The sequence below is a fragment of the Manis javanica genome, chromosome 4 (genome assembly GCF_040802235.1).
Source record: "Manis javanica isolate MJ-LG chromosome 4, MJ_LKY, whole genome shotgun sequence".
Taxonomy (NCBI): domain Eukaryota; kingdom Metazoa; phylum Chordata; class Mammalia; order Pholidota; family Manidae; genus Manis; species Manis javanica.
The window spans coordinates 123854852-123915799 of record NC_133159.1 but is presented as its reverse complement, the minus strand read 5'-3'; the positions used below and the strand labels follow the sequence as shown (position 1 = coordinate 123915799).

At 45.3% G+C, this 60948-nt stretch overlaps 1 pseudogene; it reads right to left on the bottom strand.

The window, feature by feature from the left end:
• Positions 1 to 2541: 2541 nt before the first annotated feature.
• On the bottom strand, positions 2542 to 48693 carry LOC108408766 (myosin-13-like; annotated as a pseudogene).
• Positions 48694 to 60948: the final 12255 nt, after the last annotated feature.

The following is a 60948-nucleotide window of genomic DNA, read 5'->3' as shown; positions in this document are numbered from 1 at the left end:
ATTTTTTAAAATCATCCATATTTCATTCTCATCAGGGTGTACTTAGTATCCAGGTATGAAATATTCTCATTCATTCCTTTATTCATTAATCAGAATGCCACATAAGACACTGTTACACACTGTGAGGGATGTAGAAATGCTCTATCTCTTCTAAACTCAGAGATCTGGAGTCCAGGGTGGGGATGTCGGGGCCAGGTAAGTGCAGAAGTATCTGGGGGTGGCTTCTTTCTAGGGAGCTCCAGGTGCACCAGGGAGTGTTAGAGCAGATGGAATTCAGTCTGCTTTTGTTAGGGTGTCAGAGAGGAGTGATTCCATATGAACTTTTTTTTTATGACACCCTAATGCATGATGTATTAACTCCTCTAACCAGAGGGAGCTCCTCAGTGACACAGTCAAAGCCCCAGATGGCTGTTCATCTGGACCCTCGTCTTACACTCCACCTATGTCCTGACACCATGTCTCACCCCTCCTCATCAAGATGACAGGTGACCAGGGTGCTAACTAAATTCTAGAGCAAGGGCACTTACACATTCTCAATTACTTCACAAGGCAACCCTACAAAGTACATGGTTACATCCCATTTTACACATGAGGAACCTGAGGCTTAAAGTCACGAAGTCATGGACTTGCCCTAAATCACAAAGCTAGTGAGTAGGGGGGCAGTACTGGCACCCAGGGCCCTTACTGTCACAGCACACACCACTCAGCTGGAAAACCCACCACTGGGAGATGCTGTGCTCTACGGTGAGTCTGAAGAGTGGTACTTTCATTCCCTTCTCAAGCTTGGGCAAGACACTGCCTGTCTGCACACCTTCAGAAAATGAGGGCACTAATACCTGCCTGATTTCCTGATGGGCCTGTTGTGTAGCCCAAATGGAAAAGAGAAAAACAGGCATGTGAAATCTCAGCATGATTCAAAATTGCTCTATGTGTTTGAAATGCTATTATCCTTCTTATTGAGTGGGCAATGTGAGGTGGCAGGAGGGCTGGCTGGACTAGCTGTTGGCATCTAGGCACTATGAGAATGACTTTAGTTTCATTGTCTGCAAAATTGGGTAGATGGAAGAGATCATTCTTAATAGGTTCTTTCAGTCCTAAAGTTGAGCAATGATGATGTTGTTGGTAGTGGTGACCATGGTGAAGATGGTGATGATGGTTGTGAGAATGGTTGTGATGGTGAGGATGGTGATGGTGGTGATGATGGTGTTGGTGGTAAGAATGGTTGTGATGGTGATGATGGTGAAGATGGGGGTGATAGTAATGTCAGACATCTGAGGTCACCTGAACTCAGAATCATTTCCTGCCACCGTCACTGCTTCAAGCCCTGCTGAGTCAAAGGCACATGGGGTGGGCTGTTGATGAGATGGAAAGCAGGCTATAGAAGGTCAGGGAGAAGGGATGACCCAAGATGTTAGAGGATAGTATATTTATATCAGTGCCTGGTACATAGAAAGCCAGTACTACTACCAGTTAGTGGTTTTATTGAAATACAATTCACATACCATACAATTCAATGGCTTTAGTATATTCACAGAGTTATACACCTATCACCACGATTTTAGAATATTTTCATTTTCCTGAAAAAGAACCCTACACCACTTATTAACACCCCAACCCCTCCATCCATCCCAGCTAAGCTAGAATTTTAGTATATCTCTGCCTTACAGAATAAGGAAAAAGAGGCTCAGAGGGGAGACGAATTTACCCAAGGCCACACAGTTGATGTGTGACAGGGTTGGGATTCCACCCAAATTTCCCAAGAACCCGAAGCCCAGGCATGGATGAGTTCAAGTCCACCTTCTGCCGTCTCAGATGTTATGGGAAGCAGTGTGCACATGGTGGGGGGGCATCTGAGAGGCATGTATACAGCCCCTTAGAGGGACAGGATGGAAAAGCAGAGTTTTTTAGTGGCAAGAACACTGTCTGGGAGCCTAGGATCTTGGGGGTCTAGTCTCCACCCTGTCCTGGGCAATTATAGTCAGAGAGCTTAATCTATCTGGGCCCAGTTTCCCTATCTGTAAATTTAGGTAGAAAATGGAGAACTGAACTTTAAACATTTACGAGTTCCTAGGGAGAAAATGTGCTATCATTATCTGGAAGGGTCTTTATTTCTAAACGCTAAGGTAGCCAGTGAGTTACCAGGCTTGGGATGGGTATACACTTTTGCTACTTGGGGCAAGAAGAGTCCACTTGCACACTCCATACTTTCTGTATATGTACAACAGGTCAGGCAAGACTATAAACACCACCCCATGGAAGAGGACTCAACCACGCTAATAGACGCAACAGACCCAGTGTGGAGTTAGAGGAATTATTTCTCACATTTTCCCTCCCCTCTCCCAAGGGGTCCCATGGCAACAGGCATCAGGAAAGCCTCATTCTTCCATCTTCTGTGGGAGAAAAAAATTGTACACAGGAAATAAGTCAAACTGAAGGCGAGGCTGAGCATCGCCTTTAAGTGGAGCAGCTGGAAAGGGGGAACTTCAGAAAAACATTAAGAAATGGCATAGTTTCCCTTTGTGCATTGTAAAAACAAAGTAGTCAAGCCCCTGGAGATGGGATGAGTCCCCCAAAAAGCAGGGGCTTCTTGGGCAGTGCCCCTTGGAACAGGGAAGGGTGGGGATGACAAGGTGACTGGCCCCTTGGGGTACTCTGCATACAGTAAAAGAGTTCCAAGGTCCATCAAAGGTGGGAAAGACTGCATTCTAGAATGTCCTTCACTGCTGGAGCCTGGGCCATGGGGTCCCAGGTGGGGTGGTGGCCTCCTTGAGTGCCCACCCGGCAGCAGGGAAGAGAAGCCAGCAAGCAGGCTCCAGGCTCCCCCGGTGCCACTTAGTCCCCATCTCATCTGGGCTCCTGCATCTCGGCTCTTGGCCCTCAGCATGTGGACCTGGGACTCAGCAACATCTGCCCTCTCCTCAGCCTTCTCAGCCCGTGCTGGAGCCTGCGGCACTTGGACAGTTGCGCGTTGGCCTGCTCCTCCTGAACAGAACGGGGGTGCTGAGCAAGCTCTGGCTCTGGCTCCGAGGCTCCCAGTCCCTGAAGGCCTCTGGGAACTGCGCAGCCTGGGCAGCTTGGGAGCAGAGGAGGAAGTGCTGAGCTCGCGGGCGTGAGGACAGTGCTCCTGGCCTCTGGCCATGTGTCCTGTCCCATCACCTCACGGGAGCTGCTGACACTCCTGGCGCCCTCTCGCCTCCCCTGCCCCCCTGCTCTGTGCCATCTCTCCCATGGAACTCTTTGGAGGAAAACCAAGTCCAGGGTCCTCCCAAAGCACCTGGGAGTGTCAGAGACCAAGGTCCTGTGCCCCCTCCCAGCACCATGCACCTGCGGCCAGGCCACTCTGTAGGTCTATTTGAGGGCGATCCAGGAGTTCCGGACAAAGGTGGCTTCCTAGGCACCCTCCAGCCTGGCCGTCCTGCTGAACTACTAATCTGCTGGGCCTGAATCCCTCCCCCACTTAACCTTCTGCTTCCCTGAGGTCAGGGCGGAGCCACCAGCCTCTCTGGCAGGGAGGAAAAAGGACCAGGAGATAAGTGATGTGCTCATTTATCTAGTGCAGGGCCCCCCATTTTGTTCCTCAGAACGCTGGTCCTGTGGGATACTCTGCATACAATAAAAGGGTCCCAAGGCCCACCAAAGGTGGGAAAGGCTGCGTTCTAGAATGACTCTCCACTTTGAAGAGTACATATTACCTACAAATCAGAGAAATCCTTGAAGTAAAGCAACCAATTCAGCACTGTTTAACCTGGAGTTTCCCAAACGATTTCTTTTCTATGGAAGTCAAAGCCCCCACCCACAACACCCTGCTGTACCTGCCCCCAGCCCCAGCTTCCAGTTATTAGCATCCCTCAGACCTGGTGTCTCCTGAAAATACTTTGGGAAACACTGGTGTCAGCCCCTCCCATCGTTGGTTTCACCGATTTGATCAAAGGCCGCTCAAAAAGGACAGATTAGAGTGGTGGGAGTTGGGGTGGGGAGCAAGCGGGACCATGTGGACCAGGTCACAGGGGTGGGGAGGGCTGGGAATAGGCTGAGGGGGCTAGGGCGTGGCGGGGCGGGGAGGTCGTTCAACACAGACCAGGGGAGGGAGGAAGGCAAGCGGCCCTGGGTTTCTAGCCTGCAAATGAAAACTCAGGCTTTCGCCTCCATGGACGCTAGGTAACAGGAGCATGCTGCTGCTTGGGGGTTGGGGGGCACCCAGGCCATTGCTGGCTCCCGGGACCCCCATACTCACGGCCTCCTCAGCCTGCCTCCTGTAAGCCTTCACTTTGTCCTGCAGGTCTTCCCCCAGGTCCTGGAGCTGGAGGATATTCTTGCGATCCTCGTCAGCCTGCAAAAACAGCAGCCGTGCCAGGGCCCCACACCCACGGCTGCTTCTGATGGGGTCTCATCAATGAAGCCTTCGCTGAGGTTCCTGAGGCCACTACCTGTTAAGTCATTCATTTCCTTGATTTTTCGCTCTTATTTGTGGGCCCCCTCCAGAGCCTCGGCTCCTCTCTTCTGCTCAGCATCTAGCTCATTTTCCAGCTCCCGCACCTGGGCATGGTGGAAACACAGAATTCAAGTCAGATCTCCCAGGCTTCTCTCAAGGACGCATGTGTCAGTCCTCTTAGGGTGAACTTAACGTCTTTTAACTATTATTTTGCAAAAGCGTCTCCTCTCAAGGCTCAGAAACCACACTTTATTTCCAAGGCCACCACTAGTCCACGCAGTGGCTTTGTGCAAATGAGAACAAGACTCTGTCTCCAGGCAGAAGCAGCCCTAGGTGCACACAGCTTGGCTACTGCGTTGGGCTTTGCAAAGGATGCTGCTCCCTCTGAGGCCACAGTTTTGTGAGGACTGTGCTTCAGCCCAGGCTTGCCTCTGCAGGCAAAGCCTGTGTGACCATTTGTGATGGCCCTGGTGTCTGACCAAGGAAGGCAGCAGAGGTCATGGACAAAACCTGGGCTAGGAAGAGTCAGAGCTGTGTTCAAGCCCCAGGTCCAGCTGACTGATCCAGAGCAAGCCAGCTGCCATCACTGAGAATGAGTTTTTGTATATTTAAGATGCAGATGATCATTCCTGCCCCAACCTACCTCAAGTGTGGGGATCAACTTAGACACACATGTGCAAGTATATTGTTAAACGATAAAGTGCTACGCAGGTATTGTTAATTTCATAATTGCGCCTGCCTTTTCTGAAGCCTTGAGAGGACAGGACCACCGAGAACGCAGGTCACCAACTGCAGCCCTGAGTTCACGGTCCAGAGAGAGCCAAGAAGTGGGGGTGGTGACCAGCCATTGGGAATCTCAGTGGCCACAGACAGGGGGCAGCTCTGGGCTTGCAGACCTACTAGATTAACCCTGCAATCTACCAGGGAATCAGGTTAGCTCAGCCATGTTCCAAAACAGATCTCAGTTCCCAGCCCTCACCCTATGGGTCCTGGGAAGCTGTCTCCCCTCAGGTTCTACAAAATATCTGTGTTCCTGGGAATGCCCTCTAAGTCTCTGTGAGGGTTATGGAGTTAAGGTCACCGGGCAGCTGGGAGTTGGAGGACAACACGCCTCCCCGTGTGAGGGGGAGGCAGGCTGAGGGCTCCCTGCCAGGCCTGCATCACACACTCATGGGGCGGCGCATGGGATTGAATCCCTCCGTGATGGAGGGATCCATGGGGATGACTGGCCTAAGCTTGTTCTAATGGAATAGGGCTGGGAATAATTAAAAAGAAACATTCAGAACATTTTTGTGGAGGCTTTAACTTCCCTGTGCTTACTTTTGTTACTCACATGTCTATAGTCTTATAGTTTTTAGCCAAAAAATCCTTCAATATTTAATGTGTACAATTACTGGTGACCACATGCCGGGGAGGCTGGCCTAAGGGAGGACTGTCCTGGGGGTTTGTCCAGTGGGGAAGGGGCTTCCTTCTCTTTGCCTGCCCCTCATCCTCTGCCTCCCACTCTTTTTTTTCTTTTTAAACGACTGTAAGGTTTGTTCATTCCATTTTTTTATTATTGATATACACTTTTATGAAGGTTTCTCATGAAAGACAATGTGATTACTCCATTCACCCACATTATGGGTTCTCCCCATACCCCACTGCAGTCGCTGTCCATCAGCATAGTAAGATGCCACAGAGTCACTACTTGCCTTCTCTGTGCTGCACTGTCTTCCCCGTGAACCCCCCGACACCATGTGTGCTAATCACAGTACCCCTCAACCCCCTTCTCCCTCCCTCCCCACCCACCCTCCCCACCCCTACCCTTTGGTAACCGCGAGTTCCTTCTTGGAGTCTGTGAGTCTGTTGCTGTTTTGTTCCTTCAGTTTTTTCTTCTTTCTTATACTCCACAGATGAGTGAAATCATTTGATACTTATCTTTCTCTGCCTGGCTTATTTTACTGAGCATAATAGCCTCTAGCTCCATCCATGTTGTTGCAAACGGTAGGATTTGTTTTCTTCTTATGGCTGAATAATATTCCATTGTGTATATGTACCACCTCTTCTTTATCCATTCATCTACTGATGGACACTTAGGTTGTTTCCATATCTGGGCTATTATAAACAGTGCTGCAATAAACATAGGGGTGCATCTGTCTCTCTGAATATGAGAACTTGTATTCTTTGGGTAAATTCCTAGGGTGTGCCTCTCACTCTTTCATTTAGTCTCTCCAGGGTGCAAGGGGACATTCTAGCAGCTCCTTCGAGTAGCCCTTCTCCAAAACATCAACTGGTAGTGGAGCCCATTTTAAAAACAAGTGAAATAAACCATCACAGGTCTGAAGGGGAAAGTAAGAGGTACAGGAAATAAGGGGATAATCAGAAAGAAACTAAGCAAGCACAAAATATGCTCCCAGATAAAAGAGCAGGACTACCCTACATGGGCACTGAGCTTTCCTGGTGCATTCGCTAGAGGAAGGGCCAATCACCCTCCATTTAGGATGGAGTGGACTGTATACCAGAATTGCAAATTGCACTTAGAGTTTAGGAAATTTGAGAAGGGAATGAGAACAGGGGATGTGAGGGAGACAACAGATTTTACTTAGGATGGGCCATTGTTTATCAAAGTGGAAGTTGGCACAAAATATAAATTATGCCCACATATATAATTTTATGAATGTCAAGCACACCCGCCCCACCACCATTATGTAGATATGAATGCATATAAAAACAGAATGTGAACATTTCAACATGTCATCACACTATAGTTACTGAGGCATAACGTTATAAAGTGCATTTGTGTGCCGGGGTGGAGGGGCCAGCAAAAGAAAAATAGGGAGAAATTGGGCTCACAGAGCGATCTGCAAGCAGTCCTCAGCAGTCTACTCCATCCACGGCCACTTTCCCACAACGCAGTTTCCAGAGAGTGGTTCTGAACCACTTTGAGACCCTCTCAAGCCACTCTACCCTGGCCTCCAGTTTCTGGATCTGCTTCTTCCCGCCCTTCAGGGCCAGCTGCTCAGCCTCGTACAGGCGGTGCTGCAGGTCCTTCACCGTCTGCTCCAGGTTCTTCTTTATCCCCTCCAGGTGGGCGCTGGTGTCCTGCTCCTTCTTCAGTTCCTCGGCCATTAGGGCTGCCTGGTTAAGTTCACAGCAAATATCAGTGGGCCAACCTCCCATCCCTGCTGGGAGCGATGCTGTGAAGGTGGGTATGGTGTGTGGATGCCTGGTTCCCTCCCCCATTCATTGCTGATCATGCCTCCCCACTCTGTCTCCGCTGAGCTCATTCCATCTGCCCCGGAAGCCACCACAGACTGCCTGCAGAAGATGCAATCTGCTTGTCATGTCCTGGCCCTAGAAACCCCTTTCTCATCTCCAAACACCATCTCTGAAAAGAAAGAGCAGAGCTCATGTCCATGATGGCCTTCTTGGCCTTCTCCTCTGCATTTCTGGACTCCTGGATAGAGCTCTCCACCTTTGCCTGCCACTGGGCTATGTCAGCTTCCAGTTTTTTCTTGGCACTTAGCAGGCCTGTGTTCTGTAAGCAAAATTAGATACCAGAGGTGTAGGTTATATTTGGAGACTGAAACAGTTGGGAAGGAGAGATTTTGGTGGGGAAGGAAATAAATCATAGTCATACTCTTATTTTTCACATGGGGATTTGCTAGATACTGTTTCATTCTTGACCCAACAGAAAGTCCTGTAATAGATCCATGAAGTGTACATAAAATAACTGAGTAAACAATTCAGGTAGACTTTCAAGAATTTGAGGAAGGATAGATTATGCAGTGAAAGGTGTTGGAACAAGGAAATGAGTGATAGACATAACTGTATAAAATGAAAAAGAATTCTAGTGGTCAAAAAATACCATAAATGGAATTGTAAGGCTGGTTACAAACTAGAACACATTTGCAGTGTATATGGTCAAAAAACATTCCCTTCCTTAACATATAAAAAAAGATGAATCATGCAAATAAGAAGAAAGGGCAAAAAACACAAACAGGTAAAACACACCAGAAGAAATACAAATGACAAATAAAATGAAAAATTTCACCAGATTAGTAATAAACAAAAGAATAATTTTTAAAAATGAGGTATTTTTCAACATTAAAATTGGTGAAGATTAAGAAAGTATGAGCTAGATCTTTAAACATGTATAGGAAAGAGCTCACACATATTTTCCCAATGGAAATAAAAGTTGGGACAACTTTGTTGAACATCAATTTACAGTGTATTATAAATGTCTATTATTTTGACCATAAGGTGTTGCTTCTAGGAATTTATTTTTTAGGAATATTAAGGAAATAGTAATAATGGATATATGTGAAAATTTAGTTACAAAGAAGTTCATCACTGCAATCTTTCTAATAGCAAAAGTTTTTATTGGGAACAATTTAAAACATCCAATCATAGTGGACTGATTAAATAAAAGTGCCAAGACACCCAAACATAATGGATTAGTTTCCACTATGAAAAATAGTTATAGAAGACTAAAGATGCAGAAATACATTCATGACAGGTTGTTAACATGGAAGTAATAAACTGTAATAAGATCACATTAAAAAAAATTAACATCATATATGTAGACAAGGCTTAGGATCAAAGATCCCAAAATGTTAACAATATGGTTAGTACTTTTCTTCTGTTTGTTTTCTTGTATTTTCCATTTTTTATACACAGGAATTTAAACAAACTTTTATAAAAATAATTATTTTTTAAAAATCCTAATTTTCTAAGATCACAGCTTAGATGTTGCTTCCACTGTGAAGTCTTCTCCAGCCCCTTTATGCAATAAGTCACCCCTCCTTGCTCTGATTTCCCCACCATATGCATGACCTTTTATCTTCAGAGCAAAGAAAGCTCAGAAATCTGCCCATCTGAAATCAGTTATTCCAAGAAGTACACTTAATGCACTGTGGTCTTGGCTGCTAGCCTGGGAGCCACGGTGGGCGCTCCTTCCACCGCTTCGGGTCCTGCCTGCCCAAGCAGTGGGAGGATGGACGCACCTGGGTGTGCAGCCGCTGCCCGCGGTCGCTGGCCTCCAGCAGCTCCTGCCCCAACAGCCTGCATGTCCGCTCTGTCTGCTCCAGGGCCCCCTTCATCTCCTCCAGATCCTCCAGCAAGAGGCCGTTCCTGTGCTCCATGATGGCCAGCAGCTCCTTGAGGTCCTCACTGCTCCGCAGGGCGTCGTCAAGGTGAAGCTGCGAGTCCTGCAGGGGAAACCTGGAGTGAGTGCCCTGCCAGAGCAGAGGACAGGCTGAGCGCTTGCACGGCTGCTGGAGGCTGCATGCTCACCTTGAGCTGGCCCTGGACTGTGCGCAGTTGTTTCTGGGTCTCTGCTACCTGGCGGTTGGAGTGGCCCAGCTGAATCTCCATCTCACTGAGGTCTCCCTCCATCTTCTTCTTCAGCCTGAGAGCATCATTCCGGCTCTGGATTTCAGCATCCAGCATGCTCTGCATGGCCTTGGCTGCCCGCTGGCTGTTCCTTTTTAGCTGTTCAGTTTCTTTATCCTTCTCAGTGACTTTGCAGTCAAGCTTGGATTTTACTTGGCTCAACTCCAGTTGGACACGTAAAATCTTGCTCTCTTCATGTTCCAAGCAACCCTGATAAAACCAAGGGGTGATTGGGAGTGCCATGGGTAGCCATCTTCTTGAATGGGTATATTCTTCCCCATGATGATAAAATGGGTATTATTATACCCGTTAAGAAATATGGTAACACTTATTCCAGATATACCAGTAATACTTAAACCAGAGAAGTAGAACAATACTCAACGAGGCCAAATAATTTGCTCCCAAATGTCCCTTCTAGTAATGAAACTGGAGCTAAAATTTTGTGTCTGTTATTAGCAATTTTATGTCTTGAGGGGGACACAACATCTTTTTAAATTAGTAAAAATTTTATTGAGTGTGTCTATTTCAATAGTGACCATAAGTCAGGAGCCAAGTTACCGTCTAAAATGACAGGGCAATTTGCTCCCCTGTTATCGTGCATTATGCAAATTTCCCTAGAAACATCTCAACCATCTGCCCTGTACTGGCCACAGCTGAGTACAACATCAGGACACCAGACCTATTTTTGTGATACAGAAGTCCTAATAGTTAGAGGTGATCATGCATGATGATATCTCAAAACCAAAGGATTCTCAGGATGTTTGATGATTAACTTCTTGCTTCCAGAGAAAGACACTGAGGACATAATGAACAAATTTATTTATTTTCAAAAGGGAGAATATGATAGACTAGAGGGCACCTGGATGATTAGCAGCAAAGCCAAGCTGTTTATTCCAAGAATGGCTGGATGTTCTTCCCAGTGAAGCCTTAGCACCTCGTGGCAGGAAGGTGCCCTAAGTACATGGTCTGGTCCCCACTCCTTCAGTGTCCTGCCCTCCTGACCTTCCAGGGGTCACGTCCAGACACTTGCCTCCAATTCTTCTAAGGCCGCCTGGAGGTCTGACTTTTCTTGCTCCATCTGCTTCTTGGTCTTTTCCAATTCCTGAAGATTCTTGCCGGTTTCTGCAATCTGCTCAGTTAAGTCTGAAATCTCTTCTGCAAAGGATAAGCTCACTTTAGGCTGTTTCATCAGGCTCCAGTTGATGGCAGAGACATTTACCCAGCAATTTGGGGTCAATGATTCATTCACAACATTTACATAGGAGAGAATACAGTGGAGCCCTTGAGGTGAGGCGTTGGCAAGATGCAGGTGTGTTGCCTCACCTGAGCTATGCAGAGAGGGGCAACAAGAACACTGCATAGCCCTGAAACCTCACAAAGTATACACAGTGGTGTCAGAGAGGACCAGAGAAGGCCATTGTGGAGAGAGTGCACAGAATCCCAGTCTTCTGGAAATAGAAAAGGTTTAGGGGGCACCAGATCTGGGATGTTTTTGTAGGTCAAGAGTCTGAAGTCCTAAGTGATTCATGATGTGCTCCAGGACACCAATCCCAGTCAAGACAGAATCTGTGGAGCATCTTGTTCTCTAACAGAGAGGTGAACTTAGCAAACACCATGCCCTCCATTCCGGAGAAGTGGGACTCTGTGCTACCATGCCCGATATTAGGAAGCTCTGGGCTTTGAGGTAAGCTGAGCAGATGTGAGGGTTTTGTAGTGGGAAGGAGGAAGCGTCTGGAGGTGGCTGTGGACAAATAGGGGAGAGAGGCGGAAGAAGAGGGGCATAGTTGCACCCCCAAGGTGGGGAGGATGCTCACCTCGTAGGTTTTTATTTTCCCTTCTCAGCATCTCTAACTGATCCACCACCTCCTTATAGGCATTCTGCATCTTGAAGATTCCAGTACTGAGTGACCTGGACCCTTTCTGAGCAGCTTCCAACTCAGCGTGACCCTTGTCCAGCTTTTACTTCCACTCTGCAAGGACCTAGGAGGTAACAAAGGACATGTGAGAAGCAGGAAGGGCCAGAGAGTCCCTGCAAACAAGGGCCATCAGCAATGCCAAGGTCTTACCCTTCCATCCTTAGGGATCAAACCAAGAGGGTGTCTAGCCCCCCATCCTAGATCCGGGGCTCTGAACGCTGATATCCTTACAGGTGATCTGCTGTATTCTTTTTGTTTTTGGTATAATTAATCTACAATTACATGAGGAACATTATGTTTACTAGACCTCCCCCATCACCAAGTCCCCCCCACAAACCCCGTTACAGTCACTATCCATTAGCGTAATAAGATGCTGTAAAATCACTACTTGTCTTTGTGTTGCACAGCCCTCCCCATGCTCCCCACCCCACATTATACATGCTAATCATAAGGCCCCCTTTCTTCCCCCCACCCCTTGTCCCTCCCTTCCCACCCATCCTCCCCAGTCCCTTTCCCTTTGGTGACTGTTAGTCCATTCTTGGGTTCTATGTTTCTGCTGTTGTTTTGTTCCTTCAGTTTTCCTTTGTTCTTATACTCCACATATAAGTGAAATCATTTGGTACTTGTCTTTCTTTGCCTGGCTTATTTCACTAAGCATAATACCCTCTAGTTCCATCCATGTTGTTGCAAATGGTAAGATTTGTTTTCTTCTTATGGCTGAATAATATTCCATTGTGTATATGTACCACATCTTTTTTATCCATTCATCTACTGATGGACACTTAGGTTGCTTCCATTTCTTGGCTATTGTAAATAATGCAGCGATAAACATAGGGGTGCATCTGTCTTTTTCAAACTGGAGTGCTGCATTCTTAGGGTAAATTCCTAGAAGTGGAATTCCTGGGTCAAATGGTATTTCTATTTTGAGCTTTTTGAGGAACCTCCATACTGCTTTCCACAGTGGTTGAACTAGTTTACATTCCCACCAACAGTGTAGCAGGGTTCCCGTTTCTCCGCAACCTTGTCAACATTTGTTGTTGTTTGTCTTTTGGATGGTGTGATCTGCTGTATTCTTAAGGGTATTTTGATCTCAAAGTAATTTAAATTAGCTTGAGCCAAAAATAAAATTCCCTTTGGAAGTTACAACTGTAAATTCCCTTTACAGTTACAAAAGTAAAAGGGATGTTGCAAATCCAAAACCCTACACTGTGACTTGATGCTTGGGAGGGACTTCCAGAAAGTGCATGCATCTCACACATCAAAGTGTGCAAGGCTGTGGCTCTCATCCCCACTACCAAGTGTAAGACCTTATTGTAGCCCCTCTTCTTCTTGTCCAGGATGGCACAGGCTGTGCTGGTTCGCTGCAAACCTGGCATCAGGTCATCCACCTCCCCCTGAAGCCTCTGCTTGGTTTTCTCCAAGGAAGTGCACTGGGAGCTCATTGCCTCTGTGCTCTCCTCTGCTTCCTGGAGCCTCTGGGCCAGTTTTTTCCTAAGAGAAACAGATCTTCTTTTTCTTGGCAAAGGTGGACTATTTGAGAAGTAACTGTCAGATCAGAAGACAAATAAACAGTCCCTAAGGGATCAGAAATTGATAGGACCAAGACTGAGAGTTTGATGAATGGACCAGTTCTGAGTCACCCGAAGAATGTCAAAGCAGGTCACCAAGGAGCCACCAAGGAAACCAGGTGGACTGTCCCAGGGGAATTGCAAGGAGACTATCCGAATGCTTAAGAAAACTCAAAGGCCTGGGGAGGAGGAAAGAGTTTCTCAAGGTGGGAGGAATTCTCTGTTCCTTTGCTTGTGTCTTAGGGTCACCTCTCCCACCATAACCTGCAAGCCCGTACTTGGCCTCCTCCAGCTCCTCTCTGCACTGGGTGGCATCCGTCTCGTACTTGGTCCTCCACTGGGCCACCTCGCTGTTGGCCTTGGACAGCGCCCTCTGCAGCTCAGCTTTGCCTTCCTGCTCCTCCTCGTACTGTTCCCGCAGCAGGTCACAGTTATGGCAGGCTGACTGCAGGGCGTGTGCCAGGGCTTTCTTGACCTGTGGAGGTACAGTGGTGACAGATTGCAAAACCATCTGGCCATTTCCCAAGGTAAGGTATTTTCACTTAAACCAGCCTTTCCCAAGGTGAAATGCTCCCACGCTGCCTTCATGAACTTTGCTGTATCAGTGTGTCATCTGTTTCATTTACTTCAGTTGACTCCTTTATTATATTTACAAATGCTTATTTAAAAAGTAAACTATTAATGCTACAGTATGGGAAAACTACTAACATTTGCCACAAACAGAGGGTAAACATAAGAATAAATGCAACAGAAATAAAGCAGTGCTATCACCTGCTAGCTAGGTACTTTTCTACCGTGGCTCTGTACCTGAGACCCACATTCTATGATTTAATAAGGGAAATAAACATGTGCTAGAGAGATGGTACCCAAATTGAGACCTTTTCCTTACATAATCAGAAGAATCAAGGCAAAATTAGAAAGGGTATAATTTTCACACCACTTGATGCAATGTTACAGAATGCTATCACTGTGAAAAACCCAAAAGCATGTTTCGGTGTCACCAGGGGTTGTCCCCACACCAGGGAACCAATGCGATCTGCACTGTGTCTCCGGCTCCAGCACGTCTTCCTGAGTGGGGTATGGCATGCCCAGAGGCCCCCACCACTCACTCCCACCTGGTCAGGAGGGTGATTTGACTCTTGTCACGAGGTGCCACCATCAGAGAAAGAGTTTGGTCAACCCAGTGTGGTCATTTGCACATTTTCATCCTTTTAAGAACACAAAGAGACAACAAAACTTTGCCCAGGAGGGAAAGCTTAGCTCCTACTGTACTCTGGCCAGAGGACGGCCTTGCTCACACAGTGTCTTTCGCTACTTTAGATTCTGGTTCTCGCAATCCCCAGCCCACCAAAGACCCTTACCATATAATAGAAAAATGGGAAGCAAGTATAGGGCTCATTCTTTTTTAGAAGTAAATGCAGCTTGGGGAAACCTAAAGATTGCCTTGTATGTCTTAGCCAGCACATGGCAACCTCAGAATTACATTGATGGAGTTTTGTGGACTCCTGGATTCCTCTTCAAATGTTTGAACGCACATTGACAGCATTTACTAGGCCCCTACTGTGTGCACTGTTCAGCAGCACACTGAACCTATGCTACTACAGTGGGGATAAATTATTCTTGCCCTCCACAAGTTTACAGATCAGTGAAGATAGGCATTATAAACATAAATATCTAGATATTGAAGTCAAGAACAAGATGATAATGTTCATGTTTATGCACATGTTCCAAGGGTGCCCCTAAAATCAGGCAGTCTCTTTGGAGGAGGACTTGAAGAGACGGTCAAGCTGGTGCAGCAATGGGGAGGGGATGCCCTGGCTGGAGAGGGATGTTTATCAGGCCACTAGGGGACAGAGGAGCCCAGAAGATGGAGCTCTGAGGAAGGACCAGTGCCAAGGTCCTCAAACTTCAAATAACAGGCTCCTACTGTACTACATGGCAGAGGGGAGGAGCATCAGACTTCTGACATAGCACTGCCTCCAACCAGCTGCACAGCTTCTCAGGTTCCGTCTGACTCCGCCATTCACAAAGGGGGCATCCTGACCTTGGTTTCTCCTTCCAGTTGCCTCTTAAGCTCCTCCAGCTGCTGGGTGAGGGCCTGCTTGCCTTTGGTTAGCTGTGAAATCAGAGACGCCTTCTCTTCCACTTGGTGACTCAGCTCCCCTACCGAACAGATGCGGCCCCACGTCAGTGTTGCTGACCGCCCTCTCCCACGGCCCTGCTGGGCCACGGTGCCCTGCCCATCCTTACCATTTTGGGTCTGCAGTTTCACCTTCTGCATGTTCAGATCATAGATTAACTGTGTCTGTTGCTCATCTTTGGCTTTGATTTCATTAAATTGATCTTCCACAGTCTGGCACATTCTTTCTATGTTACTCTTAAGAAAAAAAAAGATATCACATGACTGGAAAAAATGGGTTCCTGGTGTCCAGTATTGAACTGGACAGTTTGATAGCTTCTTGCCAGTAAAATAAAAATAAAAGTACAGAACACATAAAGGTAAGTTAAAAAAAATCATGATCACTTCAAATTTGCTTTATTTTTGTTTGTGATTGCTACTTAGTCACCAACAACTTAGAATATCACCTTTTAGTCGGTAAGTATTTACTGGTTTGTAAACAAACTTTTGAGAAGATGCCATCCAAAGGAACTGTGGGACTTTCTCATAATATAAGTAATTCTATTGCAATGTGAATAATATTACCTCCTGATTTGTCTGTTTGCAAGTAGTACATTAAGGTAGCAGTGTTGAGCATTTCATTTAATTATAAAAAAGATTCTCTATGGTGTAGGTGGCATGGAGTTCACTCTCTCAGCCTCTAGTTTGCCTGCAATTTTGTGAAGATTGTTTAAAAATCATGCATATGTTGTAGACCTCTTTCCTCTTCCTCCCACCTCATATAACACAAAATAAACATATTGAGCATATGTCCTCCCTTAGACTGTGAAGTATAAGATGGCAGCAAAAGAGGCAGGAATGTTAGATTCAAAAGATGTTCTCAAGGGGCTTAAGATTACCTTTGAGAAGATTACATATGAACAGAAATGAATCTAATCTGGGGTAGTTGAAAAAGGGTTGGTGACTCCCAAGGAGAAAAATCAAAGGATACAACAACTTAAAAAACATAAAGGAATAAAAAGTCTTTCTTCCACCAAATTTTAAGATTGAGAACAGACAGCATGAAGCAATGGTGGAGAGAAAGAGGTTGTCAGGAGGGACTACATTTGGGTGATGTTGTAGTTTCTTCTAACTCAGCCAGACTTGCAACCTGGCCTGACTTGCTACAAGGGGAGGCGGAGGAGAGAATATACATTGAGACCTAACTTCTTAGAGGGAGGGAAAAACCAAGAATGGCAGAAAAATGGGAAAGCAGGAATGAGAGAGAAAGTAGTTGCAGTCAGGTAGTGAGGAAGAAATCAAGAGAAAGCACAGGCTGTATGATTCCAGATGCTACAAGGACAGTAAGAGGCAAATGCACCTAGGAGCACACAGCCACTCTCGGAGGAAGCCTTGGCTTTGAATTCATACGCAGGTGGGTTTACCACAAAACGGATAAAGTTTAAGCTTCAGGTCCCTCATGTGCACAGGCCCTAGATCATGCAGGTTTCTGTAGAAGGTCCCAGGTGGGAAGGAAACATTGTTGCAAGTAGAATATATTTCCAGGTAGGCATTTCTGAGGAGGCCTTAGAAGACAGGGGTCTAAGTCTCCAGAGTGCAAGTAATTTGTCACTTATTTTTTCTCATTCAAAATATTTATTTACTTTTGTGCATAACTTTGCATTCATATTTAATGTACATTTTGCTTCAAGTGCCCCGAAACCTGGATCCACCCCTGCTCTCATGCATAATTTCACATTGGCTATTTCACAATTGGGTATAAATATTGTGGACTAAGAAGGTGGTATGTAGAAAACCATACCCAGTAGGGCATTTGGTGCAATCCATCCAGAGGTTTATTTCTAGAAACCCCCAGATGGATTGGAAGACACCGAACGCTTTCTGGAAGACTCTGGAAGGACGATGAGACAAAGAGTCATAGCAGGTCATTGTGTCAAGCTTGAATGCCTTGACTGGATTTGGGGAATTGGCAGCAGGCCGAATCTGGGTAGAGGCTTTCAGTTTAGAACATGCAGTGGGTTTGGAGGCATGGAATTATATCTGTCTGCTGGGCAGGTGGATGCAGCTACCTCAGATTTGCCAAGAGCAGGGGCCAGGTACCTTTGACTTGGAGACAGTCTCCATGTTGCTGGCCAGGTCGTCGATCTCCATCTTCATCTCACTCTTCTCCTTCTCCAGCTTCTGCTTGATCCTCTGCAGGTTGTCAATCTGCAACCCCCGCTCGGCCACGCTGTCCACGTGCTTCTTCCTCAGCGTGGCTGCCGTGGCTTCATGCTGCAGGGTGGCCTCCTCCAGGTCCCTGCGCAGTTTCAGGAACTCAGCCTCCTGCTTCTTGTTCATCTCAATCTGGGCCGTGGTCGCCCCACCGGCTTCTTCCAGCCGCTCGCTGATCTCCTCCAGTTCCGGGGCCAGGTCCCCACGCTGCTTCTCAGTCTTGGCCCTGAGTGTGTGCTCTGCTTCAATCTCTTCCTCCAGCTCTTCTGTGTGGGCCTGAAGGAGTCAGAGTATCAGGAAGGTTGTGGAGGGCAGCAGCCCACTTTGGGAGGGGCAGGGTGGTGAGGGACTGGGGGTAAGCTCCATGAAGAGTACATTGCAACATTAAGTTAGTGAAAAAGACTTGGGAACAATTTGCCTGTCCATCAATAGGGGAATGGTCAAACCAACTGTGATGGAGCCATGCTCCCGAGGTCCATGGAGTGGTTAGACACTGGCCCGTGTCTACCGTGAACAGCTCTGCAAATTGTATCCCTACATTAGAGGAGCAAGTTGCAGAATGATAGTCTCAGTATTATTATATTTAGGCTAAAAAATATAAAATACATAAAAAATAAAAATATAAATACATATATTATATGTACTGTTGACCCTTCAACAACATGGGTTTGAACTGCACATGTGCACTTATACATGGATTTTTTTCCAAAATATTTTGGAAAAATTTTTGGGTATTTACAACTATTTGAAAAACATTTTCTTTTCTCTAGCTTACTTTACTTTAAGAATACAGTATAGGATATAGACAACATATAAAATGTGTGTTAGTTGACCATTTATGTTTTTGGTAAGGTTTCTAGTCAATAATAGGCTATTAGTAGTTAAGTTTTTGGGGAGTCAAAAGTTATATGAGGATTTTTGACTGTGTGTGTGTGTGTGGGGGGTTTGTTTCCCTTAACCCCCATTCAAGGGTCAGTTGTATATTTATATTTATATACATATATAAATGTAAGATATATATTATGTGTATTTATACATATTTTATGTCTTTATTAATATATATATGAAATGTTTTTTCTTTGGATGTTAAATGTGTACATAAATCCATAGCAGAAGATACAGGAGATGCACATCCTGCTGAAAGTGGTGTTGGTGACTTCCTAGAACATGACAAAGGTGCAGGCTTGGCGGTGGAGGTCAGAGCACCCTTATCAGTAATATTTAGCTTTACTGGTAATATTTTAATTATTCTTGAGGAAAACTATTTATGTGCTACTTAGAAAATTAGAGTATATAGGCCCCAAACAGCCAAAGCAATCCTGAGAAGGAAGAACAAAGCTGGCAGGTTTACCCTCCCTAACTTCAAGCTCTCCCACAAAGCCACAGTAACCAAAACAAATTTGGTACTGGCACAAGAACAGACCCATAGATCAAACAGAATAGAGAGCCCAGATATAAACCTACACATATATGGCCAATTAATATATGACAAAGGATTCATGGATATACAATGGGGAAATGACAGCTTCTTCCACAACTGGTGTCGGCAAAATTGGACAGCTACATGTAAGAGAATGAAACTGGATTATTCTCAAACTCCATACACAAGAGTAAACTCAAAATGGATCAAACACCCAAATGTAAGTCATGAAACCATAAAACTCATAGGAGAAAACGTAGCAAAAATCTCTTGAATATAAACATGAGCAACTCCTCCCTGAACACATCTCCTTAGGCAAGAGAAACAAAAGCAAAAATGAACGAATGGGACTACATCAAACTGAAAAGCTTCTGTACAGCAAATGATACCATTAGCAGAACAAAAAGGCATCCTACAGTATAGGAGAATATATTTGTGAATGACATATCCAATAAGGGGTTAACATCCAAAATACATAAAGAGCTCACACACCTCAACACCCAAAAAAACACATGACCCAATTAAAAAATGGGCAGAGGATCTGAACAGACACTTCTCCAAAGAAGAAATTCAACTGGCCAATAGGCACATGAAAAGATGCTCCACATCACTAATTATCAGGGAAATGCAAATTAAAACCACAATGAGATATCACCTCACACCAGTTAGGATGGCCAACATCCAAAAGACAAGAAACAACAAATGCTGGTGAGGACGTGGAGAAAGGGGAACCCTCCTACACTGTTGGTGGGAACGTAAATTAGTTCAACCACTGTGGAAAGCAATATGGAGGTTCCTCACAAAACTAAAAATAGAAATACCATTGGACCCAGTAATTCCACTCCTAAAAATCTACCCTAAGAAAACAAGATCACAGATTCAAAAAGACATGTGCACCCCTATGTTTATCACAGCACTATTTACAGTAGCCAAGATATGGAAGCAACCTAAGTGTCCATCAGTAGATGAATAGATAAAGAAGATGTGGTACATATACACAATGGAGTATTATTTAGCCATAAGAAGAAAACAAATCCTACCATTTGCAGCACGTATGGATGGAGCCAGAGGGTATTATGCTCAGTGAAAAAAGCCAGGCAGAGAAAGACAAGTACCAAATGATTTCACTCATCTGTGGAGTATAACAAGAAAGCAAAACTGAAGGAACAAAACAGCAGCAGACTCACAGACTCCTAGCAGTTACTAAACGGAAGGGGTTGGAGGCGATGGTGGGTGGGGAGGGAGGGAGAAGGGGATTAAGCAGTATCATGATTAGCACACATAATGTAGAGGGGGCACGGGGAAGGCAGCACAGGAGGGAGAAGACAAGTAGGGACTCTACAGCATCTCATTGCTCTGATGGACAGTGACTGCAATGGGGTGGGGGTGGAGACTTGATAATATGGGTGAATGTTGAAACCTTCATAAGATCGTATATCAATGATACCTTAATTAAAATATATATATATATTTCCTAAAAAAAAAGAAAATTAGAGTATTAATTTCAAAAAATAAGGAGAAAGATAGGGCATTCTCTCCAGCTGCAAGGAGAGGAAGAAGCAGCTAAGGAAACATGGGAAGAGCAGGGAGGGGCACCTGCCCAGGGATTTTTGGGAGTGGGAAGGTTTCGACCCTTTTACCTGCAGTTCTTTTATCTTCTTTTGCAACTGCAAACTGTGAACTTGTTCTTCGTCAATTTTGGTTTGTAATGGACTGATTTCAAACCCCTTCCTGCCAATAGGTATATTTTTTTAAGTAACATGAAATACAAGCCTTTTAAAGGGGTATTTGGGTTCTGGGCTCAAACACCAAAGCTGAGAATGAAGTACCTGCTCCTTCAGTTTCTCCTCCACTTGCTGCTTGTCATTTTTCAATCCATAACAGATTCCTGGGACATTTTCAGGTCTCCTTCCAGCTTCCTCTTCATTCTTTTGAGGTCAGCCCCCAGTTTCTTCTCCTGCTGCAAGCAGCCCTCAAGCTGGGAAGACACAGGTGGAAAGGTTGAGACCCCGGTGGGAAGGTGAGCTTGGCTTCTGCACCGGTGCAGCCACACATGCCTGTGGCTTCCTCAGGTGCCCATGGTGTGCCCTCACGTCTTTGGCCCCAGGAGGGAGCAAGGTGTAGTTCCCCCTGCACCCAGCTCTTCTCTCCTCCAGCAAGGCTGCCCCAAGGGGCTGGAGCCCTCGGAGGTCCTCCGGTGCCTCTTTCAGCTGATCCCCACTTGGTCTGTCCCAGGCCGTGTTCCTGCAGGTGCACATGCTCTTGCCCAGACAGGAACAAATGGGGCGTCCGTGAAGGTCTGGATTACACCCCATCACTCCTCCCTCACTTACACCATGCAACCGTGGGGAGGTTTAGGAAAGACTTTGGATGTGTGCATGTGCGTGTGCATGCACATGCAGGTGTGGAGAAAAAGAGAGGTGGGGGCGGAGCACATCTGCTCTGGCCTCAGGAAGATTAAAGCCATCTGGGAAAGGTCTAGCCACAATTGTGAGCAAAACCTGAAAACGTCAAACTTGGCTCTCACACCAAGAGCAAAAAGTGTAACACGCTGGAGGAAACAGTGATAATTTTCACGGCCACAAAGGGAACTCATTTGTAACAACGTTAGAACAGGACTGGAGATTTTGGGACCCCAAAGACCTCCCTGTGGATGCTAATAATGATAAGGGTGATGGTATTAGCAGCTCACTGCTCATTTCTAGGGAAACCCTCTGACATGGAACTAGTTGTATCCCAGTGTCACAAGTGGGAAACTGAGGCTTCGCGGGTCTAAGAGGCTTACTCAGTGTTCCAGATTCATTTGGAGTAAGATTAGAGCTGAGATCTGAACTCATGGATTCTGATTCCAGAGTCTGAACCTTCAACCCCTGCTTCCTACTTAGACCCTCTCTTGCCTGTGCTTCCACAAGGCATAGACGTCAGGGCATAGTAGTAAAACAGCCTCACGTCATCCAGTTGCTGCTCCAGCTTGACATTGAATTTGATTAGATTGTTGACTTTATCTTCTTCAGCCTGAAGATCGTCCAGTGTTTGCTGACAGGCTTCCTGCAGAGATTTCTTCTCTTTGGTCAATTTGGAAATGTTTCCTTCAAGTGCTGTCATTTCTTCATAGAGATTCTTTACCTGGGAGAACATCAGCACCAATGGAATGCTTAATCAATCAAATCAGAAGCTTCCAGCAAAAGTTATCAGTTCTTTCTTTCTTTTATAGTTTTTGGCTACTGCCTGCCCAGCAGGTGCTTACGGTGATGGCTGCTCTTCCTGAAACTGGAAGCCTCTCAGGTCTTTATCTTCCTCACTGGCCTATCACAGGGCCTCAAATCCTGCCATTATGGTTATTCCCTTAAAGAGGGCTTTATATTTCACAAGGAAGGACACCAACAAACGTGAATACATGTCTGAAGAGTAACACGCCAATGTGTTTATCATAACACAGCCATAGGAACTTGTTTATTAGGTTGGCTGATTGGCTTTAGAAGGAGGCAGGAAGCTGAAGGACATGAGGTGCTGTGCACCAAGATTCAGAGTGGGAGTCCTGTCTTGTCAGAAGCAGGATGAGGCACCAAACATGGGGAGCTTCAAGGCATTCAGTTCAACTTTGTTCCACATACAACATTTCTCCAGATCAGTTAGTTAACTCCTGATGCATGAATCTGGTCACAGACATGTTTTCTTTACAACTTTTGAATAAGTTATCAACATTCAGAAAAATGAAATTTCACATAAAATCTAGAAACTGGGTTCCCATGGAAAATCAGGAGCTCTGGCAGGGCTGGATTCACATTCCCACCAGGCCACCATTGGCTGGAGCTGAGTCATGGTTGCCACCTGTGGACAGGGCAAGTGCTCCCCAGTCTGCCATAGTCTCCACCCACCCCTGCTACCTCTTCCACGACCCTCAGTTGTCTAGCCAGCTCTGACTCTGAGTCATCTCATACCAGGCCGACCTCATCCTTTGCCCTACCTCATTGGCAATGTTATGTGGATCACGTATTGTGTTACTTGTTTATGTTATGAGAGGCAGGAGGGGGGTTGAGCAGGGCCTCTGGGGTAGAGAACAAGGCAGAGGACACAACTTGTGCACTGACCACCTGGGTATTCATGCCTGCCTCTCATTTCCAGACAATGTGGAGTTGATGGGGGTCCTGCCCTCACCTGCTTCCTCCTCATAGAGAGGGAGTAAGGATCATTCCAGAGACTGTGGGGATCCCTTGGGTTTGCCCACCTTGTTCTCTGTGACATGCTTCTCTTTTTCTACTTTCGTTAGGGTCAGTTCCAGGTCGTCAATGTCTCTTCTGAGAGAAAAGCATTTATCTTCCAGATTCCTCTTCCTGGCAACCAGTTCAGAGTTTATTTCCTCCTCCTCTTCCAGTCTCTCATTCAGCTGCTTGACTTTGGCCTCCAGTTGAATCTTGCTTTTGATGAGCCCCTCACATCGCGCCTCTGCAGCCATCAGGTTTTCTGTTTCCTGGAAGAACCAGATCATGACGTTCTGTTGAGCACCTTGACAAACCCCAGAAGGAGGGCTTTGCTCTCCAGATGTCCATTATCTGGACCCAAGTCAAAGGATGGGTCACACACTGCACACACATGTGCACACACACACACACACACATCTCACCCATATGCTTTTATTTAACTACTGAGGACATCATCCACTTAATAGAAATTCACCTAAAATAATTCTAAACAAAGGAGTTCATGAAGTTCTTGAAGCCTCTGCAAATCTGCCAAATTTGGATGCCTGATCACCACATCTTCCTTCTACCACCGGTTGTTCCCTGTGTCTATGTTATCCCCAGCTAACTGATATTTTCAAAATGTTTCTACCTTTTAACTTTCAACAGAAAAGTGCTGCCTATGTCTTCTTAGTCCTGGCTTCTTGAGCCACAGAATAAAAAATTCAAAATACACAAGAATAAGCTATTGACTAAATACACATCCCTGAAGACTCTGTAATGAGTCTCTCGGGCAGGCCAAGATTAGCGAATTACGTTCTTAAACTGAATCAGGCTGTATCTTCTCATACAAGAGTGTGGTAAGCCTCAGATGCACATTTCAAGGCTATGGATGAAAAGGGCCCGGCAAGAATAATAAAGGGTCTGCCTGTGTTTACTGAACATGCACTATGTCCAGACATTCCACATGCATGCATGGATTCATCAAATCCCCCTGACAGCACTCCTGTGTGTGCTGTTGCTATGACCATTTCACAGATGAGAAAACTGACGCCCAAAGAGGATAAGTAACTTGCCTGAGGTCGCATGGCTACCAAATGGGGGGACTGGGATGTAAACTCAGCCAAAACATGTCCTCTTTCCTACTGTGCCTGGGGAAGTGCCTTTAATATCCACACTATGCTAACTGGGAGGTGAAAAGGGGAGAAGAAGCTCTGTTTGTAGGCAAAAGGTAAGGTTGGGAGTTTACTAAAAAGGGCAAACATTGAATGTCTTAACTCTGTGAAATGATACAGTCACACCACCAGAGTGTTATGCACTGTACATATGGTTTCATTTCCCTGTTTCCTTGATTGAAAAAATGTGTATCCTTGGTGAGCATTTAGTAATGTATAAATCACTGTGTTGTGTACCTGATACTAATACATTATGTGTCAACTATACTTCAATTTAAAATAAAAAATGCATATCTTTAAATAATTTTTTGAGTGTAGTCATATTATTGAAAATCATGTGCAGAAAATTACTTTTTCTACTTTGAATTAATTTTAGTGATTTACTTTTTATTTACATGATTTAAAAAATAACTGGTGGCTTCTTGACAGTTTTAATTATGATGACAGGTATATACCCCTCATGCCCACAGAAAAATATGCCTAACTGTGCTAGAGAAGACAGAGAGAAATCAGGGTGAGCAGAAATTCATTTTGCAGACACCTCCCAGCGCGCTAAGCCAGGGCCAGGCTCTCCTTCATTGGCGGGGTGGCACTGCAATACTCCATAGGCCCACTAGGTGGCACCACTGTCCCTTGAATAGACCCACTTAATGGGGTTTCAGTGCAGCTTCTCTTTGGCTGCCAAGAAGGTACTTACAGACTGGACCTGCAACTGGAGGTCATTCTTTTCCTGCAACAGGAACACCATTTTCTCCTCCAACTCCTTCTGGCGAGCCTCAGATCTAGCCAGTTCCTCCTTGACCCTCTCGAAGTCCTCCTTCACGGTGGCCATCTCCCTCTCAGCCTCTGCACTCTTCAGCAGGGGCTTGATTTTGAAGAACAGGTTCATCCAGGGCCAATGCTTGACGTTCATGAACGAGTGGATGTTGTACTGAATGCAGAAGATGGAGTTCCTGTACATCCATTAGGACTGGGATTAATGAACCATGGCAAAGTCTTGTCCCCACCCCCACTCGTGCCCCTGGCCCAGGCCCTTCAGCCTTCCTGGCTAGGTGGGAAGGAGGTACCGCCAAGCCATGGAGATCCTATAGACTCCAGAGTATGTCCTGTACATGGAGGGCAGAGGAAACAGCACATGCAAAGGTTGAGAGTGAAAGGGCAGGGGGCCATTTGTGGATCTTCCCCTCACCTGGCTCCCCCTTCACCATCCTGTTGAAAACGCTGTGCCTAAGGTTGTCAGTGGCTTCCTAATTGCTAATGTGGTGAGCATCTTTCATTCCTATTTTTTTAGTCTTTATCCTACACTGAATTGTTACCTCTCACCTTTTTGAAACTCCTTTCTACCTTTGATTCCATCATAAAACAATTTTCCTGTTTCATGGCGTTTTGCCACATGGGTTCCCTCCTCCTGCTGAAGGGTTGGTGTACACCCAGGACCCACTGGTTGTCCCCTGGACTTTGCGCTTGTAGAATTGATCTGTTTTCCTAATTTTCACTTTGCCTACATCCCAGTGACACACACAACCTCCCACTATCACCCTCTATTCGCTTCCTGTCCCATGGCTCATGTGCGCCTGAGAACTTGCTTCTTCTCCTTCAGCTGGCCCTTCCTAGGGCTTTTTTCCTTTCTGAGCTAGCTTCCCTTCCCTTTAACGAGCAGATACTTGGGAGATGTTCTTGGCTGATACACAGTGGGGGTCCACTGTGGCAATGAGAATGGTAGAGCTACATGGGGCACCAGGGAATCGGGGAGAACAGACTCCCACCTAAATGCCCCTCTCCCTGAAGTTCCCACGCATGACCAGCCATCCGTGCTGCTATTCCTTCTGCTGAATTATTGGAGGAAGAAGACTCGGATGTGTTCTTTCAGTCCATCCCCTCCTCTCTCACTCGTGGACTGTTTCCTAATTCAGGTCCTGTCGTATTTCATTTGGACTTCTGCCACAGTCCACTATGGCCCTTCTGTCCCCCTCAGGCTTGCTCTCCTCGCAGCTGCCGGAGTAGCCTCTCTGAGCTGCAAACCCGATCTGCCCACTTGTCTTGTCACACCTTTCCTTGGCGCCCCACTGACCAGACGAGCCAATCTGGGCTTGTTAACCTGGCACCTGGGAACCTCTATTCCTGCCTCTCCCTCCTTGCTCCAGTCATGGGGACCTCCCAGGCCATCCTTTCTCAGGCCATGCAAAGCTTCCTCTAGGAAGTTCTCTCCTCTTGCCACCACCTTTAAACCAACCCCAACCCCAGCTTATTCTGGCCAGTCCCCCATTGCCCTGCATATAAGTGACATTGCACTTGGCACAGGCATTCACATCAGCCATGCTCATGTCTGCGTCCCACTCATGTGTGAGCTCCTGGAGGGCGGGGCTCATTTCTGCACACCCCATGCCAGAGACCGAATGAGTACATTAATACTCTAAGACCACAGGCAGGAGGCAGTGATCAGCTGTTGGGAAGGGAGGGGAGGGGAAGGTAGGGGAGGGGTAGGGAGGGCAGGGGGGTCTGCATCACCTCCTCTCTATCATCTTCTTGAACTCCACGTGCATCAGGTACCCTTGGCCCACGGCCTGCATGTGTGTCATCAGGGTCACCAGCTTCTCGTCTCTCATCTCCTCCAAAAGTCCCAGGAGCCCAGCTTTGAAAAACACCTGTGCTCGAGGAGAGTGGAGCCCTGCTCTGTTCTCCGCAGGGGTTGAGCCTGGGGCCCTCGTGGGAACCTGTTTCTGCCCAGTCTCAGCAGCCCTCCACCTTCAGAGCCCTGGTGGGACCAGCAGACACCTGGCTCACAGGTCTCGCTTCTTGGTGTCTCTGGTCCCGCACTGAGCCCTCCTTTGTCATGTTCCAAATGACATTTCCAGACCCCAGAAACTCCATGGACTGGTTCAGAGAGCTCACAGATAGGAAGCAAAGATGAGGCCAGAAAGTACCCTTGGAGCTCAATTGTGCCCAGATTAGGAGAGACTCGCAGCCACTTCTGTCCCCCCATCCTCCTGGCTCTCTGCCCATCTGAGAAGGCTCGTCCCCTCTGAGGCCCAGCCACCCACTGTCCACACTGGTGGAGATCCCTTGGCTCCATGACTTCCAAGGAAAGAGGGCACCACTGGCAGGGGGCAGGCAGCAGGCTCTTCCTCGGTGGGGATGGGTGGTCCCCAGTCCTACCTGGCCCTTCTGGGAGGTAAAGCTTGGAGTCTGGCCAGGATTTGAAGCCAGCATTTACCACCCACTATCTGTGTGGACTTGAGCAAGTTTCTTCTCTGGGAGCCTCCATCCCTCCTGCCCTCCCAGTAACCCATGAAGTCAGGACCACCATTATCACCATCAGGCTAGTGGGAGGAGTCAGTGATGCAGGTATAGAGGGCATGCCACACGACACGCTGTGTGCACACATGCTCCACGGTCCACTTTTCTCAGTTCCAGTCATTTTCCCAAGTCCTCATCATCCCCGGAGTTCTGTCTGTGCCCTCCTCTGTCTTTGGCTCCTTCCTCCCATTTGAGGATGCCTTTTCTCTGCTCCCTCCAGGATGCTAGAGCTCCCATTGCTTTTTCCTGTTGCTGGTGAGGCTTGAGCTTCCAATTAAGCCTCTAGACTCTAAAACCAATGGGGAGACAGAGCCTTCAATACCTAGACCCCGGGCTCCCTCTACCTGGAATCCTGGGCTAGGGGTAGTCAGAGTGACCGGAGAGGGAGAGAGACAGCCTTCCCTCCAGTCAGCAAAAGCCGCCCTGGGCTGTGGGCTGCACGGGGCGGGGCTGTCCCAGCCCACCGATCTCACCTTGGTGTGGCCAAACCTGTGCTGCTCCCGGTCCACATCGAAGGAGTTCAGAAGCTTCTCAGCAGCATTTTTGCTGTCGATAAACTGCCCTTCCGGGATGGCCGTGGCACTGAGGATCCAGTACCTGAGGAGACAGCGCCGTTGGTCAGTTCCGGTGCCTGCTTGTCCCCGGGTGTGAGTGGGTCTCAGGGCGGAAGGGCCTCGGCTGTGCAGCCCTGTGCAGAGCCAGGAGGGGGCTCCCCCAGCTGTCTCCTGAGGGCCACACCCTGCTTCTCTCTGCTCAGGCCCAACCCAGCCGTTCTGGCCACCCAGGGCTGGAGGCCATGCCCTCCCCTTGCCCATGGGTAAGGCTCAGACGGCTGGAGGTGGTGTTGACTGTACCCGGGATGGGAGTCGGGAGGTTGAGGTAAGACAGACTCCTGGGAGCCAGTGGGGCTCAGGTGACAAGAGTCTGCCAGCAGCTGCTGAGCACCCAGGAAGCCAGAGAGACACCTGATCCTCACTCACGTCCCGCTCTAGGGGGCTGGTCGGGCCTGTCATCTGCTTAGATGCTTCTCCCTCGGCGTGGCAGTGGGGGTGATGGTTTCAGTTGAGGGACAAAATCACCTGAATGGATTCAAAGCCCATATCTGAGAGCAGACCTTCTAGAACCTTCCCCTGCTCTAGCCTTAGGAGGAAATGGAATATTGTACAGCCAGTTAGTTGGGCAGAGGGAGAATTTGGAGTTGATTCTAGAGAAGCAGGCAGTGGCAAGAGGGAGAGAAACATTATAGAAAGAAGCCGAGCTGAGTGCCCGGCTGGGTGTTTGCTGTCAGAGGATACAGCTGTTATCTGACTTAACAGAGCATTGAAATCAGCATGACCTGCAGACATCTGCAGAAGCATCCTCTCCCTTCCTCCACTCTGGACAAAGCCTGGGCTTGTGGGCCCAGATGACAGCTGGAGGAGAGCATTGGTCTGGAGAGGTGGGTCTCAACTGAGGCAGTTCGTCCCCCCAAGGGGGTATGTGGCGATGTGGAGACATGTTTTGATTGTCACAGCTTCTGGGTGTGTGTGTGTGTGGAATGCCACTGGCATCTAATGGGTAGAGGCCAGGGGTGCTGCTGAAATCCTACAGGGGATGGCCCCACAGTAAGGGATCATCTAGCTCCAAATGCCCATAGCGCACAGGCTGAGTGCACAGCACCCTGGTCTGGAGTGACAGGAGGGAGGGAGGGTCTAAACTCTCACCCTGGAACCTCTTTGGGGTGACCTGGTGCTCACTTTGGCAATAGGATCACACCCTACCCCCCAGCCCCCCAGCAAAAGACAAAGCCCATGGAAATACCCTGGGAGGCTTGTGAGCTCACCAAACTCCCAGAGCAAGGAGTGGCTTTGGGGAGTGCAGAAGGTGCCCTCAAAGGGAGAGAGATGCAGATGTGGGGCAGCTGACCGCTGTTGAAGTCAGCATAGAGGATCTGGCTGGGGAAGCCGTTCCTGCAGATCCAGATGCCCTCCAGGACCCCGTTACAGCGCGGCTGGTGCAGGACCAAGGGTTGGTCCATCACGCCTGGGGAGACAGTGCCCAGGGCGCTTTATCATTGTGTGTCTTTGATGGTCTGGACACCGTGAGACATGCTGACACCCCCATACTTGGGTGGAAAGAGTTGGTGGAGGAGCTTGGGAGTGGCTGCAGCCTGCCCACAGACTCATGTAGAAATAATCCCCACCTTCTGGGGAGACTCTAGCACCCTGTAACTGTGGGAATAAAAACCAACATATTTGTCCGTGGCTCTTGACTCTGTCACTAGGCTCCAAGGGAGGGCAGACTGAGTGTAGAGCCCAAAAAGTGGGCTTCCCATTAGAATAGTTGAGATGGCCTTCTGTGTCTGTTGAAGGATGGGGTGTAAAATCCACAGGCTGTGCCTTTAGTGGGAGGAGAAGAACAGAAAGACAGCTGTGGTGGGGCGGGGGTGCCTGAACGCAGGACGGTCCCCTGCTGACTGTTGAGCACCAGCTCTGGGAAGGAAAGGGGGGCACCAGACCTGGGCTGGAAGAAGAGCAGCCATAGGGACATGCCCCAGGGGGACAGCGACATGGTGCTCTTGTTAACCTACCTGGATCAGGCACAAATCAAAAGGGGCTGGAGAAAATTCTGTATTGGGGCACTGTTAGGGGTTAGGAGAGGTATGTAACATCTTCTCATTCTGGGACCCCAGCTGCTGGGCAGGGATGGGGCTGAAGCTGGCTTTGACTTAAACTTATGGAAACTTCTAGAAGCCTTCAAGTTTCCCTGGTGGCTGTGAGGAGAGATGGCTACAAGGTAGATGCGAGGTAGAGAGGAAGGGACAGAGATTTTTACCAAAATTAACCTCCTGAAAGAAGCAGTGAGCCAGAAATTTCCCAAAGCCCTGGGGGCTTATATTTAGTCTTGATATTATTGCTTATTTGGGTTATGCAAAAAGTTACAAAGATACCCTAATTAAATTTAGAGAAGATGCTATTCATCATTTAAGTTTAAACTTGTGCCCATTTTTTTATATCCCACTGCCAAAGTACACAAGGATAGTAATTTTTAAAGATTATCTAATTATAGGATAAATGATTATATAGCATATATTTTCAAACTTAAAACATTAATTTGTTAAATTTATGCATTTATGATAGCCCATTATTTTAAAACCCAATTTTGACTATTACTTAAACTATGTATATGAGTAATCTCAATGAGTGATACTGGCTTGTGTAGCTGTGAATAACATGAGAGTTCCTGTGGCCAGGATTCTCACCTGGCCCTGGCTGACTAGCTCACTGCACACCTGTGGGCAATACATGGCTATTGACTCTATATAAAGAGCTCCACCCAGTGCTCTGGGTGCAACAAGGCTGCAGGAGAGCAGAGGCTGGAGTGGTGGCAGTGCCAAGGACAGAGGTCCAAAGGACGGCTGTGTGAGACGGCTGTGCAGAGAGGCCCAGAGGATGGCTGTGTGGGATGGCTGCCGGGGCAGAGGGGCCCGGAGGCAGAGACCGGTTTGCTGCATGCACACTCCCTCTAAATGAATGGGATTTTAGTGACTGACCTGCCATCGTGGAAATAAAGTTGGGTATAACCCTTTCACTCCAAGAACATTTTGCTGTCAATTTCTTTGGTGACATTGAATCCATAGCAAACTTGCCTGGGGCTGAAACCCATTGGCAAGACGGTACCATTTTGGAAAACAGTCCATAAATTCCTCAGGAAATTAAACTAGAGTTACCAGATGACTCAGCAATTCCACTCCTCAGTCTATACCCAACAGAACTGACAACATATGTCCACATAGAAGTTTGAACACAAATGTTCATAGCAGCATTACTCACAATGACCAAAACGTGGAGACAACCCAAGCATTCACCAGCTGAGAGTGGGTAGACAAAATGTGTGATATCCATACAAGAGAATTTCATTCATAAAAAGAAGCAATGTACTGATATGTGCAAAACACAGAAAAACCTTGGAAACATGAGACTATGTGAAAGAAGCCAAACACAAGACCATGTGGTATGATTTCATTGATATGAAATGTCCAGAAAGGGCAAATCCACAGAGAGAGAATGTAGATCAGTTGCTAGGGGCTGGGGAGTGAGGGGTGGGGGGTTGGGAGCAGAAGTGACTGCTGATGAGTGACAGGGATGATGAAGATGGCCTCAAATTAGCAGCGATGCTTGCACAACCGTGTAAATACACTAAGAAACATTGCATTTTTTTAAAGCGTGAATTTTATGGTACATGAATTACATCTCAATTTGAAAATGCTATTTAAAAGTGTGGTTGTCTCATCCACCGAGAAGCCCCGTTTAGCTCCATAGAGCTCAATCTCTTAAGGAAGAGGAAGAACAGGAGCAAGAAAAACTGTGATCAGAAACAGATAGATAAATCAGGCGTGCGACTGCGGGTTCGTCATGAGCAGCCTTGGGTCACGAGTAACCATACAGAGCTTTCCACAGGGGAAAACACAGAAAGAATTTCACCTGCTTCTGCACCAGTGTAGTTGGAAAAAAGGAAGGACAACAGCTTCAGCCAAGACTTCTGGTACAGCCCGGCCACAGTCTCGTTCAGAGGGTCCTTGTTCTTGTCCAGCCAGCCCGTGATGTTGTAGTTCACGGTGCCCATGTAGTGTATCAGGGAGAAGTGGGCCTCGGCGCTGCCCTTGACCACCTTGGACTTCTGGAAGTTGGCAGACTTGCCCAGGTGCTGGTCATACAGCTTGTTCTTGAAGGAGGTGTCCGTGGCCTTGGGGAACATGCACTCCTCTTCCAGGATGGAGAAGATGCCCATCGGCTGAAAGGATAACAGACTATGCCTCAGCATTTAGTTGTACATCCCAGTGACGCCATTGTCTGTAGGGGCCAAAAACTTTGTTGTACCACTCTTATCACCAGGAATGCTGTGCCTAAGTGCTGTGAGAGCAAGGCTCTTGGTTTCTTTGGTGCGATGACAGAACAGTGCAAGACATGCAGCACGTGCTTAATTAATATTTGTTGAATAAAAGAACATGGAATGAAGTTATGTGCACATAAATGTAGCTCACTTCTGGCCATAGGTTTATAAAAAAATAGTTTTTACCAAAAAAAGTTATTGACATAGATATAAAGTAATGTTATATTTTAAACAGTAATGTCTGGATTTCTCAGGAGCCACCTTGAGAAGATAAACTCTTTCCAACAGGACGAGTGCTCAAAACATTATGGGAATTTCTTTTTTAAACATTAAAATTCCCTGCTGTTTTCATAATAACAGTCCTCCAATAATCTCACAGCCTGGGGTTCTCCTCCTTGGACTTTGGACATAGGAGAAAGGTACGAAATGCCACTGTCCACATTGGGCTCCCATTCACGTTCTTAGGGATAACTGAGACTGTGGATCTTAACCACCCATGCACTTCTTTAGGTGTTTGAACATATTTTGGGTGCTTTCCAAACACCCTTTCTGCACAACAGGTTCAGCTCTCTGAAGGCCCACTACCTGGGAGAGTAGGGTTAGGAGCTCCAACCTATTAGCAGAGAAGAATTATGGCTAAGGGACGATGGTCCCAACCAAGGAGGAGCTGTCCCTGGGGAGCAGCATTCATTTCTCTACCTTCTCGATGAGCTCGATGCAGGCAGCCAGGTCCATCCCGAAGTCGATGAACTCCCACTCGATGCCCTCCTTCTTGTACTCCTCCTGCTACAGCACGAACATGTGGTGGTTGAAAAACTGTTGCAGTTTCTCATTGGTGAGGTTGATGCACAGCTGCTCCAGGCTGTTGAACTGGGTTTTTCAAATATTGAAGAGTTTGAGTGAGTTTGGAAAATCCAGTGGGGATTCAGCAAAGCAAACATCATGTCAAAGGGCCTTTTTAGGCCAGTCATTTATTCAAACAACTCACATCGAAGATCTCAAAGCCAGCGATGTCCAGGACCCCGATGAAGTACTGCCTGGGCTGCTTAGTGTCCAGCTGCTGGTTGATGCGGGTTACCATCCACAGGAACATCTTCTCGTAGATGGCTTTGGCCAGAGCGCCCACCGTGTTGGTCACCTTGAGGAAGGATTCACCCACTCAACCCTCAGCTTAGTGTTTTTATGGTTGAAACATACAAAGTTGGCATCTTGAAGGTCAAAAGCAGTTGGAGATTGGCAATTTCACATAGTCCAACCTAATATTAAATATGTCTTGAGGTGTTTACCCGGCTCATGACATCTCCCTTTCTCTGAGAGCTAGCCCATTTGCAAAGATAGTTTTCTACAAACCATGGTTATAACACACTCCTCTAACCACTAGATGCACTTAATTGATTCGAATTTGGTTAAACAGGGTATCTTTCCTGAGAGTTGGAAACTGGGATCAAAAGACACTGGTCCCAGTCTAGGGTGAGGGTGGGACAATGGAGATCTAGACTTGGGAGCTGTGGGGTGGCCATGGGCCGGAGAGTGGGGAAAGCTTGTATCTGCTTGGTGGGGACACACAGGGGAGAGTGGTGCCAGTCCCCGGAGGCCCAGAGAAGGAGCTGGGGAGAGGCTGCCTGCCTCCAGGGGGCTCTTCAGTTCCTAGCTCCAGGTCTTCAAGGTACTCAGTGGGTATGTACTCCTGGATTTGCATTCCTTGAGTTACCCCTGAGGCCTAAGAATGAATCCCACCTGAGATTGGAAGTCAGTTTCATATGTATTTTGGACACCTGCAACTCTAAAATGATGGTGAAAATAACTAAATACTTGAGTCAGCTGAAATCAGAACATTCTTACCTGTTGGACATTTTGTCCTTTAGTGACATATTCATTCCCCACCTTTACCCTTGGACAGCACAGGCCTTTCAGCATTTCTGCAGAGTTCAGACCCATTAGGTATCCAGCTTTGTCAGCCACTGAAGGAAGAGGAGAAATGGTGTGACACAAAACAGCAGATGCTAAAGGGTCCAATCAGGTCCACCCAGAAATGTTTTCTGTAATCCTTTTTGATGTTTTGATGTTCTCCTATGTACACCAGGCCTGGACTTGCCAATGATGCTTCAATCCCACAGTCCAAGATCCCAGATTTTCAAGAACTTTCAATTTGCCTCCTAGATACAACCCTTAATTATAGGTTAATCTTGGTCTACTGATATTTGAATTTCATTTTTAAAAAAAGATATAGTTACACAGTAATATTGGAGTCTCATAGCAACAAAATGGCATATAAATAAAGGAGGCACCATTTGAACAATTAACAATATATGTCAAGCACCTTCCTAATTTATGCAAGTGCTAATAGCTGAGAGAGAAATACAAAACCTTAACCCAGCCTTCAAGTGTTTGGAGATATTCAAAAGCAGTTGGATTTTGGCAATTTCATATAGTTCATTGGGAGTTCAGTTGACTTTGGGATGGTCCTGGCTCTTGAGCTCATTGGGAAGGTAGAGAAATGCTCTGCTTCCCAGGGACAATCCTCACTGGTTGGGACCATCACCTTATTGCTGGCTGGGGATGTGAGTTAATAAAAATCCAGGGCAGTATTTATTGAGTACTTAATAAGAGGCCAAATATGTGCTTTATTCTTTTTCTTGCTTTGCCATTTAGATGGATGCACCATTATTCTTTGAATCACTTAAACTTGAAAACTTGGGGTGACTGCATCCTTCTTTCTTACCCCTGACATACCTGTGTTCAGACAGGCACCACATTCTGCTCACTTTACCTTCAAAATAGCTGGCATCTTCCTTGTTTCCAGGTGTTGTGGAATAGTATAGTGGCAGAGGGCCTGGGCTCCAGGGTCAGACTGTCAGGGCTCCAGTCTTGGTTTTGTTTCTTTATGCCTCAGTTTTGGCATTTGTAAGCCGAGGGCTAGTGGCCGACCTGTGCTGGCTGGGTTGTTGAGCAGCGGGTCTGGTGCATAGAGAGCGCTCAGCAGACCTTAGCTTGGGTTGGTAGCATCGTCAGAGGAGCTCAGGCCTCAACTATAACCCTCTTCTTACCCCTTTTCTAGGTTCCTTCTGCTCCTGAACATTGAACACATGGCTGCCAGGGCTGCAAGAGGGCTGGGGCCCCCACCAAGATATATATTAATATGGCGTCCTCTTGCTGAGGGGCTGGATACATTTTTTTTCAAGGTTTTATATTCTTGGTGATTGTGACTGCTCACAGATTAATCCGAGGCTGTCACTCATGCTTACGCTGCTACTTGGGGTGTCTGTGGCTTCTGGTGTTAACTGCACATGTTCTAAACCATTTATCCTGGCACTCAAGTCCTTCCCAAACTGATGCCAAGATAACCATTTTTAATTCTCATCTCTTACAAGTCCACCACACATCCCTCATCTATAGCCAAAGTGGACCATTCTCTCTGCTCCTTGGTCCCCTCTGATCATGAAGTTCCTTCTGCCTAGACTGCCCTCCCCCCCACCTTTCAGAATCCTACCATCCTTCAAAGTCCATGTCAGTGCTCCCCTCCCCCAGGAAGCCTTCCCTGATTATCCCAATCAGAGGTACTTCCTGCTCTAATCACTCCGAGTTTCTCTCCTCAATTTAGCATGTACCTCTATGATAGGCAGGATTCCATGATGGCTCCAAGATTGGTGCCCCCCAGTGCACCTTCTCTGTATAATTGCCTCCCCTTTCATGTGGGTAGAACTGTGAATGGGATATACTCCTGCATTGAGGTTACTAATCAGTTGACTTTGAGTTAATAAAAAGAGATTATCCTGGGTAAACCTAGCCTAATCAGGTGGGTCTTTATGGATGGTAATAAAGTCATATGTATTTTCCTGGCCTTTAAATCAAGGCTATTGGTTCCTTCTGTCATCTGGGATTCAAGACACACTGGTTCACACAGTAATACAAAAGGTAGAATTATTAGGGATGAACCAGCCTTTCACGATGGAGCTTGTAGAATGCAGTGTGAGAGATATGAGGCCTGAAGTGGGCATATGGTGGGTGGGTCCGGCTGCTGTCAGCCCCTCCTGCTGCTCCATTTCCCTGCCTTTTAGGGTGAGATTATCCAGGTGAGAGTCATGGTAGGAAGATGTGTACACCAGTGCTTGGTCAGGTCAAGTTCAACAGGTGTCAGAGTGGAAAAGGCAGCACAGGAGGAAGAAACCTGGCTGCCACCTTACCAAAGACCTTGTGTTAGGCCATAGCAATGAGGATGTTCTGGATATTAATAATGATATGCACAGAGGGAAGTGACGTTCCCTTAAATGTATCTTCTCATAAATGTCCACTTTAAAATAACACGTTAACTGTGATGGTGAGAGATTGACAAGTGGACTGTGATTACTCACATTTATGAAAACGATCCTTTTTGTTTTTCAAGGATTTGCAACTATAGGAGTCCTTGATCGAGCAAATGGACTTCCCCAGCTCATGTACAATGAGCTTCGGATGGCCCAAATTCAGTGTGTACAATTTTCAAAGAGCATCTCTTGAGATGAACACAAAAGTTTATCTCCTGTAGCCCAGTCCACATACCAGCACAGGTGGAGAGTAAAATCCCAGGCCCTTCCCGGATGCATTACCCTCAGGGCCGTCCGGCTCTGCCTGATCCTCACGCTGTTTCTGCTTGAACTTCTTGTTCCCATAATGCATCACAGCTCCAGTCAGTTTGTAGATCCCAACTTTCTCCTCTGAGCTGAAGCCAAGGATGTCAATGGCATTCTGGAATTAAAAAAAGGACAGCCATCACAGTAGGACAGCTTCTTCCTGGCAAAAGAAAGTATAGCTTTTCCCTGGCAAAGATAGCACCTTTTTGTATAGCAGGTTAGACAGCATTTGCCCAAATAAGTGAATGACAGGTGGGATATGACGAATTAGTGCTTAAAACACCATTTCTTTGATATAACATGTTGGTGTGAGTGGGTGGAGATTATGGGAAGAAAATGTGAATAATCTATTTTCTCCCATCCAATAAGAACTGATATTTTTTATTTTGGTATCATTGATCTACAATTACATGAAGAACATTATGTTTACTAGGCTCCCCCCTTCACCAAGTCCCCCCCACATACCCCTTCACAGTCACTGTCCATCAGCGTAGTAAGATGCTATAAACTCACTACAATAAGAACTGATTTTAATCCTTTCCCACTGTATGTAGATTTGGGGGCTGTGTCTAGATAAAGTCACTGGGAACCATTGTGTGATGTTGGGAGAAGGACGTCTGTGGACAGCATCTGAAAAATAGTGTCCAACAGTTGTAGAGTTTGGCGTTGTGATCCAGGAATTCCAGTGCTGATGAGAGTTCAGGCAATATGCCATCCTAGAGCAGTAGAACTGGAAGGGAAGATCTTTGAAGAGAGTACCATTGATTTTCAAATAAGAAAGGAGCAAACTTTGGCCAACCCCTCTTCACGTAATGCAGGGGTTAGGCACCATACAGGTGTTTTCTCATGAAGTCCCTATGATGAGAACCTTATATGTGAACAGATTTTCCAGACTCCCTGATGAAGAACCAAGGTTCAAAAAGGGCAAATAACCTCTTTAATAAAAAAAAACACTTATAAAAAAGAAGATCAGTAACCTGCCCCAAGTCTTGCAGGCAGGGTGTGATAAGCATGGTGCTGGAGGCACGGCTGAGTCACTTCAAAGCCCACAGCAGTTGCCAATTTGGTTTTATAACCACTTGGCCCATCTCCCATTAAGGTTTAAACTAGAAAATCCTTCCCTGAGGAATACAGATTGATGGTGTGGCAGAGTTTGCCACTGGAGCCTAAGCAATGCTCACTGGTGGAGTTGAAATATGTGTGGACATGTCTGTGAGCTGGCGGGAGACCCAGCCAGTGTTGAAGAGAGGAGCACTCTTGTGGGTGGTGCCCCTTTTGGGGGAGGGAGAGCCCATGCCTAGAGTTGATGCCAGGAGGAGAGATTCAGAGGCCTCCCTTGAATCCATGCTTCATGCCAGCAGATGCGTATCTGTGTTCAGGAAGAGGTTGCTGTGGGTTAGGAGAGAAAGAACTTCCACTAAATGCTGAAAGGAGCCGGTAAAAGCATTACTGCCTGGGAGCTTTTGGCATATGCGGTCCTTGCAGGGAGCAATCCCCCCTACCTGACCACAAAACAGCCATCACCCAGGAGAAGCTCAGTGGGAGGGTGGAACAGCAGCCCGTCAGCATGGGATTTACAGTGAGAACTCAAGACATCTTTGGTGATGTGAAGAATGACTTAGGAGGGCCTTTCTCAGGACTGGACACCTTGCCTCAGTCATTCACCTGTCCTTTCTATACTTGTCAGTGGGTAAAGACTGGAAAACCTGGTAAAAATACGTAATGCTTGTCAACAGAGAAATGCAAATTAAAACCACAATGAAATATCACCTCACACCAGTGAGGATTGCCACCATCCAAAAGACAAACAATAACAAATGTTGGTGAGGTTATGGAGAAAGGGAAACCCTCCTATACTGCTGGTGGGAATGTAAATTAGTTCAACCATTGTGGAAAGTAGTATGGAGGTTCCTCAAAATGCTCAAAATAGACATACCATTTGACCCAGGAATTCCACTTCTAGGAATTTACCCTAAGAATGCAGCACTCCAGTTTGAAAAAGACAGATGCACCCCTATGTTTATCACAGCACTATTTACAATAGCCAAGAAATGGAAACACCCTAAGTGTCCATCAGTAGATGAATGGATAAAGAAGATGTGGTACATATACACAATGGAATATTATTCAGCCATAAGAAGAAAACAAATCCTACCATTTGCAACAACATGGATGGAGCTAGAAGGTATTATGCTCAGTGAAATAAGCCAGGCGGAGAAAGACAAGTACCAAATGACTTCACTCATATGTGGAATATAAGAACAAAGGGAAAACTGAAGGAACAAAACAGCAGCAGACTCACAGAACCCAAGAATGGACTAACAGTTACCAAAGGGAAAGGAACTGGGGAGGATAGGTGGGAAGGGAGGGATAAGGACAGGGAAAAATAAAGGGGGCATTACGATTAGCATGTATAATGTGTGTGGGGGGGTACGGGGTGGGCTCTACAACACAGAGAAGACAAGTAGTGATTTTACAGCATCTTAGTAGGCTGATGGACAGTGACTGTGAAGGGGTATGTTGGGGGGACTTGGTGAAGGGGGGAGCCTAGTAAACATAATGTTCTTTATGTAAAAAAAAAAAAAAACCAAGGAGACTGTCTGAGTGAGGTGGTCCCAAACAGGCTGCTGGAGAGGCGACCCCAGACCTTAGGAACAGGCCCAGGCGCCTTGGACGGGGCCTGCTGAGGCGTGGGAGACTCTGGGTGCCAGGGGACAGGAGGGAAGTCCTCACGCTTCTCACATCTCTTCCTCCCGAGGCTACACTTCCCACCCATCTGTGCGAGCACCTAGCAGAGGCCAGCCATCATGCTCTACAAATAAAATAACTGGGTTTGTCAATCTGCCATTGGACAGGGGAAGTTCATCTGGATTCATTTTGGAGCCACAGGAAAGCTGGCATGGGCGGACATTGAAACCTGTGAGTCCAAACACTCTTGTTTGGCACCTTGGTATTTGACCAGACAAGCATCTCCGGTGAACCTGAAATCACATTATTTTTTGTTACTTTAGATCTCTTAGAAAAATCCAGAGTGACATTTCAGTTATCCAGTGAGAGAAGCTATCATATTTTTTATCAAATCATATCAAACAAGAAACCAGAACTAATTGGTAAGTTCTTAGGATATTGTTCACATCACCCACATCAGTCACACTGGAAAAAAGCGCTGAGTAAGTCATGCATGAAAGGCTAAAGGGATCTTCGTGTTTCACAGACCTGCTTCTCATTTCAACCAATCCCTTCGACTTCCCCTTTGTGAGCCGAGGAGAAGCCAGCATTAATGACGGTGAAGAGCTGCGGGCCTCTGACGTAGGCATTTTGTTTCTTTCTTTAAGCATCAAATTATCGAGTTTATGAACTGAGAGGCTGCTTGGTGGTCTAATGAGAAAACTGGGGTCCAGAGAGGCTGAGTGATTAGGCTCAAGATCTCAGAGGGTCAGTACAGATCCCAGCCCTCCCCACTGAGCTGTGTCAGAACAGTCAAAGGGGGAACACAGAGGTTCTCCAAAACAGCCCTTCAGTTCTCTGCTCTAGCATTTTAGAGTAAATTTTCACACGTTTAAGTTTTTTAAAGGTTTCGTTGGAACCTATCACCTTACAAAATCACCTACACAGTTTCTTAAGAAACTTTAGAAAATTCAGAGAAGAAAAAAGCAGGAGAAACACCCGCACTCTGTAGCTGCTGATCTGCCCCTCAGACTCCTGCTAGGACCCAGCTCCTCAGCACGCCAGTCAGGCCCTTTGATCCTTAGCTTTGAGCTGTATCTCCAGGACTAATAACTAAATGCATTGGACCCTCCAATGTGCTAGGAACTGAGGTGAGTGGCTTTGCCTGCATTATCTAATTTGAGCCTCAAAGAACCTTCTGGGATAGGACCCCCTATTGCCCTTGTTTCACAGGTAGAAGCCAAGCCTTAGGAAAAAATACACAATCTGCTTGAAAACAGACTTTGTAAGTGACAGGCTGTTTGAACCCAGAGGCCCAACCCCAGGGTTTGTATTATTAACTAAAATACAATTACTCTCTACCCCGCACAGAAGCTGTGAGAGCTTGCAGAAAGGGGTCTTGTCCAGCATCCTAGGGGCATTGCCCAGTGCCCGGGTTCTTGAGCTTCATTTTGTGACCTCTCGAGGTGCCGCTAACTGCCTTAAGGCAAGAAGAAAATGTTCACGATCAAATAAACATCAGTTAACTTAGGCCTGGTCGTTATGTAATTCATTCATTCATTCATTCATTCATTTATCTATCTATCTATTCATTCATTCATTTATTTATTTTGCCTATTACCCCTCACAAGAAACCATTCCACTGGAATAGCAGTACATTTTGCAAGCATTTAATTGTTTTAACGACTTGAAATCTGCTGGAAAAGACTTCCTAGTGAGCCTGCTATCCATCATGCTGTAAAGGAGTTTTACTACATTGTGTATTTTTTTTTCTATTTTGGTATCATTAATCTACAATTACATGAAGAACATTATGTTTACTAGGTTCAACCTTTCACCAAGTCCCCCCCACAACCCCCATTACAGTCACTGTCCATCAGTGTAGTAAGATGCTGTAGAATCACTACTTGTCTTCTCTGTGTTGCACAGCGCTCCCCGTGCCTCCACCCCACATTATACATGCTAATCATAATGCCCCTTTCTTCCCCCCACCCTTATGCCTCCCTTCCCACCCATCTTCTGCGGTCTCCTTGGTTTTTATCCTCCTCTCTTGTAACTGGCTTCTCAAGCTCTTCAGAACATCTCTGATAACCTGTAGGACCAACGGCCTGACTTCTTTTTTGCCTGGTGATAAAAGGAAAATAAAGGGCCCCGTGATAATAAAGATTTCTTGTCTCCATTTCCCTTACTGCTTCCTATTGGCAAGCTTAACTCCCAGGCTCAGGCCAGGCTCCCCGGCTCCCAAAAGACCCACTCAGGGTCTGAGTTGCCCTGTTTGTTCATCCACAGTCTGGAATGTAGTCAGTGCTCAGGAATCTCATCATTTTCTGAATGAAGCATAAGGAGAGTCCCTGTCAGGGTAGTGGAGGGAGGTGTGAGTGTTAAGCGCTGGGTCTTCAGTGTTTTCAGCTGCTTAGTGGAGGCGGACAGGATGCTGGCCTACAGATGTTTGTCTGTAGGGTGTAAGGTGGACAGAATAACCAGAATGATTGTGACTTTAGTCAGGATCACAGAAGAGGCCAACAGACTAAATAAATGGAGTGCCTGAAGGCATGTCTTTACTCGACACCAATGCCAGGTTAATGTATCCAAGTATGGGTAATGTATCTCTGCTGTGTAACACGCACCCAGATCCCCTACAAGGTAGAGTTTAGTTGTGCACTGGGAAGACAGATGTGCAGAGAGGACCAAGGGAAAGAAAGGAAAGTCAGGATTCTGAGCCATAGTCTTTGATGGACACATCTCCTTTCTCATCAATGACCCTTTTATCTTTGAGAGGTAACAACAAAATGCAAGCTTGAGATTACTCAGCTACTGAGAGGTGTGATTTTTTGATGTGCTTTTGTTACTGCTGGCATAGGAGGGCTTTGTTCCTGCTCCACTGAGCAGTGAATTCAGTAGAGGGCTGGATGTTTCGTCATTTGGGCATATATGCCTCTTTGGCTGAGCTAATTCTAAGTGAAATGCTGAAAGAAAGGGCATATCCTTCAATATTTACAATATCAACTTATTTCCAATTTTTTAGCTCATCTGCCTTTGCCAGGTTTCCCGTTTTTAATGCCTCCTGACATGGGGGAGTTCAAATCTACTAATTCAATTCACATTAAGGTTTCCATGGCTAATAAATCAATGGCTATTGTTTAATGGATTCCTGCATTTACATTGTTTTTTTATCCAGAGAGACCAATTTTAGCGTAAAGGAATTGCTCTCTACTTGTGGAATTTGACTCCCTGTGATGTGAGGATGTGTTGAGGTGATGTTGACTAGTTAGGGGAGGATGGCTAAATCCTCTCTCTGCAAGATCAAGCCAACACATTCTTCAAAGTATATCAGAATATCTCAACTGGATAGATTGATCTGAATGGCTTGGGGGTAGAATAAGGCTGGGTTATTCTAATTTCTGCAGCGATTTTTCATATCCAGCACTTGAAGAGAGCGTTTGGTTTTGGGGGTAGCTAAAAATTGGACTGGTTCTTACAAATCTTGGGGAGTTGTCATTCCTCATGGTCTTGGCATTTCCAAAACCTCCAGCAAGGGGTTGGCTTGGATGATCTGATTCTCCAGGGTCCCCTGACCATTAACAAGAAGAGGAAAAGAGAGGACTTGGGACTGTTCTCCGAAGAAGTCCCTTGGTGACTTGGAAGTGTGGTTACTGCAGACAGGGTCCTGGGAGAGATGTCGACCAGCTCAGCCTGTTGGCCAGTGCATATGTGTGGAGTACCCCCAGCCCCACTCCCACCCACCAGAGAAGTCTCTGAGGTCCCATCCTGGAGAGGGTCTAATCAGTACAGCGTTAGAGTGACTAAATTCCAGGCTCCATCTTGGTTTCTCAGACTGTCTTCCTTGGTAACATTTCATTATAAATCATGGATTTTGAGAACATACACCTCTCTTACTGCAGGCATCTGATCTATTTAATATAGGCATTTGGCTTCTGAAATGTAAGTAGAATGTGAGCAAGAAAAGTGACCCAAAAAATTATATGATAGAAACAGTGGTTCTTAAAAAAAATTTTAAGTAGCAAAACACATTTCATGAGAATGATTGCTCAGAGTCCTCTTACAGAAATCAGAGTTGTCCCCTTATCCCCATGACTGTCTGTTCTTCTGGCTCCAGAGCATTTGGAACATATTATCCAGTCCGGTGTTTCTCAAAGTCCAGGGATCCCTGGACCAGCAGCATGGACAGTGGGAACACATTCGAAAAGCAAAATGTCAGGATTGTGTGAGACAGGAATTTCAATCAGAAATTCGGGGTCTGGAGCCCAGTGGTGGGTTGTTAACAAGCCTTCCTGCTCATTCTGATATGCGCTTCAGTTTGAGAGTCACTGGCCTAAACCATTCCTTCCCCTGAGAAGGACGTGGAGTTGCTCAGGGTTCCTAGGCTGTTGCTGATGGAGCTGGTCTGAGCCTGAGTCCACTAGGTGGAACTCCTGCCTGCCTTGCTCCAGGGACACCCTGGGGCAAGACCTTGTGCCGTGCATCTCTTCTGAGTACAGAGCTGTGTATATACTCAGGGTTCACCCAGTATTTTAAGTTACACTTATTCCAGCAAGCCTCTGGGTGCAGGGGTTGCTCACCTGTGTTTTGCCTGGCTGTGGCTCCTTCTTCTTGTCTCCAGTGACTGCGATTGTTGCAAAGTACTGGATAACATGCTTGGTGTTCACCGTCTTCCCAGGCCCAGACTCTCCACTATTGGTTTAAAAGTAAATGAGATAAAGGAGAGTGGAAGAGATGGCACTGGCTTCCAAGTCATCACCATGCCGACACAGGTTACTCACGTGATAAGGATGGACTGGTTGTCTTGATCTAGAAATGCAGAGGGAAGCCAAACAAAATAAATAAATAAACAGCAAACACACAGAATATAAAAACAGGGCTACATCGGGGGTGGTTAGAGTACATGAGTTCCAATTCTGGCTTTCCCATTAACCGGTGGGTGGGACGATTTGGACAAGTCTGCTCTTTGAGACCATCTGTGCAGATTTCCCAGATGTGGGGTGTGTAATATGGGCAGCTCGGGAAATGAATGGTGAATCCCACAGAGTGAAAGTTACTCTTGCTCAGAGATCCTTCCTGCCTTGCTTGCACTTCCTCATCTCCCTTTGTAGCAAAGAAGGCAAGTCTCAGACTCAGAGCTTGTGGAAAGCCATAGCTTCCTATTAGAATTTAGGGATGCTGATTGGTTGTCATTGCATTTTTCTTTTACCTTACTTTGTAGTTGTGCAAAGTGATAATTGTTTTCCATTAGCATCAGTTTATGGGGTGAATTGTGTCCCCCAAGATTCATATTCCTTACCCCCAGCACCTCAGAATATGACTTCATTTGGAAATAAGGCCATTGCAGATGTTCCTAGTTAAGATGAGGTCATACTGGAATATGGGCCCCTAATCCAATATGACTGGTGTCTTTGTCAAAAAAGGGAAACTTGGAGGCAGATATGTACAGACAGAACACCAGGTGCAGATAAAGGTAGGGATCAGGCTGATGCTTCTATGAGCCAAGGAACATCAAAAATTGCCAGCAAACCACTGAAAGCCAAGATAGGCATGGAGCCAATACTCCCTCTCAGCTCAAAGAAGGAATCACACTGCTAATACTTTGATCTTGAGCTTTTGGCCTCCAAAACTGTGAAACAATAAATTTCTGTTGTTGAAGCCATTCAGTTTGTGGTACTTTCTTATAGCAGCCCTAGGACACTAATATAAATGGCGATATGAATCTTCCTTTTAAAACTGATGTAACTTCAGTCAATTTGAAAAAAAGTACTAAGTACATGGAAATGGCTAGGATTATAAATGTGAGAGAGGAATGACTGATGTTTGGGCAACACTACAGTAGATTACTTACAAAAAAATGCACATCAATTTTTTAACATAAGTAGCCATGAATGAGATTTTCAAAGTGAAGAAAAATGCTTGAAGTTGGCGTTCCTTGCTTTAAGGTTAGCAAGAAAATAGGAGGTAGTAGATGACTTTAAAGTGTCTTCAGATCTCAGATGCTCGCTTCTACTTCTTGTATCTGCACCAATTAATGTGACAGCTGAACAGTAGAAAGTGACATTAGGCATGATGGTGTGACAGTATCACCACATGTCTATTTACTGTGCTGTTCTGGAAATTTAGGGAGGAGAATGAGGAGTCTGAATCTGGGGAAGAAGGCAGGGGAAGGACATTGCTATGCCCATTTCTCCAACTTTGCATTCTCAGGTGGCTATTAATAGAGTCTCTCTTCCAAGTGTGACCATACTGGGGTGGGGGTGGGGGTTTGGAGGTGGGAACAGGGCATCTCCTTGTATTCCACATTCCCCCCAAATAAGCATGTGCTTAGTGTGGCTTCAGTCATGAGCACTGGCTTATGCACCATGAGTGGGAATGGAAGAAATGACACCTGTGGTTTTCCATTGTGAAATCATTTCAGTCTCCTTCACTGATCACTGCACCATTCAGGTGACCAAGGCCTGTGAAGGGCTCGAATAATTAACAAGAACCCATCCACTGTAAAGGACTTGAATTAACTAAAAACTATTTCTAAAAAATATGGGTTGAAGAAATCATTCACCAGTCAGCATCGGTGTTGTCGGAGACAGAGAAGATGTGGGGCAGGGCCTCCTGGCGCTTTTTGCCTCTGTAGGCAGCCACCACCTTGGGGTTGTACACTGGCAGCCACTTGTAGGGGTTGATGGTGACCCAGAAGAGGCCCAAGTAGGTCTGAGTGGCCAATCAGAAAATGCAACATGTGGATTTTGTTTTTACTCAGAGAAACGGAGTGAAGAGATGCTGAAGGGCGCTCACGTAGATCATCCAGGCTGTGTAGTGCTCTTTGAGGTTGTACAGCACCGCGGGCTCGTGCAGGTGGGTCATCATGGCCATGTCCTCGATCTTGTTGAATTTGGGAGGGTTCATGGGGAACACCTGGTCACTGTTCAGAGTGAGTGTCTGGGTATTGAGAGGAAGAGCACGTAATGAAGGGGACAGCCTATGATCCCAACCCCATTCTACCAATGTGGTGGAAGTCGTACTATATTGTGGTGCAATCACCCCATTATCATGGATAACTTTATAGATCATTTCCATGCCCAGAGATGATCTACAAATAACTATACTGATTAATCTCATTCTGGTCAAACTGCATGACTGATTGAGGTCTGATGCCCCCCAGTCAGTGTGCCATCCTGTTTTCCAGGAGTCCGTTACAGGCGTGCAGAGTGAGAGAGCACTTCAGCCCTCAGGGTGGCCAAGTGGGACTCAGGATGGCCAAGGCCAGGGCAGGTTGCCTCTGTTTACCCCATTTTCTATGAATGCTGCGATAAGACAAATGTTGGAAGGTTGGAAAGAGCTACTACTCCAATGTATTGTGCACCTCTGCTCATGCGGGTTCCTTTGTCTGGAGTATCTTCATTGAAATTATGTCCAGAAACCCTCAAAGTTCCACTCAAGTGCCACCTCTTCCATGGCCTATTTCTCTCTCTCCTGTCTTTTCAAGGCTTCCAGAATTCCTGATATGCTCTGATAGTTAAAACATTTGGATTTGCAGTATGTATGGCCCATAACTGAACAATATTTTGAGACTATTACTTAATTTTCCTCCTCTGTGTTTTTCCCCTGTTTCCCTCATTCAAGCATACAGCTGGCCCTTAACTCCATTACTCAGGAGAGATAGAATAGGACAAAAAAGAAAAAGAACATATAAGGCTCTCTGGCTTTTGTTTTCCTAAAAGCTTAAGTCCTTAGAAGAGCTTTGAGGGATTTACTAAAAAAATAAAAGGAAGGGGATTTGTTGGTATAGGACCAAATCACTTGAGGAAAGGAGACTTTTCCACCCCACTTCCCTATCCTAGAGGGAGAGACACTCAAGACAGCATAAGGGGAGATGGTAAAGTCTGTGTATCCTGGAGCTTCAGGCTCTGTGATTTGTTTCTTAGCAAACCCTTCAGGAAGGCACTGAGATCCAGTGTGGTATTGTGTAAGGTTCTGAAACTGGCACAAACCCTGGGGGAGACCCCAAGAATGACCAAAGAAAATTCATTTCCAGTCCAGAAGAAAGAGGCTGAAATCAAAGGTTAAGTTCAATAGCAATGGCAATGAAAAGATCAGTCTCATATGCCTGAGTTTGGGAACTGAGATTCATACCTGCCACGTAGATCTCGATTCCTACACTGGAAGGTAAACTTAGGGAAAGCAGGTGGTGAGATTTGCTTGTATGTGCAAAGTGATGAACACAGTGAACTAGACGCAGTGGGTGTCCAGTAAATATTGAATTGGACAGTGTCCTGTAATTCTCTACATTAAACTAGGCATCGCCCCGCAGCTGCCTCTGTATAGCACTCTGCGGCCTGGAGAGCTGTATTTGGTCAGTCCACTCAGGAGCAGGCAGCATCAATCTCTCCCTTACATAGCCTGGCACCTACCACCCACACCTTCCTCCTTCTCCAAAGCAAACACTGCAAAAACTCTCAAAGTCCAAGCCCTCAGAGAAAGAAAGGGGTAGGAGCCAAGGTGTATGCAATGCTAGTTTCCACGAGCTACTTCACTCCAGAGTAGACAAACGTGAGCTGTCTGTCTGTAGGTTCCGATGGGCCAGCATGCACAAAGGAAAAAGAAGATGGCTTTATTATCAGGGACATCTGAGATCCACGCTTACCCGGTCATCGAGGGTCTTGACTGTGACTTGGTCATTTTCCCTGCTCTGGATCATACCTTTCACATAAAATTCTTTATCATCCAGTGCAAAGCAGGCTTTCTTAGAATCCAAAGGGTGATTCTAAGCCTCCATTCTCTTTCTCTGGCTTCCGCAGGTAGGGAGCTGTTTCTTCAAAAATGGCCATCTCTGCGTCAAAGTTCATGGCTGCAGGGGGCTGGGAAGACCAGGGGATTGCTGAGTCTGGAGCCGGGGCAGCTCCTGAATCCAAAGGATGCCAGTCTGTTATTTCCATTCAGGCAGGGGCCAGATTCAAAAGCTACTGGGATTAACCTTCATTCTGCGGAACCTAGGACCAAGCCTAAGGGCTTAGAGTGGGCAAGTGGGAATGGGCTGAAGGGGATGTTTTACTCCAAGAGAAATGATTGAGGCATTGTTTCATCTCTGAGTGTTGATTTTGAGAATCTCTCTTAGTTTGTGGTTCCGAAGGATGAAAGTCTGAACCAATTAGAGGAAGCCAAGGTGGTGCCAATAAAGGGAGGCCTCAGGAAGTTAATTACCTATCATGTTTGAGCCCTGTGAGCTCTGTGTCACCCCAAAATTTTAAGGGTATCTGAAAAGAATATTGGAATGGTGATAATTCCTAGTAGAGATTTCAGACATGCCAATGAAAAGTGAAGACTTGAGCATGAAGTATTGCAACACTTGTTAGCAAATTATAGGTAACCAAGTGATGGCAGGCATTATGGCCTGAGGCAATGATTTCAATCTTTAATACACACCACAGTTACCTGGAGCAATTGTTAGAACACAGATTGCTGGGCTCCAACCCTGAAGTTCTTGATTCAGGAAGTCTGGGCTGGGCTCTGAGAACATGCATTTCCAGCAAGTTCCCAGGGGATGCTGACGTTGCTGGTCCAGGGATCACATCTAAGCACTGCTGGCATAGACCCCCCTACAAGTGTGTTCCTTGAACCTGTTGTCTCAGCATCCCCCAGGAATGTGGTGGAAATGCAGAACCTCAGACCCACCCCAGCACACAGAATCAGAATATGCATTTCAACAAGGCTCCCCCCACCCGGGGATTTCTGCGTTTAGCAGAGCTGAGCAGTATTGGGCCAGAGCAGTGGTTTCCAAACTTCCGTTGTTATGTGGCAGTGTCAGGATGTGACAAACAGTGTTTAATTAGATTAACATGTGCTTCAGAAACTCACTGCCTGGTGTGCATGCCCTCGTGCGCGTTTGAAGGGTCTTTCTACCTCTGCCTCTCTTGCCCCTGCTCCCCTCCCTCCTCTCTCTCCCCAGACCAAAGTCCTTCTCTTTGCATGTTTTTGCTGCTTAGAAGCTAGAAAATCTGGCTTAGAGTCCTAGCCATTCCTGAACTTGGTCAAACCACTTAACTTCTCTGGGCCCCTGTCTATTTCACTTGAAATGAAGAAGTGCGCTTTGCTCATTTCTAAGGCTCCTGCCAGTGTGTGGCTTCAGGATTCCTCTTCCGCATCTGCATTTGCTTTTCCCACTCCCTCTGGCTCGGGTTCCCCTGACTCCTCTCCTTCTTTTATCCACATCTCTTCCCCTGTCCCTTTCTCTCCTTCAAACTTCCCACAAACTCTCCTGTGACTGACCATAACATAGAGTTAAATTACATACACACGTGTCTTCCCATCTCTCTCTTAAGAAAAGTTCGTGCTTTTTAAAAGCCTTTTTGTTCCCTATTAAAAGTGGGTGAGTTGACAGGGCATAAATCTGCAAAGAAGTAAAAAGCTAACCTTTTCAAACTATACGGCTTCTCTCTCACTTACCAACTTTACATTTCCCTGTATGGCCCCGAAAGATGACTGGTTAGCCAGAGATGGGTAAGATTCCTCAAGGGAGGAACAACCTAAGACAGGCACAGTCTCAGGTGAGAAATTGGGGATCAACAGAGGTGAGGCTTAGAACCCCACCCCCCCCCTGTTTTGAGAGAAATCTTCTGCATCCGTGGATGTTTTATTGCCCTTGTCTAGCTTGGATTAACACATAGTCTACAGGCACACACCTGATCATCTACATTTGCCCTCTTACAGCACTAAACTATGTTTTCTACCTTTATCTTGCATCTACCTACCACTTCAGCATTTTATTAAAAAAAATAATAATAATAAGGGAGAAATGTGGGATTCACGTATAAATCAAGTATAAAAATCAAACGAATATTCATATTTGACCTGATTGTTTATAGTTCATAATGCGTGATCAAAACCGAAAGTTTCTGTGATGAATGCCCTTGCACTGTTCACATGTAAGAACTTATTCACTATGTAAGAACTTGTTCACCATGTAAGAACTTGTTCATTATGCTTCAGAAGATCGGAGACTGATGAGAACTAGGCTTGGGGTTGATTAATGATTATGCATTGAGTCCCCTATACAGAATTTTATTGTTGTTAACAACCATTTGATCAATAAATATGAGAGATGCCCTCTCAAAAAAACAAAAAAAAGTAAAATAAATACAATAATAAATATAATAATAATCATCTAAAATAGTAACATAAAAAAAAGTGGGTGAGTTGAACATTTCATGCTTCATACGTGGACGTCATGCAGCCCCAGTTTACCCTTTCTGAAACTGCTCTTCATTGGTAGCTGTTGTTCAGGGTCCCTTCCTGCAATTCTGCCATTCTGCTGTGGGGTTCCACTCCTACAGAAAGAGAAGCCTGTGCTTCCCTCTGGGCCTTATTCAGGTAAGTTACCGTTCAGGTTTATTTTGGCCAGAGGCTCTGCTGAACGGAGGATAAGTTTGCATAGTGAGAGATGGGAATTCAGTACAGCACCCACAAAGAGGGCCCCTGGCCCTGGTTTAAATTTTCCCAGTTACTATGTGGCAGATGAGGGAGAATTCATCCATTTTGCTTTTCCCATTTCTGAAGGGGGTCCCTAGTGCTGTGCTTTTAAGTGGGTTTTACTACAGCAGGGGTTCTTGAACGTTGAGCCTTACAGGACCCCTTTACTCTTAAAAATGATTGAGAATCCAACCGGCTTTGGTTTATGTAAGTCATATCTACTGATATGTACCACACTAGAAATTAAAATGGAGGACATTTAAAAATACTTATTAATTCATTTGAAATTACTATCAAATTCATGACATGTTAATGTGACTCACGTATTTTTGTGAAAATGACTGTATTTTCCCAAATCGAAAAAATTTGACAAGAGTAGGATTGCTTTTCATGTTTGTAACTCTCTTTAATGTCTGCCGAATACAAGACAGCTGTATTTTCATGTCTGATTCTCTTTTCAGTCTGTTGTTATTTTTGCTGTTGTTTAAGTAATATTGAAAATCCAGCCTTATACAATTATGTAATTTGGAAAAGGAAAGAGCATTTTAGTCACCTTTTCAAATAATTGTGGATATTCTTCTCAGATATTATATGAAAACTTGACCAGTGGTAGTTTCTTGAAGGCTAGTTGAAATGTGAAATCTGAAACTATAATCACAAATATTTTGTACTCTGTTAAATTATAATCCATTGGCCAGTATTTGAACTTTGAATGGATCTTTTTCCCATGCATGAATACCATATGTGAGTCATTTGGAAAATATTGGCTCACTGGATTATACATAACTTCTAAATTTCGACACATTTCATTATAAAATAGAAAACAATCACAATCATTAATATTGCCACTGATCTCATTAGAAAATTCTTTCAGTATTAGGAAGTTGCCAAGCTAGTGGTGGTACACATAAGTTCTCCAAAATTCTAATTTATGCTGGAAAGCTCAAATACGTCATTAGCAAAGAGTACTGTCAGTTGTTTTCCTTGAAATGATAAGCACACTTCATTCCTTTTCGAGGAAATGCCTGCCAAATATCCAAATCTCTAGTGTGTCCAAAAACCCTAGTTTTTCAAGTGAAAATGGTGCTTCGTGAATGAAGTGGTTATTGTATCTTGCAACTCAAACAAATGCACACGTGTGTTTCCTCAAGACAACCATCAGGTTCTGGTGTGCAGTGGGAGTGCTTACGTGGACCTGCCATTTCATCACATAGACTATTATAAACATGTGAATACAAGAATTGAGGTATAAAAAAAACAATTTTTACTGTTGCAAACTTTAAGTCATTTTTAAGTAAAGCTGTGTTTGAATTTAAAAAATTCTTTTTCAGGGTCAGTGAATGGCAGTGAAGAATATAATGACTATTAATACAATTTGGTGCCATGCCTAGATTTGTAATAAGGCACCAGAAGTTTTATCCATCCTTGTTTTTGCATCATTAGGTGTGAAGAAGGCAAATAGCACCTGGGTATTTGTTTTGACCTCATGTACCTCCTGAAAAATTCTTAGGGATCTCCAAGGATCCATGGCCACGCTCTGAGTGCTTTATAGCACAGGGGAATCTTGTCAGGTTACAAGTTTATGACCTTATGTTTTTTAGCTCGACTTAAAGGTGGTAGCCAAAGTGCTGGAAGATCAAAACCATAACAGTATCTCTCTGGCTGGGACTGGGGAACGTGAATTTTTCCCAAGGGCTTCAAACACAGTGATGTTTGGGAAACACTGGTTTAAAGCATTATATTGCTTTCTAAAAGCCAGTCTTTCTGAAACCATGGCATCGTCCTGCTGGTCAGACACAAATGACGTTAGGTAAATATTTCTTAATTTTAATAATTACATGCTTATTTTTAAGAATATTACTTTATCAAAATCTAAAATTCTGTCAGCTGTAAGAAAAACTACTCTGTGTTCCAGAAATAAAGGGGAAAAAATGCTGCTAACGATCATACTCTTTTCATTGATTGTAAGATGTATCTCAAGTTCAGAGATAATATTTTGTGAAAAATGCGAAAAAAATTAAGTGATAAACTAGAGTAATACGTGTTTCCCATTAAGTGATGGTGCCACCTCTGTTAACTAGTGACATTAGGCAGTGTTTTCCAAATGTTATTGCGTATGAGTCCAGCTGGGAGTCCTGTTGAAATGTATATTCTGATTTAGCTGGTCTGGGGTGGGGTTTGAGATTCTGCATATCTACCAAGTGTCTCAGCTAATGCTGATGGTCCACACCTTCATAGCAAGCATACAGGATAACTTTAAAAAATAAATCTAAGGAAAAAAAAGAACCATCGTAAGCAAGAATATCAAGACTACTGTAACATAGCTTGGCATCTCTGCCTCCATACTGTATGTGTCTCCTTTGCTGCCTTAACATTTAAGCCAAAGGAAAAAAAAAGTCAAAGGGGCATCTGCTTCAGCTCTACAGCCCTGCACATAGACTTGTTAATCATCAAAGGAAATAATGCTTACAGCTTGAGATGTCTGTGAATAGCCCCTGGCCCAAGGATTGCCTCCCCAGAGGAGATAGGAAAATAGGTACAAAAATAATGATTGTCCTGTCAAGAATGTGTGGAAGCATCATAAGCATACCTAAACCAGGGGGCATGGGGGGGTCAACTGAACAAGCAGTCTCCTCGGACCCTCGCTGGTGCCCAGGTGTCAGCGGTTTATGTCCCTCAGGCTCCCCCGCTGCTCCCCTTTTCCAAACATAAAAGGAGCTTGAAATCAACCCTGAATTAAGATGGGTCTTTAGGACAATAGTTCTCCTATCTTCCACCCTGCTGGCTTATTAATAAAGCTTTTTCTCTGTTTGAATCTGTCTCTTGGTGTATTGGCCGAATTGGGTGGCCGATATTCAAGGTTACAGTACTTGTGTTAAATGGCTCTTACAAAATTTGTGATGTTAATATTAGAATAAAGTTGGAGGAAGATTCCAGTAGCTCATGGCTAGACTATATTTTTAAGTTTCCTAGAAAAAGAGTTTCCATCTGTGTTTCAATTCACTACCAATTTTGAGGTAGATATTTCTGTCCTTTCTCCCACCTCTGTAACTGTACCTCAGAACCCAGTATGTCCTAATTTGGTGACCTACATGACCGATGAGTTGTCTCAGCAATATTCTTGCCAAGTGTTGTCCAGCCTACTTGAGCAGCTTCAGTGACAGCTCTTTTCCATTTGGGGCAGGTTTCACAGGCCAAAGATTCTCCTTGCTTTACACTACACCCTGGCTTTCCGTGACTTCAGGATAATCAACCCTCATTCCAGCTCTTGTAACCACAGAAAGAGTTCCAGCCTACTTCCCATAAGATGCCTCTTCACCCACCGGAGGGCTGCTCTGGGTTCTCCTTAGCTTTATCTTCTTCATGCTAAATGGCTCCAGCTCCATCTTCCTCTGCTTCTTCCTTGATGTGCTTCTGAATCTCTACCATTGTGGTAAACCTACTCTTGTTTATCTCTTCAAGTGTGCCATCCAAAGCACATCTTGTTTTCTATCTGCAAGAGCCCTCACCTCTCCTGACCTACGTGTGATGCCTGAGTGGCATCCCTTTGGCTGCCCTTTGGCAGCCTTATCACACTGCTGACTCACAGTTCACTGCAGAGCAAACCCATCGGTCCTCTGTGTGTGTGCGGTTGCTAAGTCAAATCCTCTCTCCATATTTATGCACCTGTGTTCTGGGACCCAAGGGTAAAACCATCTGTTCTTGGCTCATAAACTCTGCTTTGTTAGGTCTGATCCAACTCTCTAGGCGTGACTCATGGTGCCTTGGACTCTGTCCTCAGAGGCCCCCTAATTAGCCTCTTTTTTGTTTCAAGAACTTGACCTGCTTCCAACCCTACATAGCTGTGTCCCTTCAACCATTAACTCTATTCCCATCTTTAGAGGTCTTCTAATCGAGATGCTTCTGCGCCCAAGTCCACCTAACCTCCATCACTACTTCCAGAACGCTCCCCCAGCCCCCTTCTGCTGCCAGTGGACCGTGACTTTGCTTTTGACTTTCACCCCTCTCCTGGGAATTTCTCAGCCACTGTATATTGTCAGCAGTGGTGTGGTCATGATTCAATGATTCTTCAGTTGCCTTGGTCCTAATTCATTTAGAATTACCACTAATAAACACAAACTTGCAGGGAGGGGGTGGGGGCGGAGAGGAGAGGACTGTTATTACCATAGTGGGCATGGGTTTGAATCCATCTCTATTCTCTCAGCATTACCTGTGAGTGAAGACAGGGCTGCGTAGATTCAAGAGTGCAGACTCTGCTCAAGAAACAGCGAAGTTAGCCTGTGTGTGAAGACTGAATCTTGACTCCATGAACATCATATTCTGGGCAAACTGACTGTATAGACCTGGATGCCCAAGTCCTGCACTGTTATTTTATACTTATTAGTGTAATGAGCAAATTTGGGGATCTGTTCTTCCTTTGGTAAAACCAGCATATTTTGTAATCTGTCTTAAGGAATACTAAAGTAATTGGTTTCAATTTTATCAATTTCAGCTTCTTATGAGTGCAGAAAGAATGAGAATGTGAAATAATGTTTCCTAATTTCAGGGGTGTTCCCAATGAAGCTGCAAGTAATGTTTTATCTTCTTGGTAAAAATGGTGGTCAACGTGCTTCAAGAACAAAGTGTCTTCTTGGGGGCTATTTCAGAAATCAAAACAAAACAAAAACAAAGAACAAATGAATTACAAAGAGTTTAAATAAACACAGGAACTGTGTTTGTTTCAAATTCAGCTATGTTTAAATGAAAATAAATTTGCCATTTTCCCCTTTGGTTAAATCATCATTCTTTAAATAATTGGTTAGTTACAACATTTGATTAACAATGCATTTTAGTATCTTCTGTGTGTGCAAAGTACCACGTCAGTTCCTTAAGGGGGTACACAGAAGAATAAAGACTGTTTCTGTTCTACAGTAATGAAGCATTTAGTAAGAGTTAAGAGAGATGCTCAATTAAGTCTTTGAACAAGGAAGAATATAACACGTTATTTAATAGTCTAAATGAAGTGTTATGGACTTAAAGGATTTAGAGAGAGTGCTTCTGGCTGGAGAGTAAAGGCTGGGATGGGTTAGGAAAAAAAGAAAAGAGGGGCAGTAATTGTCCTGGATGTTTAGAGCTGGTAGTTGAATTATTTTGGCAATAGGAGAAAAGTTGTAAGCCAGACTTCTTTGAGAGGTCTTAGGAAGAGCACTTTCTTAAGTATCCTAAATTCTCCTGGAGAAAATGAAAGTAGGTAGGGCAGCTGAAAACTCACCTAGAACTCAAGAATCTCCGAACCAGGAGTAAATAACCTACGCGATGACCTCAAGCAGCCAAGAGTCTGAACATTTTTCGGTATCATTTAATTTAAACAAACTTCTCATGGACTATGCAATACTTTTTTGGAACCAGGGGAATGTGTCATGGGATACCATTTAGGGCATTCTCCAGTTATACCATAAAATGTTCATAAATTTCACAAGAATAAAATGAATGATTACATAGTATATTCTGAATTCTTAGTTCAAAAGACATAAGAGTTGGAGGCAGAACCCCAGTTTTCTAATACCAATTTTGTTAAGTAGCTGTTATAATTTCTTTGGGCTTTGGTTTCCTTCTGTAAAATGAAACAGATGGACCAGAAAGATCTCCAAGATTCCTCTTAGGCTTGTGAATCTATGACAGAAAGTACTTGGGTGGAGATGGTGGCCCGAAATCAAAGTGTCACAAATCTCCCCAAACTGGAGTCCCCTCCAAGGGGTGCTACTACAGTGTCAGATATGACCCAGCCCAATGTCTGCAACCAAGCTGTGCCAGGCCATCTGGAAAACAGTCAACAATAACAAGACTGTAATGCATTCTAGGGTGGATAAAATGCTTGGGAGAATTTCTTCCTGCATCACCTCCCAGAAATCCTGACTTGGGAGGAAAAATTCAAAAAAAACATGAACATTTCAAATAGTAGTTCAAGGCAAGTACAGAGTGGAGAGAATTAACATGTGTATTTGCTAACTGCATAGTATACCATCAGCCAAAACAATTACAGGGGGAATTATGTATCATAGTTTTATTCTGCAGGTTTTTTTTTGTCTCATAATTGCTTATATTCTTGTCTTTTTACTCCTTGCGAAAGCTTCTTGAAAGGCAACGATCTGTCTTGCCGTCTTGCATCCCATTATGCCCTTAACACAGGACCTTACACTTAGTAGGCCTGCAGTAAAGCCTATGGTGTTGCCTTCCCTCATTGACTGGTAACCTCATCAGGTTTAATCACAGTTACGTGGAGCAAGAAAGTGGGCACTCGTGAGTGCTTACCTTGAGATGCTACAGGCAAAGCAGTTTCAAGAGCATGATCCCCCAGCTCTCTTTATACACTCTAACTGGGCTATATTTGGGGGATCACCACTTACTTGTGAGATGTAAATGCATTGTAGCCCTGATTCTCACTCTTGTTAAATTACTTGGATAAATGAGCAGCGGAGGCTGCATAATGTCAAGTCAGCTGCGTAGGGATTTTGACGTTGGACACAGATCTTTGAGACTCAGAGTCCTAGGGGCTGAGTGGAACTGGGGCAGAGTGTGCTAAGAAGGTCAGTGAAGAGCAGAACCACAGGATGAATTGTCAAGCAATGGGCGATCAATAGCATGGACAGTGACTCCACCTCATCTACCTAGCATTGGTATGGGAAAGTGTGAGCCATTTCTCAGAAATTCCTGGGAAATTTAAGATTGGCCATTTAACACATACAGTGTTATTTATTTATTTATTTACTTATTGTTTAAAAAATCCAATGATGAAGGAAAGCTTCCTAAAATGTATTACATATTATCTTGTTTTATTTAATTTAGTATTTTCAATAGAATTTAGCTTTTTCTTGATCACTCCAGGGTCTGGGAGGTGATCTCATGAAGTCATCCCAGGTGTTAGCTTTTGGGTGAGTTTTGCCCTGTGCTAATTGTTCCTAGACTGCTATGAATTTTTGTGTCTACTTTTCACTTTTTATATCTTCACCTTCATGGCCAGCCTCTCAGGTGTAAATTCTTTCTGTGATTAATGTTTGCCTCCATTGGCCTAATTTTGCTTTTTCTAATCTGCTGTAGGCTGGGAAACAGATTCTTTGCGACAACTTTCATGGTAGCTTGTTTTTTTTGTTGTTGTTAAAACATAACTGAAGTTTGGATATATGAACAATGGTACATGTAGGAGTCAGAGCCATTTACAGTGAGTGATATAGTCTGACCTGTTTAAATCATTTATGATTATTGTTTGTTGAACCAAGTTTCTCTATCAGGTCTTACAGTGGATAGTCTCACGTAGCTGGGGCATTTCCAAAGGACAGTTGGCATTGGTCAAAATGAAACTGTGGGCAGAATAGGAATAGATAGGAATAGGACTTCCATGTGGCATTTTCAAAAGTAGATTTGACAGCATGCTGATTCTGAGAGAAACTGTCAAATAAATGGCCCCGTGGTTAAATGAGTTTATGAGATGTGGCAACTCTGCTCTCTGCTGTTAGAGATTCACCATAAATATTAGCATACTAAGGGATCTGAGAAGACTCTCAGTAAAGAAATATGTACCTGGTGATTTGACATTGGAATACCATCTTATTCCCTGCTCCAGAGAACAAGAGGGGAAAACTGAAGACTATAATCTACATAGATGTTATCTCTGATTCCTAGCACCATTTGGTTCAGAAGAAAGCAACAGAGAGATAACAGGCATAAATACAGCTGCTTTCATTCAAGGGATAGTCTTTTGTATGTAGCAGATGCTCAGTAAATGTTTGTTCTGGTGAATAAACAAATCACGCTGATTCACAGGGAATCTGCGTTGAAAGAGGACTGAAGTAATTAATAAGGCAGAATAGAATGGAAAGACTCAGTCTCACTCAGTAGTAATGGTTTATTTTACATTTATTAAGAACTCACCATATGCCCTGTGATCCACACTGGCTCGAGCTTCATAATAGTTCTGTGAGGCAGGTGTAAACATCATTCCCATGTTACACTCAAGGAAATTGGACCTTTGGAATTTAAGGAAATTGCCCCAGACCACATAACCAGTAAGTGGCAGAAATCGGATCAAATCCTCTCTGGCTCTAGAGCCTAAGTCTATACACTTTCACTTTTGTAAGCATACATACAATTTTTGAGAGCCTCCTGGGCACAGGGCTCTGTGCTGAGAATGGGGAATAAGGATATGAAATACGGTCACTGCCCTAAAGCCCTGGTAATGGACATGGGAAGAGAGCACAATCATGAAAAGGCTAAATCACTTTTCCAAGGCTAAGCCAAGTGCCAAATGAGAGGGATGCAGGGACTCAATGATTACATGTGAATAACTAGATATATGTATAAGGTATTTGAAATCCATAAAGCATACTGTATATATAAAATGTTATCAGAATTGTTATTGATGATAATGACACTGCTTTGCAGGAGAGATCTGGAGGGGAGTGGCGACTGTGGAGGCAATGTTTTTGCAGTATTTTCCAGTTTACATAGCATTTTTGTTTATTTTATTACATATAATTTTCTCTACAAGCCTGAGGAGCTTCTACTATTTATATTATTATTATTCCCGCTGTCCAAATAGGAAAACTGAGGGCCAAGGGAATTAAGTGATTGGCCAGAAAGGCCCCATGGCTAGTATCAATGGAACCAAAGTTGAAATCTAGGGTTTCTGATTCCAAAGCCTCACTTTTAGCTCTATCCTCTACTCTTTCTTAAAGATAACGGGCTTTTATGTGGGAGAGAGTAAGTAACAAGGAGGAGGTTCTAGCCTTAGAGAACTGAGGGATCTGGCTTTGAAACAAGACTTCCCAGGGTGTGTTTCAGCAAGTTGTTGGTCAAGCCTGGAGTGGAGGGTTGGGGTGGGCTCTGGGGTAGGATGGATGTGAAGGCTGGAGAAGTGAGCTGCGCTTGTTTGCAACAGGCTTCCAAGGCCCAGTGAAGGAGCCAACACATTATTCTGAGACCACTGGGGAACCTTTTGAGGTTTTGAGAAGAAAAGTGAACACACACACAAACACACGTTAAAATCTACCTGCATCCATTGTAAAAAGTAATCATGGTGTAACATGAAGAGGGCCTTGATTAAGTGGGACAGAAATGAGATTTAAAAGGAAAGAGGAAACACAAGGGATACCCTGAGGCAGGATCCATAGGACTTTGAAGGACTTTGACGTTTGAGGAGGGAGGAGGAATCAGAGAATCCAGCCTTTCCCCCAGCCCTCCATTCGGCCTGGGCATCTAGGGGCATGACACCAGCCAGAGGAAATACTGAAGGGGTAAAGAGGAGTTTAGATTTGAGACCTATTGAGGATGAAATGATGGTGATGTCCAGCTCGTAGGGAGAGAGATGGGTTCAAAGTTTAAAGAGCTCAAGGCTGAAGATGCAGGTCTGTGTGTGTGTGTGTGTGTGTATGTGGTGCCACCTGTATGGAGGTGACACTTGAATTCATTAAGGAGGTTGAGTTGTCAGAAGGCTGCATGTTTAGGAGATGGGAGAAGGGAATGAAGACAGTTCTACAAAGTCCATTTCCTTCACACTGATGGTGGTGGCTCACTTCCTTTCCTCTCCTGAAGAGTCCCCCCACTGCTCCTCCTGGTACTACTCAGTTGTTCCTCTATTGTGGGGAGCTGTTTAACTCTGC